General features: G+C 37.6%; 3 protein-coding genes across 6 annotated transcripts in view; 2 read left to right on the top strand and 1 right to left on the bottom strand.

The window, feature by feature from the left end:
• LOC136208053 (uncharacterized) overlaps positions 1–4,636 on the bottom strand; it is a 4,677-nt gene extending 41 nt beyond the window's left edge. Inside the window, exons 1-4 of the mRNA XM_065998891.1 lie at positions 4,424–4,636; positions 2,933–4,360; positions 1,079–2,866; positions 1–574 (exon numbers count right to left, since the gene is read on the bottom strand). The exon at positions 1–574 is cut by the window's left edge and continues 41 nt beyond it. Of these exons, the coding sequence (XP_065854963.1) occupies positions 1–574; positions 1,079–2,866; positions 2,933–4,360; positions 4,424–4,636 (4,003 nt within the window). The remainder of the gene's footprint in view (positions 575–1,078; positions 2,867–2,932; positions 4,361–4,423) is intronic.
• A 22,150-nt stretch (positions 4,637–26,786) lies between these two features.
• Positions 26,787–31,447, top strand: LOC136208718 (ubiquitin-conjugating enzyme E2 variant 1B-like). Its single transcript, XM_065999840.1, has 5 exons — positions 26,787–27,008; positions 28,026–28,165; positions 30,405–30,530; positions 30,593–30,719; positions 31,206–31,447. Exons 1-5 carry the CDS (start codon positions 26,981–26,983, stop codon positions 31,262–31,264), a joined length of 480 nt encoding a protein of 159 aa, XP_065855912.1. The 5' UTR covers positions 26,787–26,980; the 3' UTR covers positions 31,265–31,447.
• A 14,558-nt stretch (positions 31,448–46,005) lies between these two features.
• LOC136209912 (probable peroxygenase 4) lies at positions 46,006–50,254 on the top strand. 4 transcript variants are annotated; one of them, XR_010677719.1, is made up of 8 exons: positions 46,010–46,217; positions 46,309–46,407; positions 46,475–46,560; positions 48,733–48,827; positions 48,946–49,071; positions 49,684–49,830; positions 49,912–49,971; positions 50,067–50,254. XR_010677719.1 is itself a non-coding variant. In XM_066001544.1 (7 exons), the coding sequence occupies exons 1-7, from the start codon at positions 46,178–46,180 to the stop codon at positions 49,919–49,921; spliced, it is 576 nt and encodes a 191-aa protein (XP_065857616.1). In that variant the 5' UTR covers positions 46,006–46,177; the 3' UTR covers positions 49,922–50,254. The 4 variants fall into 4 exon arrangements, 2 of the variants coding, with proteins under 2 accessions (XP_065857616.1, XP_065857615.1); XR_010677718.1 differs by having other exon boundaries at positions 49,912–49,989; XM_066001544.1 differs by having other exon boundaries at positions 46,006–46,217; positions 46,502–46,560; positions 49,912–50,254.
• Positions 50,255–72,089: the final 21,835 nt, after the last annotated feature.

Below are 72,089 nucleotides of genomic sequence, written 5' to 3'. Positions count from 1 at the left end.
GAGCTTGGAATCCTTCGTAAAACGGCTTAAGGCGGTGTCCATTTACTTTGAAACGATTGTTATTCTTCACACTTTCAATTTCCACTGCACCATGTGGGAACACATGTTTTACTATGAAAGGGCCAACCCATTTAGTGCGTAATTTTCCTGCAAAAATCTTGAGTCGTGAATGGTACAAAAGGACTTTTTGCCCAACTTGGAACTGCTTTCGTGAGAGTAGGCTGTCGTGGTAATTTTTTGACTTCTGTTTATAGATCCTTGAACTCTCGTAGGCTTCGGTTCTGAGTTCCTCTAACTCCTGTAGCTGTAATTTCCTTTCTTCCCCTGCTTCATCATAGGCCATGTTGCATTTTTTAACTGCCCAAAATGCTCTATGCTCCAATTCCATGGGAAGATGACATGGTTTTCCATAAATCATCCGGTAGGGAGACATCCCAATAGGAGTTTTGTACGTTGTCCTGTATGCCCATAGGGCATCCTTGAGCCTGACGCTCCAATCTTTTCTTGTGACGTTTACCGTTTTCTCCAGTATAGATTTGATTTCACGATTCGAGACTTCAGCCTGACCATTGGTCTATGGGTGATTAGCTGTGGATGTACGGTGGTTAACTCCATATTTTTTAAGCAGGGACACCATTATTCGGTTGCAGAAATGAGTTCCTCTATCACTGATTAATACCCTGGGCATGCCAAACCTGCTGAATATGTTTCCCTGCAAAAACTTAACAACTGTTTGGGCATCGTCAGTCTTGGTGGCAATGGCTTCCACCCATTTCGACACATAATTAACTGCCAATAAAATGTACAGGTAACCAAAAGAGCTTGGAAATGGGCCCATGAAGTCAATGCCCCATACGTCGAAAATTTCACAAGTTAAAATTGACGTAAGTGGCATTTGACTCCGCTGGCTTAAATTTCCAGTTCTCTGACAGTTGGCACAAGATTTGCAAAACAAATATGAATCACGAAAAATATTGGGCCAAAACAAACCACATTCGAGTACTTTTCATGCTGTTCGCTTGGGTCCAAAATGGCCTCCGCAGGCACTTGAGTGGCTGAATTGGAGTATGGACTCGACTTCGGTTTCTGGAACGCATCGCCGAATCATTTGATCGGAACAGTGTTTCCACAAATAGGGCTCATCCCAGACGTAATATTTGGCTTCCTTCCTCAATTTATCTTTTTCGTTCCTGATGAAGTCTTCCGGCATTGCCCCTGTAACCATATAATTAACCAAGTCAGCATACCAAGGCTCGATTGTATTGATGCTAAATAAGTGTTCGTCAGGAAACTCGACTTTGAGCTCTCCATTGTCACTGTCCGATGAGAGGAGCCGGCTAAGATGATCTGCCACTAAGTTTTTAGACCCTTTTTTGTCACGTATTTCAAGGTCGAATTCCTGTAGCAGAAGTATCCACCGAATTAAGCGAGGTTTCGCGTCTTTCTTCTTCATTAGGTACCGCAACGCTGCATGGTCAGAAAACACAATGACTTTAGTACCAATTAAATAGGAACAGAATTTTTCTAAGGCAAAGACAATAGCTAAAAGTTCTCTTTCGGTGGTCGAATAGTTGCTTTGTGCATTGTCAAGCATTCTTGATGCATAATAGATAACGTGAGGTAGCTTATCCATCCGCTGTCCCAGAACAGCGCCGATTGCGTAGTTGCTAGCATCACACATAATCTCGAAGGGGTAATTCCAATTTGGTGGTTGGATGATAGGTGCTGACACTAGCTTTTCTTTCAATTCATCAAATGCATTCTTACAAGTCTGATCGAACTCAAATACGACCTCTTTCTGTAGCAATTTACACATGGGCTGTGTTATCTTGGAGAAGTCTTTAATGAAACGCCGGTAAAAACCTGCATGGCCAAGAAAAGAACGAACTTCCCGGACACTTCCGGGGTAAGGTAAAGACGGAATTACATCTATCTTTGCTCTATCTACCTCAATTCCCCTAGCTGAAACCACATGTCCTAGAATTATGCTCTGATTTACCATAAAATGCCATTTTTCATAATTTAGGACCAGATTAAACTTTAAGCATCGTTTCAGTATTTTACCAAGGTTGATTAAGCATTCATCAAAGGAGTCACCGTAAATAGTGAAATCATCCATGAATACTTCGATAATTTGCTCGACATAATCAGAAAAAATACTTACCATACACCGTTGAAATGTCGCCGGTGCGTTGCATAATCCAAACGGCATTCGTCGGTAGGCAAATGTACCGAAGGGACATGTGAACGTCGTCTTTTCCTGATCTTCGGGTGCCACCGGGATTTGGTAAAAACCTGAATAACCATCCATGTTGCAATAAAATTTCTTCCCGGCCAATCTTTCCAACATCTGATCAATAAAGGGAAGTGGGAAATGGTCTTTCCTCGTAGAGGCATTTAGCTTCTTGTAGTCTATACAGACGCGCCATCCATTTTGCACACGAGTTGGAACCATCTCACCCTTCTCATTTTGAACTACCGTAATCCTGGTTTTCTTTGGTACCACATGGACTGGGCTTACCCATTTGCTGTCTGAAATTGCAAATATTATGTTGGCGTCTAACATCTTTTGGACTTCTTTCTTCACTACTTCCATCATGGGCGGATTCAGTCGTCGTTGGGCCTCACGTTTTGGTGTCGCTCCTTCTTCAAGGTGAATTTTATGCATGCACGTCGATGGGCTCAGACCTTCCATATCAGCTATTGTCCATCCTATGGCCTTTTTATTCTGCCGTAACACTTCGATTAATTGTCCCTCTTCCTCCGGTTTTAGCATGTTCGAAATTATTACCGGCAATGTCTCTTCAGCCCCTAAGTAAGCATATTTCAGATGTTTGGGCAGTTCTTTTAACTCCAATTGAGGTGCCTACACAATGGATGGTAAAGGGGGCTGATTAGCTTTAATTTTTGGAACATGTAGAACATTCCCTACCTGCTGGTCGGATTTTTTTAACGCTTCAACAATTTCTTTTATGCTTTCCTCCATGTATTCGTTGTCCGCGGTCAGGCTCTCGCTTAGCGCCACCTGCAACTTATCTTTTCCACTCATATTAAACATATTTTGGGTCACAGGTTCAATTATGTCAATTCCACACACAGATGATACATCAATCGGGTATTTCATGGCATCATACACATTGAATTGGACAACCTTACCGTCAAATTCCATGGTCAGTATGCCCTTATGGACGTCAATTTTAGTTCTCGCCGTGGTTAGGAAGGGTCTTCCAAGCAATATCTCGGAAGATTCCAAGGTATTGTCATCATTTTGCATATCTAACACATAAAAATCGGCTGGGAAAACTAAATTATTGACCTGCACTAAAACGTCCTCTAAAACTCCCTTCGGGTAAACCAAGGCTCTGTTTGCTAATTGTATTACTACGCCTGTTTCTGTTAGTGGACCAGCGTTCAAAGCAGAGTAAATAGACATAGGCATAACATTAATTGATGCACCTAAATCGCACATTGCTCTCTTGATACTAGTGTTACCAATTAAACACGAAATAGCAAACATACCCTTATCTTTGCATTTTTGGGGAATTTTCCTTTGTAATACAGCGGAAACATTTTCTCCTACAACTACCTTCTCATGTCCGGCTAGCTTAGTCTTATTCACACATAATTCTTTCAGAAACTTTGCATATCGAGGTATTTGCTTAATTGCATCAAGTAAAGGGATGTTTACCTCTACCTTTCGAAAGGTTTCGAAGATGTCCCTTTCTTCCTTTTCCCTCTTTGATTTGGCTAGTCGGCTAGGAAACGGTGGTCTGATCACCAAAGGTGGGTCCTGGTCCTCAACTTCTTTTCTTGGGAGTTTGTCATTTGTTGAGCTATCAGTCTCTCTTCCAGTTACTTCGTTTTCCTTGGTAGTGGCCTGCTGCCGGTCGCAGGGTGGCTTAGTCTTGGGCAAGACCAAGTCCCTTCCACTGCGCAATGTGACTGCACTTGCGTTCTGTCTGGGGTTTGTTTCAGTTTGTGAAGGCATCTTTCCCTGTGTCTGAATTGCACTCAACGAGGTTGCGATCTGTCCCATCTGTTTTTCTAAGTTCTGTATGCTTCCTTGAAGACTGGTGTTCACTTTGCATTGTTCTTCCTGGAACTTAACTAAGTTAGCAATGACAGAATTATCAGTAGAACTAGATGCCATACCTGGGTTTGGGTCGGACTGGGGAGGTCTGTATTGTTGAGTCCTATGGTACTGTTGTGGAGGATTTGGTTGCTGAACATTGTTTTGCTGCTTATAACTCAGGTTCGGATGATCACGCAATCCGGGGTTGTATGTGTTCGAGTATGGATCATACCTCCGCTGGGGTTGTCCTTGATACCCGAGAGCATTAAGCTGTTCTGGAGTGTCCTCCTATAATGTAGGGCATTCGTCCGTAGCATGTCCGGTCATCGTGCATATCCCACATGCCTTTACCTGCACTGCTTTCCCTAAAACCAAATTATGTACAAGAGAGGTCAGAGAATTAAGCTTTTCTTCAATTGATGAAGTATTTACCTCATATGTTTTCCTTGAACTCTCTTGTTGTCTCCCGAATTGTTGCGATGTCGCTGCCATGCTCCGGATTAGCTCTTTAGCTGCTGCTGGAGTTTTATCTATGAGGTTTCCCCCACTAGCGGCATCTACCATTCTTCTTTCCATGCTCAACATTCCCTCATAAAAGTATTGAACGAGGGAGTGTTCAGTTATACCGTGTTGTGGACAGCTTGCACAAAGTCTTTTAAACCTCTCCCAATAATCATGGAGCGTCTCTATGTCCTTCTATTTGATCCCGCTGATTTTTCTACGGATCATTGCCGCTCTAGAGGCTGGGAAATATTTTTCCAGAAATGCTTGGGTCATCTCTACCCATGTTGTGATAGATCCTGAAGGTAGATTGAGGAACCAGTCCTTGGCCGCATCCTGCAAAGAAAAAGGGAAGGCTCTCAATTTAACTTGTTCTTCAGTAATTCCTTGTGGGCTCATACCTAAACAAACAGCATGGAATTCTTTCAGATGGTTGTGTGGATTTTCACTCTCCATCCCATGGAACTTCGGTAAATAATGAATCAGTCCCGATTTGAGCTCGAAGGCTGCGTCCAGATTTGGATATGTCACGCACAGAGGCTGTTGGTCAGCTTGAGGGGCGTGTAATTGCCTGAGGGTTGCCATGGTTTCTGTTTTAGCTGCAATTATCTCAACTTCCTCGTCTGAGATTTCCTCTTCTGCGCTGGAGCTAGGGATTCCAAATGCTTGTGATTTTTATAGCCTTATCTCTTTGCGAATTCTTCTTGTCAACAACTCTATTTCTGATTCGAAAAGGAGTTCTTTAGACGGTTCAGACCTGGTCATATACGAAACAAAATCAAGTTAGATTAATCCCCGGCAACGGCGCCAAAATTTGATGGGCGTCGAATCCACCAAATAAATATTTATTTACTGACCGACTACTGATTTGCAGAAATGGTAAGTAAAGATCGTACCCTAAGGATTAATACTGATTGTTTCGTATGATAACTAAATCTAAATGAAAGTAAATGGGGGGTGAATGATTGTTTGGTTGGTTATCTCGAGATGAACTTCGTGAAGTTCAATTGTAATTAAAATGAGTTACTCTTATCTGACAAAAATACCGATCAAGGGACAACCGCAGGCTCGACCATTATTTCCTTTTTGATCATTGAAAGTGCGAAAATATCATAATTAACATGACCTGAGTTGGTTATAGTCGTTCCTTACTCATTCCCGACCTAATCCTTCCTTAATTGTAAAGCAAATCCTAGAGCGCCTAAAGATAAGCTCCTATTCGACAGACTGTTCTAGCTTAGCGCTTAGAATTTAATCTGTCGAAAGCATTAGGAATTAGAAGGACCCAACCTAAGTTAACCGAATTCTTAGCGATTCCGATTCAAACCAAATTACATGTTCATACGCTTGATAATAGTTAGGATTCCAGATGATTACAAATCCTTCGGCCTAACGTTGTTTCAATGAATGAGAAACCCGAAGTCCAGCCGAACTAAAGACTAAACTTTCATTAAAGATCTGATTTTATAGATTGATAAACATGTAAACGGATCATAAAATTAGATTACTGTAATTAAGAATGACAATCTCACAATTGGAAATAATACTAGCCTTTGATTAATCCCTTAATCGATAAAAGGAAATTAGCTACTCATAGCCATGAATTGACTATGATAGCTTACAAGGGCAGAAATGATCAAAATGTAATGAGAATAAGAAATTGTGCTAAAAGCTTACAAAAAACCCTAACAAGGAAATTGAAACTATTAATTATCAAAAAGTATCCTCCCAAAAGTAATGGTGGGTTTCTTTTATAGTGTTGATTCAAGAATCTTCAATCTCCTGAGTTCCCTCCTTGATTTCAGGGATTTCCTTCGTTCAAATCATGTTGTTGAAACTGTGGAGATAAGTTAGTTTCTGATTCTGCTGACTTGGCGATCTGAATAAGTCGACTCTCTTAGTCTTGGGCAAGACTAAGCCTGTTACGTCCGCAAAGCTGAACTTGAGTGAAAAAGGTCCAAAAACAGCCTTCCAAGCCTTCTTTTCTCCAATTTGATCCCTGAAATCACTTATTGAACAAAACAAGTAAAAAGGTCCTAAAATGACACAATTAAGAGCAGAATATTCACAAAATGAACATAATAAACTTGTCGTTTTGGACACTTATCAGCAGCACAAAGGCATTCCAGAGGAATTTGCTCCACTCAACTGGAGTGCTGTTACAGAATGAGCTACAAAACCCTTTGGCAGTATACATACCTGACATAGCCGACTTCCACACACAAGTATCGTTTCCGTCCCGGCTGCCAGAAACCCTTTGGATGTTCAATTGGACAGAACCAGGAAGGCGATGTATATTAGTCCAGGAATCATCAGCGTGAAAGAAGTGAAGCGGATCATAAAGCTTGCGCTGTATATTTGCCGAGATGCCAAGCTGATTTGCAACTGTCGGGGCAATCCAAGAGTCCGTCCAGAAATTCAAATCAGAATTGTCTCCAAACCACCAGCTCACTTCCAAATTAATCTGCTCATAAATTGGTCGAACAGAAACCCAAACCGAAGAGTTTGAAATATAGCGCTTGGGCATACCGGAGTGATAAAGGAAACAATTTCGCAGCAAAGAAGGGATAAAACCATTTGTTTTAATCAAATCCCAGCTGAACTTGCCAATAAGAGAGTTGTTGAACAGACCGGTATCCTTGATACCAAGCCCCCTGAATTCATACGATTCACAACACTTCTTCCATTTAACAGTGAGAAGCTTTCTCTGATCCTTGTCCCCAGTCCAAAGAAAGTTTATGAGCGCTTTAGCAATCTTAGTGGTGAGAGAGAAAGGCCACTTGTAAATCATAAGTGAGTGAATAAGAGCACCCGTTAATGCAGATTTTATCAGAGTTAGCCTTCTCGCTAACGAGAGCGACCGCCCCTTCTAGAGATTAAATTTAACAAGGAAACGATCCATAATCGGCTGTAGATAACGAGCCCTTGGCGCCCCCTGAAAAATTAGCACCCCAAGATAATTAAACAGCAGTCGAGCAACACGAATACCCATAATATTGATGAGCCGATTCCTGCGCTGAATGGAAATACCGTTCCCAAAATAAATTGCAGATTTATCCCAGTTAACCGTCTGACCCGATGTGGCTGCATAAAAGTTGAAAAGTTCCCTGACACACTTCATATTTTTGAGAGTAGCCCTGCCGAAGATTAACATATCATCTGCATATAAAAGGTGAGAAGGAAAAGGAGAAATGTTGTGATAAACCATGGGTTGAAATTTGCCTTCACCCACCAACTTGGCCAGCCAACGACTAAAGAAGTCTTCTGCAATACCAAATAGTATTGAAGAAAGAGGATCCCCTTGCTGAACCCCACATGAGCAGCCAAAGTAGCCCTTGCTACCTCCTCTAAAGTTTTATAATTATACTATATAATCTAATATTAACATATGTGTCGTTTCAATTAACAGTGAAAATTGACTACTGTTGATGTGGCAGCTAAGTAATTTTTCCAGTGTTTTTTTTACTCTTGAACTCGTCAGGGTAACTTTTTTGTGATAAAATTCCAAGTTGAATGATTTTATATATTAAGACAAATTGAAGTTGGATTACTAGATAACCATCAAAATTTAGTGATCAACGGTGTATTTAACCCGTGCTTTTTTTATTGGGATGTTTATTGGACAACATAATGCTAGTCCTTGAGATGTCATATTTTTACTTTTGAAACTACTGAGCATTTAAAAATTGATATCCGTTGAAAAGCTTGATTAAGTAATTTGCTATAAGTTATTGTTTTGGTGTATGATGATCAATATGAAGTCTTTAAATTCAAAGGGAGATTATAACATATAAATTAGATTTTATTATCAAATTTTGTGGTAATTTATATTTTTTTTATAAATTAGATAAAACTGACAGTTTGTGTAGAGCTTTGGTTTTCAGAGGAAGTGATTGAGTAGGATTAGGAGAGAGGAGACCGTGTGTGTCTTCTCACAAGAAAAAAAGGTGACGAGGCCCTATGTATTGTCAGTGTAAAAAAGTCTAACATAGTTATTTATGAAAAGTTTAGAGTATATAAAAAAAGGCCTAATTTTATAGCATAAATTTGCATTGTAATTAGAAATATGGGGCCTCACAAATTGTGAGGCCCTAGGCCGCGCCCAGGGAAACTCCCCCTAGAGCCGGCCTTGCCTAAATTGACTCCAAAATCAGGCAACCACGATCTGCTATGGTCTCTAAAATCCCTCCAGCTGAAGTTGCTCTTAGATTGTCTTTAACTTCCCCATTCGTATATCCTACCTACCGCATGTAGTGTTGTAATTTTTGACACTTCGATGTAAGGGGGGACTAAATGGAGGGAGGGTGACTCTAGTGTAGCATTCAAACATTGTAATGGTTATCGACTGTAGACCTCCACTGCGCATAAGAAACACTATAAAGGGAGTGATGATGTGCCTCCCGTAAAGAAGACTCACTAAGGGATAAGTGTACCCCGTCGTTATCAAGTAATCAATTTCTGGAAAAGTCCAGGTATCGTCCACAGGATTTATTTCTGCAAGTATCGAGTTACTTGGTTTCAGGTGTTATCTAGGCTTAGGGGATTTTGAGTTGGTTTTCTTAAGTTAATCTACTCCTAGGTTTGAATTATACTACTCCTAGCTAAGTTATGTGATTCTAACTAAGTTATTCTACGCCTAATTAAGTTACGCTACCCCTAATTAAGTTAAACTACTCCTAGATGATCTTTTACCAATGCAATTATCCGAAGGAACATGAAGGGATACGATGGTAATGAAAATAGATTGTTTAAGCAATTGAATTAAAATCTAAGTCACTTGTGTCCGAGGCGATTAACCCTACCTATCCTCCTGAGGTCCCTAGTTCGTGATTCCCTTGTAAGGCCGAAACTAGCTCTAAGGCTCAGCAATTTGGGCTTAATCTTCTATAGGGTCTTCAATCCTATAGGCACTGACTAGGTTAGATTCAGCTCGCAATATGTGCCAACTTAATTTTGGGATTATCGAATGAGTTAAACCAATCAGACAAAGCGTAAGACAAAGATTAAAGCATTAAAACAATTGAATGAATAAAAACTATAATATATATCAAAGATGAAAGTATTGTCACGAAGATACAATGAGCCTAGGATTCATAACATGGATCAGAGTCTAGACAGAATATAAAAGAAGAAAAATCCCTTTCAGGGAACCTGTCTACCAATGCAGGTGTCTTCCTAGGACTTAAGGATGGAGCTTGAGCAATCCTCGGTGAGCGGAGCTTTGGAGGTGTCTTCAATGGAGGTTTGAAGGATATGGAGGATGTGGAGAGGATTTCTCAAGATGAAAAGCTAAGAAAATTACAAAGATAAAAGATATCTAATTTACATTGGAAAAATCCTATTTATAGACGCGGCTCGGGCCCTCTTCTTGACCTATTTCGTGTCCTTATGTAGGTAGGAAGTCGTGGGGCCGGTCGTGGAGTCGTGGGGGCGGAATTGGTCTTTTTGACCAATTCCCGCAGGTCTGCTCGCCGAGCAGGGCGAGCTGCTCGACGAGCAGGCACTGCTCGTCGCGAGCAGGCTCCCTGCTCGCCCGAGCAGGCCTCTGAGGGCCTGCTCGGCGAGCAGGAGCAGTGCTTGGGCAGTGCCTGGGCAGCTCGCCGAGCAGCGCCTGGGTAGCTCGCCGAGCAGCGCCTGGGCTGCTCGTCGAGCAGCGCCCGGGCTGCGCGTCGAGCAGCGCCTGGGCTGCTCACCGATGCTCAATTCGCCGAGAGACTACCGGGGGTCCCCGAGACTCGATTTTTGCCTGAAATTGATCATGTTTTAACCTGCACACGCACATAAACTCCAAACAACATTAGTCCAAAGGCTAAATTGACCCGCCAATCGCTTATTTTGAGCAAACGCTTCGTTTGGTGCGACTTTTGACGGATCAATTAGCTTCAAAAGATAACGGAATTATAATATGCATGCCATTTTGGCCGTATTTGCCTAAATTGATCATAAAACGAGCCTGAACAACGAAAAGTAAATAAAACATTTCCAATTTCTAACTAACTCACACAAAAGCATTTAAATGCGAGAATTGCTCGCTTATTAACTAAATAACGCTAAAAACTGTTCTACAACCGTACCCAAAGATAGGGGTTTTTGACCCTTATCAAACCTCCTCGCACTTAAAACTTTACTTGTCCCCAAGTAAACTAAAAAAACTAAACCCGCAATCACAAGCAAGCTAGAAAACCTCCCGGTTTGACTAGGTGCTTGACACAATTTCGAGCATCTGTAATTACATGCATTCGGAAATACAAAGTAGAGACACGATATCCAAAAGCCGCATTTCAATTATCATAGGTCATATGTTTTAAGAAAAAGGACACATGTTCAATTAAACGAGCTTGAGGGGATCGCTAAGTAAAACACCTCACCATAGGTAGTTCACTCATTTCACACAATTTTAGTGGCTAAAGTGTTTACTCTCGGCTTATGTTCTTGCTTAGGATTACGTTGATTTTGCACGTTCATCCGAGTTCCTCTATTATGCTATATGACTCCGATGATATCAAAAACAACCTCGAATTGGGGTTGTAATGTGGTTAGAGGGTTAAAGGTACAACAAGGGTTAACAGTTCTAGCGCTAGAAAAACAAAGTTAAAATGGCTTTAGCGAGTATGAAGTGACTGAGCTTTTTATTCATTATATTTTCTTTGAGACGTTTTGATTTTAAGAACTGGGAGATAGAGTTCTCCTTCTTTTGGTCGTCTCTTTTCTTTTCTGTTTTTTTTTCCGGATAGCATTGCTCAATCACTTCTTAGCCTTTTGGCTTGCTACTATGATGCCATAAACAAGGATAAAGCGCTAGAAGAAAACAAAGGCTCAATCCGAGCTTTGCAAAAACTGGGTTAAGTAACAAACCAAGTGATGGTTTGCAAAAATTGGGCTAGGACGAAAGAAAAATCTACAAACTACAAAAATATAGGCTCAAAGGGGCTTCCTAGAGTGGATGAAAAAAAGAAAATAAGGTAAAGAAAAGGGTTAATTTCTAATGAGGCTGATTTCATCGTCTACCATCTCAAATCATTGCATGTAGGTTCAACACAGTATTAGGTGCAAAATCTGTAATCTTTCCACAAGAAAAAGAGTTTTTTGATGTTCGCTCTTGGGCTCAAATTCAACTCACAATTCTTTGGGTTTCAATTTTGTGTTTACTAGTTCTCCCCAAACTCAAGTTTAACATCACATGCCTTCAATTCTTAAGTTATCTACCAAGTAATGATTTTAGCATTTCTACAAAAGTAGGGTCTAAATGCAAACTTTAGCTCATGCTTTTACAGATACAAGGATTGTGTCCTACACCTAAACTAGTTGTCATGAAATCTTAGATTCGGTTCTCAGCCCTCAAGGACAAATAACGAAGTTTAGATTTGAAGGAGGTTCACGGTTTTAGGTCATAAACATGCGAAAACATAAATAAAACCCGAAAAACGCTAAACTAAACTAGACACGACGCAACAAAAATTTAAAAATTTATACAATTTTTGTAAGTTTGTCTACCCCTCCTCCTCACACTAAAAATATTCAATAAGTTCCAACATTGCATCACAAACCATAAAGTACAAGTGCAAAAAGTTAGGGTGGAGAAGACAACTTACTGATTTTATCGCAAAAACTTGATGATTCGCGGTGCCAATTTTTTTTTTTTTTATTATTAATGATTTTGTTTTTTTAGCTCCGTTCGGGATTTAAAAATCCCGAACAGTTGCTTATCGCGACCGAGCTGCGCGGCAGTGCCTAGCGAGCTGGGCGGTGCCCAGCGACAGTGCCCAGCTCGCCGAGCTGGCAGGCAGGAGGTCCGGGGAAAAAAATAAATTTTTTTTTTAATTTTTTTTTCCAGCTCGCCGAGGCCAGCTCGGCGAGCTGGCAGGCAGGGGGTCCGAGAAATTTTTTTTTTTAACCCGAACACTAAAAAAACGTAAAAGAAAACTAAACTAAAATATCAATGTATAATATAAATAAAATAAACCTGAAAAGTTTTATTAAAACTTGGGTTGCCTCTCAAGAAGCGCTACGTTATAGTCGGTGAGCTCGACATAGAATTCCCGCCTAGGTGTATGCTGACATTCGCATTAGGAATTCAAATTCCTGAATAAATAATCCGTACCTGCAAAACGGATTATCAGTTTTAAAGAATTTTAATGAAAACAATGGATCAAATTTAAATAATTTATGAAAAAGTTTAGTTTGCTCCCTTTTTGATTCTCCAGGTAGATCAAAGAGAATGGAATTTTCTGGACATGGAGCAAAACCGAACTCTTCTATTTTTGGATTCTTCTCTAGAGGCTCAATTTCAACTGATTCCTCAATTAATATTGAAACTTTTGGTTTCTCATAATTAGGGATCAGTTCTTCATTGTTAATGGGAAAAGATATTACCTTATCAACCTGACCTACCAAATTGGGTTCTTTAATTGATTCGTCCGCGGTTGAATCAACTAGGATCCCTTTTTGTATGCATAAATTTTTAATTGAGGCATACAAATCGTCAGTTTGATCTTCGTGACTAGATAGAAAGTTAAGCAAATGCGTAATAGACTCCTTATTTCCATTGTTTCTAGCCATTTTCTTAAAAAAGAAGAATCATTAGAAATAACAATAAAAATTAAAAACAAATATTCACAAAAAGAAAAGTATAAAGGATTATATATAAACAAGTATAAACGATTATAAACAAGTATAGATGATATTCACAAAGATATTCACAAAGGAATGCCTAAACTAACAAATCAACCTTTGGTTCGATATTGCAAAAGAAATAAATCCCCGGCAACGGCGCCAAAAACTTGATGCGCCTCCCGTAAAGAAGACTCACTAAGGGATAAGTGTACCCCGTCGTTATCAAGTAATAAATTTCTGGAAAAGTCCAGGTATCGTCCACAGGATTTATTTCTGCAAGTATCGAGTTACTTGGTTTCAGGTGTTATCTAGGCTTAGGGGGTTTTGAGCTGGTTTTCTTAAGTTAATCTACTCCTAGGTTTGAATTATACTACTCCTAGCTAAGTTATCTGATTCTAACTAAGTTATTCTACGCCTAATTAATTTACGCTACCCCTAATTAAGTTAAACTACTCCTATATGATCTTTTACCAATGCAATTATCCGAAGGAACATGAAGGGATACGATGATAATGAAAATAGATTGTTTAAGCAATTGAATTAAAATCTAAGTCACTTGTGTCCGAGGCGATTAACCCTACCTATCCTCCTGAGGTCCCTAGTTCGTGATTCCCTTGTAAGGCCGAAACTAGCTCTAAGGCTCAGCAATTTGGGCTTAATCTTCTATAGGGTCGTCAATCCTATAGGCATTGACTAGGTCAGATTCAGCTCGCAATATGTGCCAACTTAATTTTGGGATTATCGAATGAGTTAAACCAATCAGACAAAGCGTAAGACAAAGATTAAAGCATTAAAACAATTGAATGAACAAAAACTATAACATATATCAAAGATGAAAGTATTGTCACGAAGATACAATGAGCCTAGGATTCATAACATGGATCAGAGGCTAGACAGAATATAAAAGAAGAAAAATCCCTTTCAGGGAACCTGTCTACCAATGCAGGTGTCTTCCTAGGACTTAAGGATGGAGCTTGAGCAATCCTCGGTGAGCGGAGCTTCGGAGGTGTCTTCAATGGAGGTTTGAAGGATATGGATGAGGTGGAGAGGATTTCTCAAGATGAAAAGCTAAGAAAATTACAAAGATAAAAGATATCTAATTTACATTGGAAAAATCCTATTTATAGACGCGGCTCGGGCCCTCTTCTTGACCTATTTCGTGTCCTTATTCAGGTAGGAAGTCGTGGGGCGGGTCGTGGAGTCGTGGGGGCGGAATTGTTCTTTTTGACCAATTCTCGCATGTCTGCTCGCCGAGCAGGGCGAGCTGCTCGGCGAGCAGGCACTGCTCGTCGCGCGCAGGCTCCCTGCTCGCCCGAGCAGGCCTCTGAGGGCCTGCTCGGCGAGCAGGAGCAGTGCCCGAGCAGTGCCTGGGCAGTGCCTGGGCAGCTCGCCGAGCAACGCCCGGGCTGCGCGTCGAGCAGCGCCTGGGCTGCTCACTGATAAGTCTCCAATTCAACGTTCAAATGTCCACTTTAGTGCTAGGTTATTTAATTAATTTGGTGTTATTCTGTGTATTATTGCTTGTTTTGGTTTGATTTGCCTCCACAGGACTCAAATGATTAAAAGGAGCAGAATTGGGCTTAATTAGAGAAACTTTAGACCAGAAAGGAATTTGGTGCTGAATTAAAGGAGCTGAAGCGAAAATGGAGTTAGTCTTGCCCAAGACTAAGGACCTCCGAATCTTCTGATGTTCAAATTGACCAGGACCTTTTCCAACTCGAAATAAAAGGCAGAAAATCAGGGATTTGAAATTTATAAAAGAGGTTGATGATTTAGATAGATATTATTTTGTTACCCAACTTTTAGGAGAGGGTTTTCTCTATAAATAGATGAGAATTTACACCTTGGGGGATAAGTTCTTTTTAGGTTTTTTTCTCTTTTTGGTTTCTTAGTTAGCTTCATTTATTATCGTCTTTAATGGCTATCATAGTCGATTTCATGACTATGTGTGGCTAAACACTTTATTCGGTTAAGGGATTAATCAAAGGCGAGCATTATTTTCTATCGTGAGATTGTTACTCTTTAATTTAGAAATCTGAATTTATATGAGCTGTTTGCATGTTTGTTAATCTATAAAATCAGACCATCATTGGAGGTTCAGGTGAAGGTTTGGCCAGACTTTTGCTTTTTCATTCATTGAACAACGTTAGGAAATAGGATTTGTAATCATCTGAATATCTTAACAACGATTAAGCGCATGAACATGTGATTTGGTTTGAATCGGAATCGCTAAGAATTCGGTTAACTTAGATTGGGTCCTTCTAATTCCTAATGCTTTCGACGGATTAAATTCTAAGCGCTAAGCTAGAACTGTCTGATTGAATAGGAGCTTATCTTTAGGCGCTCTAGGATTTGCTTTACAATTAAGGAAGGATTAGGTCGGGAATGAATAAGGAACGGCTATAACCAATCCAGATCATGTTAATTAAGATAATGTCTCACCGTCAATGATCGATGGGAAATAATTGTTTGGCCTGCGGAATCCCCCTTAACTGAAATTCCAACATTTAATTTTACATTCAACTTCAATTTGATTCTGCAATTTTTATTTATTCATTAATCAACAATTTCAATCCCCCTCTATTTACTTTTTGTTAATTGTTTGGTTATATTTGTGATTAGATTAGTATTAATCCTTTGGGTACGACCTTTACTTGCTCTTTTACAATTTATTTTCGGCTAAGTAAAGTTATAATTATCTTTGGTGGATTCGACACCCATCAAATTTTGGCGCCGTTGCCGGGGATTAATTTAACTTGATTTAATTCCATATATGACCAGGTCTGAAACTTCCAATTTTAGTGAAGAAGAGGAAATTTCCAGCGAAGAAAGTGAACAATCTGAAGAGGAGACGATGGCAGGCAGAACTTTAAGACAACTTCATGCACCTCAGGCTGATCAACAGCCCTTATGCGTCACATACCCAGTCCTAAATGCGGCTTTTGAACTTAAATCGGGTCTGATTCACTATTTACCTAAGTTCCACGGGATGGAAAGTGAAAATCCACACAATCATCTAAAGGAATTCCATGTTGTTTGTTCAGGTATGAGCCCACAAGGAATAACTGAGGAACAAGTTAAATTGAGAGCTTTTCCTTTTTCTTTGCAGGAAGCAGCAAAAGATTGGTTTCTCAATCTGCCCTCTAGATCCATCACAACATGGATGGGTATGGCACAAGCATTCCTGGAAAAGTATTTTCCAGCTTCTCGAGCAGCAATGATCCGAAGAGAAATCAGCGGTATCAGACAAAAAGATATAGAAACACTCCATGATTATTGGGAGAGATTCAAAAGGCTATGTGCAAGCTGTCCCCAACATGGGATAACTGAACCTTCTCTTATTCAATATTTTTATGAGGGGATGTTAGGCATGGAAAGAAAGATGATAGATGCAGCTAGTGGGGGAAGCCTCATTGATAAAACACCATCTGCTGCTAAAGAATTGATCCAAAGCATGGCAGCAACTTCCCAACAATTTGGGAAACAACAAGATGCTCCACGAAAAGCATATGAGGTAGGTACTTCTTCAATTGAAGAAAAGTTAAATACTTTGACATCTCTTGTACAAAATTTGGTTGTAGGGAAGGTAGCTCAAGTGAAAACATGTGGGATATGCTCGGTTATTGGACATGCTACAGATGAATGTCCCACATTGCATGAAAGAACACCAGAACAGATTAATGCCATCCTCGGATATCAGGGGCAACCTCCACATAAATATGATCCATACTCGAACACATACAACCCCGGATTGCGTGATCACCCGAACCTGAGTTATAAACAGCAAAACAGTGTCCCGCAACCAAATCCTCCACAACAGTACAGACCTCCCCAGTCCGACCCAAACTCAGGTATAGCATCTAGTTCTAATGATCATTCTGTCATTACTAATTTGGTTAAGTTTCAGGAGGAACAAAGCAAGGTGATTACCAGCCTTCAAGCAAACTTACAGAACCTAGAAAAACAGATGGGACAGATTGCGACCTCATTGAGTGCAATTCAGACACAAGGGAAGTTGCCTTCACAAACTGAGGCGAATCCGAAAGACTACCGGGGGTCCCCGAGACACGATTTTTGCCTGAAATTGATCATGTTTTAACCTGCACACGCACATAAACTCCAAACAACATTAGTCCAAAGGCTAAATTGACCCGCCAATCGCTTATTTTGAGCAAACGCTTCGTTTGGTGCGACTTTTGACGGATCAATTAGCTTCAAAAGATAACGGAATTATAATATGCATGCCATTTTAGCCGTATTTGCCTAAATTGATCATAAAATGAGCCTGAACAACGAAAAGTAAATAAAACATTTCCAATTTCTAACTAACTCACACAAAAGCATTTAAATGCGAGAATTGCTCGCTTATTAACTAAATAACGCTAAAAACCGTTCTAAAACCGTACCCAAAGATAGGGGTTTTTGACCCTTATCAAGTGACCTGTCACATTGGACTTATCACTAGGTATGCTGATATTTTACCATCTCTAGTAGTCGCCCCTCTACTAATAGGGGATGAGACCTCTTGGATGTAACACTGCTGCTTCTATATGAATAACATTATCTGCGTATTGTTCATTCTTGTGTGCCTTATATGTTTTCCATACTTGTGTATGGATGTAATGGTTGCCTATATGATTGTATCGTATGTATGCAACTATATTCCATATATATAGCTTATGTCTAACCCCTATGTGTGGTTACTGCAAATAGGGTGATCTAATCCTCTTGGCTGACTTACTTCGGCGAAGACAAGTAAGCGCCACACGGGTCCCTTCGACTGGCCCCGTGACATTTGGTATCAGAGCCCTGTTTATGATACTTGGGACAGACCACGACAATCGCAAATCTAAACGCATGGAAGCCCTCAAGAGGCGGATTGAGAACCTCGATCTCAATTTTTTTTACCACAGTAGTGTTAGAAGATGGCAGGCGGATTGAAGACCTAGAGGAGGAAATACTAAAACTCCAAAAGGAAATTGGAGAAGGACATATAACCAGTATTGAAGAAATTGACATGCGTATTGGTAGCCTTGAAGAGGCAATGTTGAAACTCCAAAGCAGAGATGAGAAAACAAATCCAGTAGGGGCCGAGGTGTTAGAAACTATAACACTCATGGCCACGGGGGCTAATGTAGAATTATTTCAAGCTGTTGTAACTAAGGTCGATGTCTTTAGGGAAATGATAGCCCAAATTGAAATTTTTGAGTTCGTGATGACAAATGCTAATGTTATTCGGAAAGTAATAGCGAAAAACAATTCCCATACTAGTCAATCACCTAGGGGTAGTGTGGCTTGAGGATAAAGGAGAAACATAAATAATGAGAATGTTCATTTTGTAGGTGAAGAATAGATAAATAATCTTACGACAGCTGTGCACTATGTCGAAGATGCTCAGAAAAATTTATTCGATGTTATGGATAGAGTACGAGCGAAAGCAAGAGAAGGGATTGATGCCGTTAGACAAGATCTAGAAGAAGTGCAGATGAAAGTTGAATCTCTATCCTTAACTAGGGGAAGTCACCGGGGGTACGCAAAACTCAAAATCTGAGACCCAAAACCTTTCGGAGGAAATCAAGACACAAAAGAAGTGGACTGCTTTTTGTTTGATTTAGAAGCTACTTTACGGCTACAAAGACAAGCCTGGATTCGGAACGCGTAAAAGTGGTACCGATGTACCTAGAGGGGGACGCCAAACTCTAGTGGAGACATAAAATAGGTTTTGGATCAGTCAGCACTTGGGAAGACTTCAAACGAGAGCTTAAAGCCTAGTTCTCTCCATAAAATGTTCAATTTATAGCCAGATGTAAACTAAGTGAGCTACAACAATTCGGTACTATCTGAGAATATGTACAAAGCTTTCAGGCCATTTCCCTAGAAATTCTGGAGCTGCAAGAGGAAGATAAGTTCTTTAACTTCATGAAGGGCCTGAAATCGTGGGTAAGAAACGAGTTGACTCGAAGGGGAGCTAAAGATCATTTCATAGCGATTTCAGCATTTGAAAGCCTAGATGATTTCGCGAATAATATAAAAAGGAAGTTTCCTTCTGGTGTAGATTCAGACTTCAGTGAGAACAAATGGAGCAGACCTCTAAGTGGGGGAGGCGAGCGAAACTACTCCTCACTGGGAAATGAGAGGTGGACATGGAGTTTCATTAACTCTGAGCATCAGCCCTTCCTAGGGAATAACTCGGAGAGAAGAAATATTCCACAAAGGCTGGCAGGTCCCAACACTCAACCTTCAAGAAACTTCCCACTAAGAAATCAGACTTATACACCTAAATCATTGACATGCTTTATTTTTATGGGATGCACAAGATGTCAGATTGCCCAAAGCAGTCATCTCTTGTGGCACTACATGCGATATAATTAAGAAGAGAGTGTCACAAGGGAAAGAGAGTTGGGAAAATCTGAACCTTCAGTGATGGGATCTCTTCGGTTCTTGGGAACCTTGGAGAAACAAATAAAGAAAACATAAGCTAATACAGAGAAGGGACTTATATATATGGAAATGGTCATCAATGGCAAGAACACGAGAGCTTTGATCGACACGGGAGCCACCCATAAGTTTAATGCGGATACCAAAGCCTCCCGATGAAAGATCAAGACTGTGAATTCCCCAGCTCAATTAATATGTTATGGTGAATTTGGACCATCATATTAATATTCGAACCATGAATTTTCAGGTTCATCCTTCCAATTTGAGTAGAATGAGCTGAAAACTTTTTATGTCGATAAATGTATTCCCCATAAAAAAATCATTCATTGCCATCTCCATGTAAAAGAACCATTAAAGAAAAAAAGGGTGAAGAAAAAGAAAAAAATATTTACAAAAGCGTTTAAATTAATAGAAGTTCGACTAGATTAATATTACAACTCAACGATCCCCGGCAACGGCGTCAAAAACTTGATGTGTATTTTACGTATACATGCATGTGAAGGCAAGTGCACCTTAATCGTGTATCAAGTAATAAAGTGAAAGTAGAGTATCGTTCCCACGAGGATGGTGATTATAAGTATCAATCTTTTTGCTTACTATCTATTATTTAAACAACTGAAAGGTAGAGTTTGTTGGGTAACCAAGTTAAGACTTAATCAAATGAAATGAAAATTAGACAATTTAAGTGAGAGATTACTTACAGTGGGAGACACTAAGGTTTTTAGCTTCACTTAACCTCTCTGCTTGATAATCACACTTAACCTTCTTTAAGTTGTTTTATCCTTTTTAAGATGACGATTTTTCTCATTAACTAATAGATTCTCGAGATTGGTTCTGAAATCTTGATTAATTACTTTATCTTGGTCTGGCTAAAGTAATTAATCTAGAGAAGCATTAAGTTTCATTAATCTAAATCTTTTAAAACTACTTTACATTGGTCTGGCTAAAGTGATTACTTAAGATTCACGAAAACCGCTCGAGTAATTAGTTATAAACTTTCGATCAACTACTTCAGTTTGGTCCAGCTTAAGTAATTAATCCAAAGAAGTATTAAGTTTTCTTAGTTCTAAACCTTCGATTTTTTATATTACTTCATTTTGGTCCGACTCAAGTAATAAATCTAAGGTTTGTAATAAGATTCATGAAAAATCTTGGAAAACCAATAAGCCACACTAAATGGTCATTGGGTCCAACTTATGAGTTTCGATTAATCAATTTAATCATGGTCAATATAAACGATTAATTATATTTGAGTTGGGATTTGGTCCATTTCCAACAAGCATTAAGAATCATAAGTTATTTCTTAAAAGGATAAACATAGCTTAATTAGGTTAAACGTAATTACCATATAATTAAGGTTAAGATCCTCTTTTAGCCTTAGCTAATGGGGTTTTAGCCCATGATTAGATTAAAACACACCTAAGAAAGATAGATAATGGAGTTCATAGTAATAAAAGAGATTAAAGTTTAGAAGAAACTGCAATAACGATTGTTGAACGGACTTCCTCGGTGACTTGAAACTTACTTTTATTGGATGAACTTTTGCACAAACAACATGTTGAGAACAATAACAATAAGAAATACAAATGATTCTTGAAGAGAAGAATCAACAAACTAATATGAAAGAGGGAAGAATTAAGTCTAAGCTTGATGTGTCATCAAATGGCTCCCAAGGTCTCCTTTTATAGTAAAATGGCACATATACTTCCAAAGACCAAGTCATGGTGGAATACTTTGATAATTTAGGAGTTCAAAATGTGTGAAGGTGGGAAAGCAATCTTAGGCTTCAACATGTACATCAACTTAGGACAATATTTTGAGCCTATTACACTTCGAACTTGGAGATGATTATTATTAGTCATTTGTTCATCTATCTTTTAGCTTTCCAACGCATTTTGAATCGCCTCAATCTGAGTTCGTATAAGAGAGATACGATTAAAATACAAAAATATGTCAAATCTGCCACTTAATATGAACAAGTGACTTTCCATCTACAGCTCCCATCTCGGCGAGATGCCTTTACATATCGACAAGACGTAGGGACTAAAGTGAATAAACTTCACTTATGGCTCTGTTTCACTTCCGAGTCCTCATCTTAAGCCCCGACTTTGGTTATTTGTGATGAAACCTTACGAAATGCCTGAAAACACACGAAAATGACCTATCATTAAAACTTATTAAAATTGTATGAAATAACTAGTAATTAAGTACGAAAATTGCTATATTTTACGATGATAACATCTATTTTTCCTGCTTGGATTTTTTGCTCAAACTAGCAGATGAGGACAACCTATACCATAATTCCAACCCTTGAACTTAACCATCATCTTCTTAGATGCATCACCACTAATATTTGTTTCAAATAAAGCAAAAATACCAAGTTTGAATTGACGAATTAAATCTTTAACATGTAGTCGAGTAGATTTTTTTTATTGCACCTCTCACATTCCAAGTTAGAATATCCATAAAATAAATAGATAGAAGAAGGGACATAAGAAACAAAGTAAATAAGCAACCCATATCAACCACTTCACACTTTGGCCTTACTTGGCATCAACATGAGGATTGACAAAATCTTTTAGTTTCTTTTTTAAGTTTCTCTATCTTTCCTTCTTAGAATTTTGCTCGAATTAGAAGATAAGGACAATGACAGGGGAAGGCTTGCCCCTAGTACACCCTTGTGGTGAGACCCATCCTCGGACCCTCGCTTAAGCGGGGACGCATAGTTCACCGGAATGCCCTTTTTTATTAGAAGATAGGGACAACCTATACCATTTTTGTTGCTCTATTTAACCCTCATATTTGTATGAATTGAACTTGTCATAGTGTACAATGAATGTCGTTGTTTTTTATATCCCGAACATCAGACTACTAGTGAGGATGTTCTACAATTCCTCATGTTGTTTCCACAACAAAAGGATGAAGAACCTCTTGCTCATTACCTTTTTCATCTTCTAGAATTTCAAAATGGGGTCCCCTAGATTGTTAATCTACTGAACAAATTTATCTAACTAGTCTTTAGTAACATCCATGATTCCTTCAAAAGTAGGTAAAAACTTCATTCACTTTGGCAACTGTTTCACAAATAAGAACCTTATTGGTCTTCTTCTCATATGTTTGTTTCTTCACTTAGGGATAAGTTCTAGATTTCCTTTGAGCATGTTTTCTTGCTGTCATATAGGTGCCAAAGTCATTAACCACTTCCTCCCTAACAACCTCATCAATCTTAGAATTACTACTGTCTTTAGGCAGCTAGCCCTCCTCACTTTGGATTGGGACTTACAATGTCATTTATCTTGACCATGGCCATGAACACCATATCCACAACATATATTATGGAGACCCCCATATTCAATCTTGTAAATTTTGTTACGAAGCTTGTATTTAGATGACAACTATTTATTGAGATCAATTTCAACATATACTTCGAGCAGGGGGTTTTCATTGTCATCCATGTGCCAAAGTCAGTAACCACTTCCTCCATAACAACCTCATCAGTCTTAGAATTATTATTGTCTTTAGGCAGCTAACCCTTCTCGCATTGGATTCAGACTTTCAGTGGGAATTCATTTTGACCATGACCATGAACACCACATCCACAACATATATTATGGAGACTCCATATTCAATATTGTAAATTCTGTTAAGGAGCTTGTATTTAGATAACAACGGCTTATTGAGATCAATTTCAATGCACAATCTAGCGAACTTTTCCCTCTTAGTCTAGATTGTTATCTTATCCACACGATGAATCGTTTTGGTCATTAAACTTAACTTTAAGGAAGATTTGATTGTAGTATTCAATCAAAATGTTTGGAAAGCCAACCCACATAAGAATTTTATTCACCTAAGCATCAAAAGAGTTAAAATTTGATTTCTATGGCTGAATTATAATAACATAGCATGCAATTAGATAAAGTCCCTTATTGATCGTTCTTTTATAATCTTCCATATTTGAAGCAATGTCAAAAATTATTGCATAAATCAAGTAGGGTAACTGTACCATATTTAACCCAAAGATTTTTTTATCTTTGTTCCAAGAAACAGAAGCCAACTCATTTATCTAGAACGTCGACTATAAACAAATTGCACCATAAAGCCTCCTTCTCCTAAACAGAAAGCTGAATAACAAGGCATCTTGGGTCTGGTTAATCTTCATCAGAGTCTCTTGTAAGAAGGCCATCTCTTAAGAACATGTTGGTTTCAAGAACAAATTCCATATCATATACTCATCATGAGATTAGCCTAAAAGTGTTATTTTAACTAGGTGGACCGTCAAATCATTGAATGAAGGAGAGCTAGGAGAGCCATCGTGACCTTTGTTCAAGACTATTGGTCAACAACTTCATTGTTTATGGGTGGAGGTTGGGAGAAAGCTAGGGCTTCCATCCGGCGAATTTCCACGGATTTTTTTTTCGTTTTTACACATTTTCTTTTAAATATGGTGTAAACTATTTTAAAATATATTTGTGTTGTACGTGCTATAAAAGAAAAATTAAGGCCTAATACATATGTTACTCATTCTACTTGGTTCAAAACTTCAACCGATCTCATTGAACTTTCAAAAGTTTCAAATGACCCTATATTTTTATCCAACTCCATTTAATAACCTCATATTTCTCAATAGAATTTGTTGGATGCAAAAAGTGGGAGACAAACTCCGCTACGTGTCAAAAATGTTCGTTACGTGTCAAAAAGAGAATGTCAAATAGATAAATAATTATGAACATTTGAAAGTTCATGGGTAGTTGACGTTTTGGAGTTATTAAATGCAATTGGACAATAATAAGAAGTTATTGAATGCAATTGTATAATAATAAAGAGTTATTGAATAATAATAAGAGATCATTTGAAATTTTTAAAAGTTCGAAAGAACAATTAAATCCTAAACTAAATACGAGAGACAACAAATGTATTTAGGCCAAAAATTAACCCCAAATTTTGATATTTCGATAAAATATTTTATCAATGATCTAATACCTTTAGCAAATGCCGAATTTGAGAAAAAAACACTTAATAATCGATATTTTGAAAAATAACATCTAAATCTAGCCATAAAAAAAACTCTATTCTTCATCATCTAGGTTTTGGGTTTTCTTACGGCTTTTAGTCGGAAAATAAGCAATTTCTTTGCTTTGTTTTGTTTTTTCTTTATTGAATAATTTTTTGATTGATTTACTATGGTAAATTTGGTAGTTTTTTTTTCTTTCTCCCTTTATAGGTGGTTACAGAGCCGGCTCTAGGCGGAAGCCGCATAGGCGACCGCCTAGGGCCTCCGATCGGAATTTGTTTCAAATTTGATAATTATTAAGATTTCTATGGTTAAAAAGTATATATACTTAGATTAATAATGGTAGGTTGAATGGTAATGACATAGTGGATGTGTTAGTAAGGGTAAGAATTCGATTCTTGAGATTATCATTTTTTTTATTTACATTTTCTCTCTCTCTTTTTTTTTACAACACTTGTATTGATTTTTCTTGAATTTTTTTTATATTTGGAAACAATGTATAAACTGTTATTTTGTTATCGTAGTGCTTATTTTTTCTTTCTTTCTTTTGATAACACCTGTATTGATTTTTCTTGAACTTTTTTTTATATTTGGAAACAATGTATAAACTATTATTTTGTTATTGTAATGATTTTTAAATTTTTAAATTTTTATAAATTACAATACGAAATTTACTTATGAATTACAATTTGTAATTTGGTGTAAAATGTTGTTTAGACTTCGATTTATTTAAAATTTTAATATTTGGACACTAGTTTATTATTTGGTCGCATTTGGACCATAAACTATTCAAATTGATGAAAATTTCATTTAATTTTGATGAAGTCTTGATAAAATCTATGTGGTGATATTTTGACATATGAACTTGACATGCCATACGTTTTAAAGTTTACTTACCCAAATAATTAATGAGATTAAAACAAGAAAACAAATCTCTAAACTAAAATTTATCAAGTCTAGTTGTCAAAATATCATCATATGTCAATAATTCTATTAAGTTTCCATCCAAATTGGATGAAATTTCACCAATTGGGATAGTTCAGTGGCCAAATGATAATATTTTGGATAGATCAAACGCCAAATGACTAGATTCCTTGGATCAATCGATGTCTAAATAGTGTTTTAAGCTTGTAATTCATAATAAAGACGCGACTCAACCAATCTTTAATCACCAAGATAAATTCTTCTCTTTCTTTCCATAGAATCTTGCGATTAGGTTCGAGTTCAACTGTTCAAGATTAATTTACAGGAATTAATACTTTGTCGTCTGCTTGTTTCTCTCATGACTGGTGGGAAGAAACTTGATTTTACATATATAAAATAAGACTCGATTTTACATATACAAAAGCAAGAAGAATAATAATTTCTTAACTTTAGGTTATTATTATATGACTTGAATTACAGTTAATAATATATTGGTTTTACAATTTACTATTTTATTATTTCTAAAGTAGTATTAAATTTAGATATGAAAAAAGTACACAATGTGCCTAAGGCCTCTAAAATGCTAGAGACGGTCCTGAGTGGTTGTACTATGTATCCCTATATGAGTGTTATCATGTTTCTCTAATGGAAAAAGAGAAGAGTTTTGTCTATCATCACCTAGATTGATTCATTGAAAGATATAAAGTCATTTTTGAAGAAAAAAAAAATTATAAAATCGATTCTGGGTGGAGTGTATTTATAGTTGTCGTACATAAAACTTTAAGTAATATCTATTATTGCTCTACCACGATCTATTATATAACTATTTTTTTTAGTACGAATAAAACAATTGTATTTATTTTGTTTTGAGTAATTCCCAAAAAAAATCTTAGAGGCAACTGAATTAAATAAGAAAAAGACCTTGAGCCTTCCTATTCTACCAAAAAAAAAAAAAAATTAAATAAGAAAAATTAGGCATATTAATCTCCCAATCTGTACCGGTAACTCTTTGAGATTTTGAAGATGAAAGAGTACCTCCATAAATCCCCTAAAATCACTGAAATGCAGAATGAAACTGCAACACTAAACCATTATAATTTGGCGGTAATATAATTTATTAATTACTTCAATTAGAAAATACGGGAGGGAAGAATTTTGAAAAAATAATAAAATATGGGTTCTTTTGCAATTATACAAAATAATTTCCATGCTTAGAAGTGGACCTTGGAACTTGGGAGGAGTAGGAGTAGTGTATGCTTCGATACAGTGGTCCGTCTACTTTCTCTCTCTTTCCCTGCTTTGGAAGCTCTCAATTTCTCTCTCTAGATTTGCTTTACTGCTTCCGTTTTGTTTCTCTCTCTGTTTCTCTAGCTTAAGCGAAACCCTAACCTTCTCACTTTAGGATCAACATTCTGGCGACAATGGGCTCTGAAGGGTCAAGGGTCGTCGGTGAGTTAGCCTTCTACCACAAACCCTAGATTTCTTTAATTGTTTGATTTTTTTGGACTTTTAATTCAATTTTATGCCTTACCATCTTCAGATTGTTATTTTAGCTAAATGGATTTGTGGGGATTTTAATAATGAGGAATTTTTGGAGTGAAATTACATTATACATGAATTGGGGAAGGATCCAACTCGTTTGAGGCAGTGAATGAAATTAATCGTTGTACTCTATGCTATTATTGTGCTATGTGGTTAAAATGTGCAAAATTGGGTATGTAAAAATGTCTTAGCCTCTAGGCATCAGCTAAAGCAGGTCAAAATGAGAACTATGAATACTGATTGATAATTACAAATTACTTTTTCTAAATTTTCAGATTTAAGGTTTGATCTTTTCCTTAAAAATGCGCTTGTTAATGTGCTTGTGATTTAATAAGTTAAAAGTTTGGGATCGATCAGTTGTTTTGTTTGATCAAATTGTGAGCTGCTCTTTCTACTGTGTTGAACATAGCTTGTGTAGTTAATGATGTATTGGGGAACATTATCCTTATGCTACCAGGACACAAGTATTATGCTTTCCACTATATAGTATTCCTACATGTCTACTAACCATTTACAGATCTCTTGGAGATAAACGATGTAATTTTTATCTTAATATTTTTCTGGTTTGACCTTGTTCTTCCCTTTCGATTCTTTTATCTCTATATTGTTCTTACAAATGTGCGATAGAATTTTTGTGTGTATCTAATTGAAATGGGTTTCATAAAACTTATTGGTTTATGTAACTTTGACTGTGAAAACTGAGAAGTGGAGTTCATGTCTCTTTCATTAGCAAAATTTCAGGGGTCGTTTCATAAAACTCATTGGTTTTTGTAACTTTGACTGTGAGAACTGAGATGTGGAGTTCATGTCTCTTTCATCAGCAAAATCTTGGGGGTCATTGCCTCTTTTTTGTTAATGGAGATTATATGCTCCTGACTATGCATGAGTTGTGTATATGTAACTAATATTAGTTGTTAATTGCAGTGCCTAGGAATTTCAGATTACTAGAAGAGCTTGAGAGAGGGGAGAAGGGGATTGGAGATGGAACTGTCAGCTACGGAATGGATGATGCTGATGATATCTTCATGCAATCATGGACAGGAACTATAATTGGACCACAAAGTGTATGCCTTTTTACCCTATTACTGTCTAACTTTAGTTGTTCATTTTGTTTGTACCTTGGCCTGTGAACTTATTGTTGGATGTATTGTTTAACTGCAATTGAAACCACCCAAACCAGTGGTCATGTTGTCTGCAAATAAAATTGTCATGCGAATTGAATTTGCTTAGCTACCAACCACTATTGGGGTGCAAGCTAATGGGTGAAGTAAAATTCTCATATTCAAATTCTCATGTGAAAGGAGATGATCTACGTTTCATTCTTATCATACCAAGTTGTTTATGAACCATATGTCAAATCTCGTGAAAATTGTTGATCATGAAATTTTTGTTGAGAAAGAGTATGATTGAATGTCGAGTTAAATAAAATTCTGATACTGCTTGAGGATTTATCTTATGAATTGTTTCCTTCAGAGGTCAGCAATTGTTAATTACCTTGCTGTTAAACATCTCACTGTATGACAACTAGATTGTTTTGATTAGTCCATTCTATTCAATGGTCGATCAGAACTTTTCTTTCCATAAGTCTGTGCAACTTATGCACGCAGTAGTATATTGTTTCCATTCTATGTACTTAACAATGTTTTTACTGAGCTGTCAATGCTTCTTAATTCTTCTGTTGAATGTGATCATAAGCTTTAGGGCCTTTTTGATTATCTCATAATTTACTGCAAGCCAGTATGCTTGTTAAGTAATTTTTGCAACAGTAAATTGGAGGTCCTTATGAAAAGGAACACAAAAAGCAAAATTTAGTGGTCTTTCTCTGTTCCTCTGTTTGATGTAATGAAAATGACAAGATTTATCAACATTGGGAGATTAGAAAAGTGATTTATCAGAAACTGTTGAGAAGGCAAATCCTATATTGAAGTATGTAGAAGAAGAGAGAGAGAGAGAGAGCTTCTGCTTTGGATTTTCAGTTTTGGAGAAAATATAAATATATACGCATATATATTGGAAATCACTGGAATTTTTGCAAGGATATGATTTTCTTGATATAAATATGTAACTTTCCATTTGTAGATATTAAGGTTTAAAATCAAACTGTGGATGCAAGATTTTTCTGACACACTGAATTTTAGTAATCATATGTTATTGCGATAAAATTGATAGAGGAAGCTGAGAGAACATGTCATTGTATTGGGTTTTGAAAGAAATTACTGTGGTCACGGTTTTCTTTTTATCTTTTTTTTTATTATTATTTTTACTCGGTCAGAAAGTTGGTTGTTTTGTGCTGAAATAATTACGTGATTTATAAGACAGGACAGCTGCGACAAAGATGAGATATAGGGTCCAATTTTGTATTTTTTTAAATTAATTTGTGGGAAATTTTGCTGGTTAATGCACGGGATGCATAGTAACTGGATCTGAGGCAGCCTAGCAGGGAAATTAAGAGATATGGGGTAGGGAGGAAGAGCAATTAAATGAGTAGTGGAACAAATAGAGAGAATTATAGAACAATAAACACTGAAGGATTGCATTCCTTCTCTAAGGTAATGAAGACATTTATTCAGAATAAAAGAAAGGGACTAGCCCTTTCTCTTTATCACACACACACTGTTGCCTAGGTGCACTGAGTTGGCTAAAACAGATACATTCGTATCAAGTTTCTCGACTCCTCTATCTTATTCCAAGTGTGATTTGTGCTCAAATATGCTTAATAAATTTGGAGTTGAATGCCCTTGGCTCAGAGTCTCCTTAAGCTTCTGCATCTTCATATTTAGTGACCAGGCTTGGAATTGTAGTTATGCATGGACATTGGGTAAAGTTGGGCAAAGAGTTGGTTTGGTTGAGACTTCATTTTGGGTCAAAATCCCATCGTTATGCCTCACATGGAAGGGGGACATGTAGAAGTTTTTGGAACCTAAAACTGAGATGCATATCATTAAGATCGCACATGTAGGATTTTTTGTGGTTCTGTTGAGCACCTTGTAATGTATAAGCAGTTGCCCAGACCGCATATCTGTTAAACCTGTCCCTTTTCTGGACCCAAATGAAGTATGCATCCTCAACTATCCATCTAGTCATATCTTGTTGCGGGACCAATCCTGAAAGGGTCAGGGAAGGTCCCAGTTAAGCAAAACAAAATTTCTTCCCTGGTTTTGGGAGTGCAATCTGTTGGATGGCTCTTTGCATGCAACTGAACCTAAGCCCTTGAAACACAGAACATGATTTAAGAAGCATAATTGTTGTGCATCTTTTATCTTATTTTCAGAAGAATAATTATTTGTTATTGCTGCTTGTCAGACTGTTCACGAGGGGCGTATCTATCAGTTGAAACTGTTTTGTGGGAAGGATTATCCAGATAATCCACCGACCGTAAGGTTCCAAACCCGGATAAACATGACGTGTGTTAATCCTGAAAGTGGAGTGGTAAGTAATTTTGTAGATGCTAAGTTCCTTTTTCAATGTCTCATGGATGGATAAATTAACAGGTTGAACCTAGTTTATTCCCTATGCTTGCTAATTGGCAAAGGGAGTACACAATGGAGGACGTATTGACTCAATTGAAGAAAGAAATGTTGTCACCTCAAAACCGAAAGCTTGCTCAGCCTCCTGAAGGTTTGTAAATTTGGTAATTCTTATGGTTGCTAAAAATCATTTGTTTACAATTTATTTTTTAAATGCATGATAGATAAACTTAGACGAATAGTAGTAAAAGAAATGATTGAACCAATTGAAAACTGAGCTTAAGTTTGATAGCAAAGAAATTCTTAAGGTGACCTGATCCTTGAGAGGATCAAGATGTGGAGCTGTTATAATATGGACTCTGTCTGCTGTGTGTATGACCGAAACTTGAGCGATTACACAGTTAAATGTAGACAAAAGGTTCTTTTTTAGATGGTTGAACTAGCCAAGTCACTTGGAACACATAGGTTCACTAGTTTCTCATCTTTGTGAAATCATGACCAAGTGTCAGATTCAGTAAGCAGCTCTGCATTGTTAATACAACTGCCTTCGAGTGTGCGGATTGGTTGGAAACTCTTTCCATGGACATGGTTGGTTACTGTCTGATTGATGTAAAATGGTGTAAAACTGAAATTGCAGGAAATGAAGAGGGAAGGATGGATCAAAAGGGACTAGTGCTAAAATGTTGCATTCTCTAAGTTATTTGAAGTTGTATTAAATTGGAATTGTATATAGATCCAGTTATATATGTAATGATGGGTTTGCTTGCTTACGATAGACATGGTGGCTAAATAAATTCACAACTCTGTATTATCAAACGCTTTAATGATGGGATGCATCTTGTGCCAATTACCTGTAAATATAACAACCTTCTAAAATAAGTTTATGTTTTTTCAAATCCATTTGCATGTGATTGCATACTCTTAACATGTCCATGGACTCAGTATAGAAATATTCACCAATTTCATTTTGGTGCTTCTGGAATGATGTCCACAATGCCTACGACAATGAATTTATTGTTCCATTTAATCAGGTTAAACCTATGAAGCACCGATATGGGTATGCATACGGGTGCGGGTACGCGTACGGGTACAACAAACGGCATTTCAAAAATTTATGAGATATGGGTACGGTGGGGATACGGCAAATTTTATATATAATTAATAATATATATATCATTTATAATGAAAATTCAAAAGATACATAAATATATTAATCATAAATCATATTCATAAAGTCATTATAAAAACACAAATAATACTCTCAAGTCATTAATTCATAAAAAAACATAGGAGAGATTTTCAATTTTAGTTTAGAGTTCAATCGATTTTGTGTCTGTGTATACTAATAATCTTGGGATTATTTCATTTTAATCTTTATATTTTCTGAGTTTTTTTTTAAAAACCCTTATGCTTTCAAAGTTTTAAAAAAACCCCCCTAAAGTATCCCCGAGTCTCCCTGGCGTGTCCCTAGTATCCCCTCATTAAAAAAAGAAAAAGAAAAAAGGGGATACTTCCCAGGCGTGTCCCGTCGAATCCCTTCACCAGGAGTATCGGATACGCGTACGGTGACCTTCGGGAAGTATAGGTGCTTCATAGGGTTAAACACATAATTAAACTCTTGTACTTTTGCGGTTTAAAAGATTGAACTCCTGATTATTTATTTTTCAAGATTAGGCTCGTGAACTTTAAATTTCACACCCTCACTAACGATTTCATTAACTGAACTGTTAGTAAATGATTTAATGTGTATGTAATTTACAGTTTAAGGGTTTACTCCTTAAAATCATAAAAATTCAAGGGCTTAATGATGTTGATATCAAGCAAATATATATTTGTCGTGTGATACTCAAGAGACTCAAACCAACTCTCAGGGCAAGAGAATACATGGCGCCTCCTTAGTGAATATAGAGCAGTACGATTGGTATTAGGAACTTTGATTCGGGAAGTCTAACCAAACCCTGTCAAAGATCCAATTGTTACGATGAACACATATGATCCTGAGCTTGAGGAATATCATATCTCTATATTTGGGCATATGTTCACATGAATATGTGATATGTAACACGTCTTGCTTCTCAACTCATAACTGTTTTCTACTGTTCGATTACAATAGAAATAGAGTAAGCTTAGTTTAAGGTATACCAAACTTCATTTCATCATATTAAGCTTATATTATAATTTTTGTTTACTGATTGTGATCATTCTCCAGTCCTTTCATATACTAATTTACACATCAAAGCGGGTTAGTCCCTCCATTTGACCTTGTTTCTGTGCAATCGCAGGTTAACAAGCAGACTTTTTAGGATTCACCCACGCCAAAATTGGTGTGGTGAGTGTGGAACAAACATCAACAATGACTCCTTTAAATAGTTCCATCCAACTTCATTGTTTTAGTACACTCCCTGCCTCTAGAGTTTAGATTACAGTAGAAGAAGAAGCACGATGGCAGTTTCAGGCAGATCGTGATCTAGCTCTAGAGACGGCGGAGGACACTGAGGTCCTAGACGCACAATAACAAATGGTTTCTAGGCACAGTCTCCCCATGATTGGCTGAAAACCTGGGATCTGTCCACGATGTCGTTAGTATCATGCGACAAGAACACGCCATCCAAATGGTTGAAGTTAAAGGAAAGCTGGAGTTAGCGGAGGAGATTATCAAGTACATGAATAAACATGAGAATACTAATTGTTCAACCGAGCATCATCCTATCCAAAGCTGCCATCCTCAATGCGATGGATCCTTGAGGGATCGGGTAAGAGACTCATACGACCAGTCAAAAGAAAAAGAAGACTCCTTAGTAAAAGGCCGTAGATCCCGAACTCCCCCCTACAAGGAAAGTAAAGAATGCCAACAAGCAGTCCCCCGAAAGATCAACCTGGGGTGAGAGAAGAGAATCGACCCTCTCCAAACAGAAAGACTCCAGACACAAACCACAGAAGAGCCTCTCACAGATCTACCAAGTCTAGATCTTTCAGCCAAGAAAGGGTGGTCGAGCCCTGGGCTCAAGATCGATGGGCATCGAAGAAAAGGAACCTCATGGTCAATGATAGGGTCGTGGAGGCTAAGTTTGATGCATCACATAAAGTGCTCGACAAGCTTAAGAGCACCATCACTGAGGCGAGGATCGATGCCAAACACCTCAACATCACAAACGTAGAAATACCCCTATGTAAGAGGATCATAACTGAGCCTATGCCTCGACGGTTCAAGTACCCACTGCTGAAAGAGTACGTCGGGACAACAAATCCCACTACTCACATCAAGAACTTTAGGCGGATCATGGACACTACCACGTCAACAAACGCTGTGATGTGTCGCCTATTCCCCACTACCATAAAAGGCGTTGCCTCCTACTGGTATAAGTCCTTAGACACCGAGACAATCATCAGCTTCAAACAAATGTCAAGAATCTTCGTCGACCACTTCATGACATCTATCCTCGAAAGTAAGACCATGCATGATCTCAACTACCTGGTCCAACATGAGAAAGAAAATCTTAAGGACTATGTAAAAAGATTGCAACAGGAAGCCATTCCGGTCAAATTATTGAATGTGCAGGGAACAATCGACATCATGAACCAACTGTCTCAACAAAGAACTATCCCAAGAGTTAACCACAAACATGCCCCAAACATTGAAGAACTTGATGACCCGGGTAAGAGATTTCTAAAGATGGAAGGCCTACATGCTAAACCCTTTATTGAGTGAGAGGGTCACCCCCACCAGTATGCAACCTAGGAACAATAAGAACAGTGATATAAAAAAGCCATGAGAACACTCGGAGAGATCAACAATCTCCCTGAACGCTCCCAGATGAAGTCCTATATTGGGTGGAGAAGAATAGGGTATGCATCACCTACCCTTCAAAAATGAAGAAGGCACCCTCACACAACAACATAGCATTCTGCAACTTCCACAAAAGTGAGGGGCATGACACATAAGGTTGTAGGCAACTCATTACTAAATTAGAAAAGCAGACGACTCAAGGAAACCTGGATCACTTCGTGAAAAAGGTTAGACGAGGTTCGACGTTTGAAGAGAAGGAAAGCCGAGGCAAGGATAAAACCCTACGAGGTATTATCAATCTCATCTCTGGATGACTCGACTCAAGACAATAATATAAAAAAAGGTTCCCTAAGAGCGAAAAACCGGTTGCACTGAGGCCAGACTTCTCATTCAGCAGATTAAGACATACCTCTAAGACGATGCATGATGACGCGCTGGTGATGGAAGTCCGGATCGAGGATTTCAAAATCCGCAAGGTATTGGTAGATATCAGGAGCTCAGTCATCATACTACAAAGAAAGCCTACGAGGCACTTAGCCTCGAGCCAAGCATGTTGAGCCCACAAAAGCCCCCTTGATAAGAATCAGCGAACATCCAGTCGTCCTATTGGGCAATATGGACATGGAAATCAGAGACTCCCAAACCATTTGGCGGTTGGAAGAAGAGTTCCTAATCGTAGACATTAGCCTACCATACAATGTGGTAGTAGGACGATTCTTACTGTCAAATTCGGGAGGCGCTCTGTTCATCCGATACTTGACATGGAAAATCCCCACGCCCGAAGGAATGGCGATTGCCTAGGGATATCTCCATCTAAATCGGTGTAATTTTATTTAGAATACGATGTATTACTAATTGAATCAGATTATATGTAATAAAATGACTAAATTAAATGTAAAGGTTAAAAAAATTGTATATTTTTTTCCCACTTTTACACTACAACACCTCTTTATTTATTTTTTTTGGTGTTTCTATCCCAAAAATACTTTTGTCATTAGTTAAATAGTTTTATTGTTTTTTATTTGCGAGTGCATATATTCACACCATCCATTTTTTTATGTGGTGCGATCTTATCAACATTGATCAACTTACATAACAAATTAATAAAAAAATATTACTTCAATTATAAGGTTTTTAACTTTTATTTATTTATTTATTTTCGACATCATCATCTTATTTAATGCTACTTTATGGTTTTTCACCAATACATCTATATTTTTTTAATATTTACTTAAACTTCTAACTCATCAAATCAATAACGGTTTTGTTATTTTTTAATTTCATATGAGCATAATAGAATATTATATATATATGGTAGAGATTATGCATGAAGGAGAGAATATAGTAATGTGACTTTAAAGTGTAATATATGCATTTAGGTCATCTTATTTTATCATAAATTATTAGTTTTGAAAAAGAATCGGCTGGATTAATGGGAAAAGAGAAGGTTACGTTAAAGCATTCATATTTGAGCATATCTTAATGTTGTGTTTGTTTCTGTTAAAGCAAAAACATTTACTTTATTATAACTTTGTGTTCACATTAGTTTTAGCTTTCTGTTTCAACTTTACACTTGTTATAAATTCATAATGTCTTCTTACCAAAAAATAAATAAATTCATAATGTCTTACTAATTATTGAAGTATTAATAATAATACTATATGAAATTTGCAATAAAAAATATATCAGCTTGCATTTTTAATATTATAGATCGTGATATAGTAATAATGGACTGTATTTGAAACTACTTTTGACACAATGATGAGAAACATAGTTTATCCATAATTGATCTCATAATCTTTTTATATATATATAATCTTTCAATGAGTCACATCTGTATGGTGATACACAAAATTCTTCCGTTTTTTCATAAAGAAAAATATGATAACACTTGTATAAAAACAAACGACAACCACCATATATTAAGACACGCCACAACTACTCATAAGAAAGTACAAAAACATATTAAATCTATTCATAAAAAATTATTCAATAAAGAAAAAGTAAACAAGGAAAAGAATGAGTTTATTTTCTACTAAAAGCCGAAAAAACCTTCCAAAATCTAGACGGAGAGACGAAAATTGCAAGCTTTAATCCACTCAATAAAGGACAATAATGTAAAACAATAGTATAATTGTAATTTGGTTTCTATCTAGATAGATTCTATGCTGATGAATTTATCCTCATTGTAAAGGCGATGTCCAAGATTGTGCCAACTATCGAGGAATCAAATTAATGAGTCACACTATAAAACTTTGGGAGCGAGTGATCGAACAAAGGCTAAGGAGGACAGTGAAGATCTCGGAAAACCAGTTTGGCTTTATACCGGGAAGATCAACTATGGAAGCCATCCATCTAATGAGACAATTAATGTAGCACTATCGAAATAAGAAGAAAAACTTGCATATGGTTTTCATTGACTTGTAGAAGGCATATGATAAGGTATCAAGGGAAGTACTGTGGTGGACCTTAATAAGGAAAGGCATTTCACGGAAATATATTGACATCATAAAGGACATGTATGAGGGAGCATGCACGAGTGTACGCACCAGTGTTGGGAAGAGTGAAGAGTTCCCTATTACGATTGAAGTGCATCAAGGTTCTGCACTAAGCCCATTTCTTTTTGCCATCGTTATGGATGAACTAACGAGTTCACTTCAAGATGGTATACCATGGTGCATGTTGTTTGCAGATGATATTGTGTTGGTTGATGAGACGAAAGAAGGCGCAGAGAGGAAGTTGGAACTATGGAGACAAACTGATAAGTCTCCAATTCAACGTTCAAATGTCCACTTTAGTGCTAGATTATTTAATTAATTTGGTGTTATTTTGGGTATTATTGCTTGTTTTGATTTGAGTTGCCTCCACAGGACTCAAATGATTAAAAGGAGCAGAATTGGCCTTAATTGAAGAAACTTTGAACCATAAAGGAATTTGAAGCTGAATTAAAGGAGCTGAAACGAAAATGGAGTTATTATTGCCTAAGACTAAGGACCTCCGAATCTGCTGATGTTCAAATTGACCAGGACCTTTTCCAACTCGAAAAAGAAGGCATAAAATCAGGGATTTGAGATTATAGAAAAGATTGTTGATTGTTGATTTACACTTGTTATAAATTCATAATGTCTTACTAATTATTGAAGCATTAATAATACTATATGAAATTTGCAATAAAAAATATATCAGCTTGCATTTTTAATATTATAGACCGTGATAGAGTAATAATGGATTGCGTTTGAAACTACTTTTGACATAACGATGAGAAACACAATTTATCCATAATTGATCTCATAATCTTTCTTTTTTTATATATATAATCTTTCAATGAGTCACATCTGTATGGTGATATACAAAATTCTTCAATTTTTCCATAAAGAAAAATATGATAACACTCGTATAGAAACAAATGACAACCACCATATATTAAGACACGCCACAACTACTCATAAGAAAGTACAAAAACATATTAAATCTAGAAAAAAAATATTAAATTTATTAGTAAAAAATTATTCAATAAAGAAAAAGTAAAACAAGGAAAAGAATGAGTTTATTTTTTACTAAAAGCCGAAAAAACGTCCCAAAATCTAGACGGAGAGACGAAAATTGCAAGCTTTAATCCACTCAATAAAGGACAATAATGTAAAACAATAGTATAATTGTATCTAGATAGATTCTATGCTGATGAATTTATCCTCATTGTATGCATAATTCCAGTCCAAGTCCATGGAAGATAATTGGTGTTTGTATACATGTAACATTTATTCATTGGTCTGATATGTTACTTCCAAAATATCCTAAAAAAAATTACATGTTGGGACTCTTCCTTCTATTGTTACTAAAATGAGAAAAACTAGCAAACCTTTCATGCTATTAAATTAATTTCTTTTAACTGTTTTAGTAGAGAAGGAACAACTTATCTTAAGAAAAACTTATCTTTATATTTTCCAAAAGAATAAAAAACTTATCTTTATAAATACATGTTACTCCCTATATTTTTTTTTATTTTTTTATTACATGACATTTTTTTTAATTTTTTTTTTTATATATCGTTTTATATTACTAATGCACTTTTAGAAATGTTTTCCTAATTTTACCTTTGTTTATACTAAGAGATAGAAGTTTAGTATTAATGTAAATAATCCTAATTAAGTCATAAAAAATAGAAAGAATTTTGCATATTGAAATTTAGAGAAATTTGGGGAAGAGATATTAAAGATAAATTAATAGTTTTAATAGTGTAATTAATGTTGGATTGGTTTTGATAAAAAAAAATTAAACAACATATAAAAAAATATAAAAATAGATAAAGTATTAAATTCAAATAATACTTTTTAATTTTTTTTTCTCTGTTTTAGTAGTGAATGATCAACTTAACTTTGTAAATATTAAATAGTAAAGGTTCATAGAATAACAGTATACAAATAAAAATTAATCATTATTAACTGTTGGAGCAAAAATAAATATTCATTTTTTAAATAATAAAATTTAAACGAAAATAAAAACGATATAATAAAAATAAAATCCGAAAAAAACGAACAAGTTTAACTCATAACATTTAGCATCAAGGACCTTGAAAAATCTATTTTCGGAGCACAAAACGAAGAAATCTTGTTGTGACTACATGGAATGTCTTGCATCTAATGATTGAGACCAAGCTAGAGAGTAGTTGTGGAGCAAAAACAAAATTGTATTGAGAGAGTTATGGTCAGTTAAAAATGATTCTTTATAGCTGAAAATCACGCTATCCCTTAAAGTCCTATTTTTTCAAAGCACCAAATGGAAGAATTTTGTTGTAAATGCGTGGAATCATGTATCTACTGATCTAGATGAAGCCAGTGAGTACTTGTGGAGCAAGTCAATTTGAATGAGATATAATCAGTTGAAAGAGACAGTTTATTACAAAAACGTGGATGAGTTTCAAATCCTATTTTCCAGAATCTCAACCTCCACTAACCTGTGTTTTGTGTGCTTCAATTCTGCAAAATTAAAGTAGTGATTATAGAAAGTATCCGCGGTGGGAGTTACAAATTTCACCTATATAAATATAATCTTAATTAATCATTTTCAAATCCCAACCTATCCAACAAAAAACTCCAAAACTAAACCAGAAACTTCATCTTCCTAACCAAAATTACAACCATTGCTAATCTTACATGCTTTAATTCCTTAATCTCAAGCCATAGATTTTATATTCGAAGCTTTCAATCCAATTTCCTACCCGTTTGAATTCGATTTCTCATTTCCCAAACTGATTCCCTTCCTGTCTAAATACGCTTGCGTCGTTCCGATTTTTTCACCATTGTTACAATCACTTCCAAACCAAATTTTTCAGTTCGGTTTTATATAATATTGGATTTAGTGTAGTGTCAAATAATTTTGGTATTCGATTTTTTTCGGTTCAATTTCTAACCGAGGTGCATAATATATTGTGATAAAGTGCAAAAATACTCTTACGTTGACAGTCAATAATAATTTACCTCTAACGTCTAAAATGGTACAATTTTACTCGTAACGTTACCAATCAAAAGTAATTTTATCCTTAACGTTGTCAAGTTGGATCAATTTCAGACATCATTATAAAATACAAATATTTTATTCTTTATTATGTACGAGTTGTCTATTACCATTGTTCTAAAAAAACATTTGACATTTTTTTATGATTTAATAATAGAATTAGAATTAACGATGAAATATTTTGATTTCTTTTGACCAACTCGTACAAAATATAGTATTTTTTTAATTCATCGTCTATCCATTTGGTTGTGATCTGTTACTATTGAGTGATAAAATGACGCACTTGTGAAGTGCAGATGACACAATTTATGATTGGAAAATATAGTTTGATGAATTATTTTTCAAATTGACCAAATTTCTCAACGTTAGAAATAAATTTATTATTTACTGTAAACGTTAAAAATAAAATTGCACAATTTTAAACATTATACATAAAATTGCTCAAGATTATCAAAATTTGAGGTGGTTTTGCACAACTAATATATTAAACTAAAAAATGATGTCCTAGTCAGGTGAATTAGATAACCAGCAGTTGGTTTCCTCTCTCAGACGCGCTCAAGTACATAGATTACTTCCTTCTTAGATTAGCTCTCGGGATTCCCAGAACGAAAGCTATCTGTCAGAATCAGATGTCTAATTCCAAAAATTAATAGTATACGATTTAATGAAGATGAACCATAAACCTAATTACCTAAAATCTCAAATTAATTCCTTGTAGCAGCAGTATTATTAAAAATTAAATTAATCTTTGAGAATTGGCCATATAATTAATGAATTAAATAGAAGTTTAATTTATTGAAATTGAATATAAAAAAGGAATATAATAATTGATATATGGGCAGGGCAGGGCATCCAATCCAATCCAAACACGCAGGTTAGTTGTGGTTGAGTGCAATTGCTTTTGGATCACGTACTTTCAAGTTTCAACAAACAATAATCACAATTATCTTGATAAGATAACTATATTAAAATAATAATCACATTTAATCCTTTCTGAATCTCAAGTATATCGTTAACAGTCTTGATCACATGCACCTTAATGAGCATGTAGAATTTGTTTATTTATCGTTAGATCTAGGTTTATTAGAATCCTAAGGTGGAAATTCAAAGCATCATGAGGCTTAGATTTAATAAACTTATATCTAACGGTGAATGAATAAATTCACTTGTTCATTAAAGTGCATGTAAAAATTCCTGATCATATGTATATTTTTAGTTACAATCTCAATCTACTTTTTCAACCGGACCACAACCTATATAATAATATGTTCAATACTATAATTAACGCATGCCATCATTCAATTTAATATCCCACTTTATTAAATATTAGAAAACAGCATGGATTGCTAAAAAAAAAAAAAACAGATTGCCTAATCTTTCATTAAATTTCTTTGATTTATAAATACAAAGACGGATTATTTTTAAAACTTCTCCTTATTTAGTGTTTCCGACTCCTTTCACCCTTTTAAATTCATTTCGCTAAAAAAAAGATCACTAGAAAAGCAAAACATAACCTAAACCGCCCAGATCATTCACTATTAAATTCAAAGTCATGATGATACTTTTATAGTCACTCGAACTTATAGAAAAAGATAACTCTCATTATCTTCATTATGAGCTTATCATAGACTTTTCACTTATATTTTTAAAAGACTTATTTTGATATCAGAGTTTACACCGGAGCCACCTTAATGCTAGTCAACCTTTTAGAAAAAAAATCAAACATCGAGAAATTGGACCAGACCCAACATTTGCTACAGTAAGTGTGGATCCTACTTTGTGATCTCTAGATCTCGACAAACTTTCTGAAACTGTAAATCAGAACCTAATAACATGGAAGGAAAATTGCCAACAGACACGAGGCAATAAGAGCTCATCCTTCGACACAAGAACTCGAAAGACACTTCTATCTCCTCGATAGGTGGGGAAGAAAGGACCTCATCCCATAATGAGCGCAACATCAGGCACTTGAACCTCGATGAACATTTAACAGAGAAGACATATACTACTTGAGCGCCCACAACTGACTCCAACTCTACACTCCTCGTGACCATCCAGAAATTGCAAGCCTCCCAAATAAAGAAGATGGAGACCCAGCTGCAGCTGCAACAAGAAAACTAACAGTAGTGGGATTACCTTACTAAGGAGAGAACCCTCTTTCCCAAGCGCGTCAAAAAGGAGTCGAGGAGTAAGTACAACACGAAATGCTACTGATACCAATCCCGAGCAAGATACTCGTTGGAAGAAGAACAGAGTAGAGAATGGTTGTCTCAACCCACGTAGTAGTCCAAAAATTCCCCTCTATCGAGGAGTCGTGGGGAGTCTTTTTCCAACGCCTCCTAGAAAAAGGGTTCTCAACGGGATGATATGCTGTCAAATACTTTCGTCCGGTTAAGAATCATTGATACTCCTTTTCCAACACACTTGAAGACCCCACATCTGCCCCACTATATAGGGACAGAACACTCAAACGAGCACTCTGTTGCATTTATGAGTATGATGAATCTATACACTCGGGATGATATGATGATATGTAAAATAGTTTCCACCACCCTGTTGGGAGTAGCACAAGAATGGTACATAGAACTCGTGATGGGATCTACAAATTCCTTTAGACACCTCAAGGATCTCTTAATGGCTCAATTTTTTAGAGCAGTTAAAGCCAAAAGAATTAGCACTAACTTACATGATGTCTGGCAATGAACCACTTCGTGACTACCTCCCACTAATCCACAAAATGGCCTCCCTCATTAAATCTTTTAACTTAGAAGTCTTCATCAATGCTTTAGCCGAAGATACCACCTGTGAAGCATTGAGATATAAATTGACCCACCTTGAACCTTCGAGGAGTAATGGCCATGGGCCAAAACTTCATTCAATATGCCAACAACAAACGACCACTTGATTACATGAAAGCTGATAAGGAAACACCGCAAATATCCCCCGTAAAAGAATAAAGGAAAACATACGAAGGATAGAGGGGAATTTCACGAGAGGGGAGAAGACAGTCAGAGTTCAAGCCATAGATGGTGCAACAATTGGCGCCCTTTCGGCTGAGAAGAAAGAAAGCCTGATAGACTCGAAGTAAAAGTAGTGCACCTAGCTGAGGATGCCCAATTTATAAAATTTTGAGCTCTTAATACCTATAGTTCAAAGGATAGAGTATAACCTGAAATTTGGAGTAAGGTACATCTTCGAGCAGTAGGGAGCACATCCTTCAAAGATAACTTTTGCAAATTCCATAAAAAGTAAAACCACTCAATAGATGAGTGAAATCACTTCAACAGAGAAGTCAAATGTCTCCTCGGCCACTATTTAAAACGAAGGCCGTCTAGAGTACCTAGGCGCTCGAAATTGAGAATCCGCTCCGATTTTCTTTGATTAGTCTCTCTAGGCGTTTTTCTAGTCCCAAGATGATTTTTAGCCGATTAGGCTCCGGCTAAACTGCCTCGTTGCCGCCTAGACCCTGCCTAAGCAACGATGAACATACGTATTTTTTTTATTATGAATTTATTTTTTGCTCTATTATAATTCACTTTTGAATTGTTTCAATTATATTGTTTCTGAAATATGATGTTTGCACATTTTTAAAGATATATGTTACAAATATACGTGTTTTTCTATATTAAATAATTTTATATTATTATTTTTAGATAGTATAATACATATTTTAATTAAATTTATATAACAATTTGTTTATTAACAAAAAAAAAATACAAATTCGATTAATCTCCATTAATCCCGATTAATCCCCGAGGGTCATGTCCGCCCGACTAGCGGCTAACGTTTTTTACAACTTTGTCCTCAGCTAGGGACCACTGTAAGGCCTAGACAGGAACAACACACAAATGAGTAACATAGTTCGAGAGGTAATAAGTATCGAGGAGATAACCCCAAGATATTAAGGCAAGATAAATGTAATTCACCAACAGATTCATAAGAAGAATGGCCTATCCACTACTAAGCGTGCAAAAGGAGAAAATGGTGAGGCTCTCTCCATACAACCCCTACTCTCACTGAGGAGTGAGGCACTGGTTATCTCGCTACCATTGATAATTTCATGATGCATAGAAGAATGGTAGACATAAGCAAATTGGTGAACATGTTGACAACTTGGGTGCTAAAACAGTTGAAGATATCTCGTAAAAGCTATAAGAAAGCACTTTCCTTTTTGTAGGGCTATCAAATATAAAGGCACCTATTGTTGGCACCATCATATTCCTTTCACATTTAAAGACCTCAAATGTTGATGAAAAGTGTAGACAAAGTTTGTGTAGTAGATATTGTGCTGGACTACAATGTCATTATAAGGACAACTCTATTGGACGATGTTCATGCCACAATCAACATTTGAAAGCTCATAATTTCTCTACCATATGAGGACGAGTTCACTATAGTCTCAAGAAAAAGGAAAAGGCTTAGAGATACAATGGGCCTCCCTAGCCCCAAGGTAGGCCCTAATGATCAAGACCTTACTGGCCCTTAACGAGATGAGGGGCTAAGCCCCTTAACCATTAGAAAGGACAAAAATTTCCAATTAGAGGATGACAAACAACTCAAAATAGGTGCACAAATTAGACGATATAGGGGCTCACACTATGCCATCTCTTGAGAGATAGGTTCGTGAATATCTTTATACTCTAATTCATTTTTAGTTTATAATCATTCATCACACGAAAGTGATAAATAAATACTGAATAATAAATTACATTTTAACATTGCAAAAAACTTATACAACTAGTCTAACCCCATGAAATAAATCTATAAAACCTGCAAGATATATGTTATAGTTGTGGGACATTGAGACCCGTCTTTCGGATTTAACTACGACACCGGACTCGATCAATTAGAACCCATTCCAATCCTATTGTATAAGCACATCAACATGCATTTCTAACCGTGAACTAAATCTATATATTCTAACAGATTTAATATTTATTCCAGAAATACCCCTTAACCCATAATTAATCGCATTTTACGTGTTTGAGCATTTATACGTCTATTCATGCCTAATTGAATGTAAATTTACCGAAATAGAAAATTACAAACTCAACTCGGATGAAAATATAAAAAGGTAGAATTCTATAATTCTGAAGCAGTGGCCGATCGGCCACCACTTGTAGAATTACAAAATTATGCTTTTCTGGCACTCGAACTACAATGAACTGAAATCAATTTGCATAGTTAACGGAAGGATTTTAAACCCTTCAGAGTGTTACCTTTGGCGCTATATTCCGGCTTTACATGGAGGTAGACTCAGGAGCGTAGACGAACAGGAATGCCGCGAACAGAATCCAAACTTGTGGAATTGGACTCGAACGGGATTGAATTGATCTTAAATGATTGATGTAATCCCTTTCCTTGCTTCTTAGAAGGATTAAGATGTGGAATTGGGTGATTATCTGAAGAATTAGTGAGAGAAATCAAGGATTTCACTCACTTTCACACACTTTCACTCACTTTCAAATGTTTCTCTCTCTAAACTTTTAATTATGATCTTAATTGATGTTTAAGATGTTTTGGATATGAATTTTACGTGGTTTGGGTTGATTTGGTTGTGATTTGGATTGAAGAAGATGAAGAAGAAGCTTTCTCTCTCCTCTTTCTCTCTCTATCTCTCTAGAACTTTCTCTAACTTTTTGTAACTCTAAAAAATGGTTCCCCCCTCCTAATGAAGGTTTTCTGACCAATTAACCCGTATTGGAGTTGTGGTTTTCAGTTATTGGAGTTAGTGGGCAAGTTACAAAGTTTCTGTAAAACTGTTGTAATTTCCCGACAGTGGCCGATAGGCCACCACCTTAGGGGAAGATTTGCCCCTAACCCAGATGCATCCTAGATCATTCCAACGTCTGAAAACGCCCTTTACGTCCTCCCATTTTGACGATTCTTATACCGTTAGATTCGTCTCGATGAGACGAACATTTTATATTTTAAGGTGCACGGCTAAAAATGACCCAATTTAAAGACATGGCTCTAAGATCCTCCCGAGTTTTCGTTCGAAAACTTCAAATGGTCATAACTCCTTCATTTGACCCGAATAGAACCCGGAAAAGTGCAATAGGCTTTAAAGATTTATTCTAAAGAATTTATTCTTGTTTTACAATTGAGATCTCGGTATTGGTCAGTATCCAAGCAGAGTGTACGGGAAACAAATTAGGCATACTAAATATTTAGGCTATATAAATGAATAGAAACCCTTAGGCATAGTGATCATTTCGCTTCTACTTAGTCATTTTGGCTTCTTCCTTCATTTGTAATTTGTTAGTCATTTTGGCTTCTTCAACACTAGAAAATTAAATCTGTTACTGATGGGTTCTAGGAAATCGAAAAGCAAGGAGGGGCCGAATGGTATTAATTTCAAATATATGTGTTCTCAATTTATGATTTGAAGGGTAAATAAATATGAATTTGTAGGGATTTGGTTTTTGTGTTTTTGCAGAGAAATTTGTACCAAATGAGAACAACGTTCTGCAGAAACATGTATTTTTCTTCGATAGGAACGAAGACGGCGTAGTTTATCCCTGGGAAACGTTCAAAGGTACGTATATATCTTTATTTAGCGATCGAATATATAAATGATGGGTTGGAATAATGAAATGAAACAGGATTTCGTGCAATCGGGTGTGGAATAGCGTTATCAACAGTGGCTGCATTGTTCATAAACATGGGTCTCAGCCATAAAACTCGCCCTGTAATATTCCCCTGCTTTTTTCTTCTTTTCTTTTGATTGTTTGTTTCTCAAAACCAATAGATTTCAAGAATCATCTTCATAATTTTCAGAATTTCAGAACATATCTAGCCATCAAAGGGCACGCATTTCTATCCCTGCCTGACATGAACGCCTTTTATTTATTTATTTCAAAAAAAAAATTATCTGCTTTTTGTAAATAACTGTTATTTTCGGATGAAAAAAGAAACATGAAAACAAGTAATCAAACACTTCTTCAGTCCAATTTTACGAACATATCAATTCCGTCCTTTTCATAGTTTTAACTCTCAACCAGTCAGCAACCCCTTAAAACTTTTGGTCCGTAATTGATCAAAAGCTTAAGCTTAAATTCATAGGTGAGATAGAAAAATAATTTTTATACGATCGTATGAATCCGTAGAAATGGACAAAATATACCAAATCCACCGATCTAACCAAATCCAACATATTCTATATTATCTAATTTATTTATTGGGCTGGGTTGAATTAGATCTGATTAAGAAATATTAAATACAATTTAAATTCTTTATCAACTAAACCATAATTAATGTGTTATGCTAGAATGTAATCTAATACTGGAATTATTCTTTTTATAATTATTCTTTTCTATTATTAGTTTTTTTCAGTTCATTATATATAGTTTCATTTGAAATAATATATTTATTTATTTATGAAATGTAAGAATGTGGCCACAATTCAATAAATAATTATGTCAAAACATTAATTTAAATGATTTGAAATCGTTAGATTGCTGATGTGGCAGAAGTTATTTTTTGAAAAACAAAAAATTTGACTTTGAAAAGTAAAAAATTACACTTTGTTTTTATTTTTTTATTTTTTTATTTTCTGCAATTTTAGAAATTTTAGAATTTCAAATTTTTAGAATTCCAGATTTCTTATATTTGAGGAATTTTAGAATTTTTCATAATTTCAGATTTCTGGAATTCTGGAATTCTTTAGAATTTCATAAACTCCAAAATTTCAAAAATTCCAGATTCTAAAATTTTAAAAATTATGAAATTTTAAAAATTTTGGAATTCGAAATTCAGAAATTATGGAATTTCGGAAAAAAGAAGTGGGTCAAAATTCACTGAAAAAGTAAAAAAATGACTTAAAAAATCTTGAAAATACCGTTTTAATTTAAATGTGTCAAATCATTTGTTGGGTAAAAAACCTATGTATACCGATTTACGAAAACGTGAAAGCACGTGATTTTTTTTTTAAATTAACTAAAAAATTAATGTAATTTAAGTTCTATTTGATATAAATATTTGTAAGTTCATTAATTTAGTTCGATGTTTAATAGTTATAAATTTATATTAAAAATTATTTGAATTAATAATTAACCCAATCCAATCCAATCCAATCTATTCAAGTTTAATATTTAATAGGATGAATTGGTTTTAACAACCAACCCATAAATTATGTCTTTTAATAGATTGGGTTGGATTGTAATTTAAATACAAAAAAAAATTAATTCATTATATGGCCGTATAAATCCCCTTTGAGTTCAAATTATATACAAGGCGGATTAACATGTTTTAAATTTTCATTTTTTTTTTATCAAGAGTTAAACCCTGAAGATGACAGTTTTTTATTATTATTATTATCCGTAACAGTTGCATAGTTGGGCATTTTCCACATGAGACAGTAAAGAGTAGAAGAGATGTGTTTCAACTTTAAAGCCAAGTATTATTGCATATGTCTTTTCTTCATTTCTTTACATTATGCTTGCAAGCAACAATTGTCTTGTCTACCTAACAAAATATTTAAACTTAATTAGGAAGCTAACAATCCCATTATTATTATTATGATTACATCAATAGCCCTATGAACTTTCGCCCCGGAAACTGATTGACACGGTAAATAAGTCTACATGCTAAAGCATAACAGAATTTGGACAAATAGAAATACTTTAAACAAATTAAAAAAGCGTATAGATCATCTAAAGCAAGTTCATAGGGTTAATAGGTTACTTTAATTAAGATAGTCGGTAGTTCATTTTAAAAGTTAACGAAACACTTTATCGGGTTTGTAGACCAAATTCAAGGACTCCTTATAGATTAAGCATTATTATTATTATTTGGAATCATTTACTTTGTTTGTGTAATGGGTTTGAATAAATATAAAAGTAATAGTTAAGGTTGTGTGCAGGGAAAGTTCCCATCTCCACTATTCCCAATAGAGATAAAGAACATACATAAAAGCAAACATGGTAGCGATTCTGGCGTATATGATTCTCAAGGAAGGTATTTCTTTCACTCTTACACTTCTTCAACTTTACTTTACACATCCACATCCCTATCTTTCTGTTTTAAGAAAAGCACTAACAACAACTATTTGGAATATAAAATTGATTTTTGATAGGTTTGTCGCTGAGAAATTTGAAGAAATATTTACAAAGCATTCACATTCGCATCCAAATGCCTTAACATCAGATGAACTCATGGCAATGCTTAAGGCTAACAGGCAGCCTAAAGACTATGGAGGATGGTTCGTTTCTTTTTTTTCTTTTAAAAAATGGAAAACAACTACTTTAGACACCACACGTAAAAGAAACGGACACGAAACATGGAAACACCGAAACTTTAATAAAGAAGAGTTTTTGTGCAACATAGAACATTAGATAATTGAGTCGTAAATCCTTTTACACCTAGACATTATTTCATGGTTCCACTCTAATTATGAAGCAGGTGGTGGTGGGATAGAAAGCTTATGAATGATTGTTTGATGATAAATATTGGTCCTGTTTGGCAAATATGATTAGCTGATTGTGTAAACTTGTTTGGTAAATATTGGCTAATTGCTAATAGTTATTTGTGTAAAATGATAAATAAGGATATGATAAAGCCTTTATTTGTGATTAAAAGGTAGTAATTAGGAGTAAAAATGTCATTGGAAAGAGATAAGTGGCTCAAATCTCTAATTTCATTCCAAGAAGCTCTTTACCAAACATGACCATTATGAATGAACATGAACTTCTAGTGCAAGTTAAAGTCTGAGGGTTAACAACACAATCATCTAGTATGTCAATTTATGTTAATAAAGTCTTTAATTGTGCCATTTGATAAATGTTACTACTGAAAGAAGGAAATAAAAATGCAGGGTTGCAAGCTGGACAGAGTGGAAAATACTATATGTACTCTGCAAGGACAAGGATGGATTGCTGAAAAAAGAGACAGTTAAAGCAGTTTATGATGGAAGTCTGTTTGTACGCATGCAGCAGGAAACTGAATCAGCTAAAAAGAAAACGTAAATTTCTCTATTAATTTGTTCAAGTAACAAATAAGGAATTACTAGTTAATTTAATTAAATTGATTTGATGTGCAACAGTGTTGCGTAGTGGAATGGAAAGGATGGATATTGGAGTTGAAGCTGTGTGTATAGTATATGGTACATTACATAGAAGAAGTATTGTCCCCAACTGGTTATTTTAATTCATTGTGACAAAATTTGATGCAAACTCAGATTGTAAAATTTGTTTACAGGTTACATTAGTGGCTGTGGCAGGCACTTAATGTATCCATTTTCACGAGTCACAAGAAAGATAGATAGTGTGCTTCTGCGCTTGACATAGTTGCCACTTTGGAATTCCAATTGAATGGCCATGAGTGTAACTAGTCCTATATATTGTTGTGATAACTCTTAGGAGATAAGTGTAATCTGTAGTTGATTCTATCTCTACAAACAGGATATTAAGGGATATTATCAGATACAACTAATAACATCCCTAACACCCCCAAGCCGATAGCGAGCTTGAACCGAGTGAGAAGTTGGTGAAACTTCATGCTTGTCAGCGGCTTGGTAAGCACATTTGTAGTGGCATTCAAACCGACATTGTCACACCACAATTGAACTAGACTAGAAATAGTAAATCCAAGATCAGTTACAAGTGGAAATTAACTTACTCGTAAGACATGCATGGTTGTTACTTATTGACAAATAAGTTCGTGAATAAATATTATTAATTAAAACACATAAACTAATATACATCAGTCAATGTAATCTAGTCCCAGCCGCTCTCCTTTCAGCGTATATATTGTCTAAGTGACGGACAGTCGGATCACGAAATATATGCCATTGGGTGGCAATGGGATGCACTGGAAATCCAGGTCTTAAATAAAGACGTATGTAGTGTTCATAACTCCCTAAATGACAAATCACAATCTCTCGCTCCGGTGGTCTTCCATCCGAACGCATCGGCAGTATAGTGCAACATCCTAACTGTGGCATAGTAAAAAGGAATATCACTGCATTCAATACAGATGCAGCATCATATAAGTCATCCGGACTCACCATCCAGTGGAACTGACCACACCCCGCTCCTGCCCATCTAATACGCATGAGGGCAGCATCTACTCCGTTCCAGAACACTGTTGCATACAGATCACGGTGTGCCCGCACCTCATGCTGTATAAGCACTCTCATCAGCTTCCCCTCCTCCTGATTATTTGTGATGGCGTCGGCTAAAACACGAAATCCAAAGTTACCATTTGCTACAACATCATGGTATCCAGTAATAAATGGTACGATGAGTCCCTGAACCCTATATAAATGCTGGTATCCGGCGATATCCGCATCAAGTCCGGCTGAAAATATGAATATATGAAGTTCGTGAGCGATAATATATTTACTTTAACATTAACTTATATATTACGAAAATAAAATATACCCGACATCTCGTTGTTATGTACAGATGAGGATGAGGTTCGGCCTCGACTACGACTACTCCTCGAAGTAGAAGACCGTGCACGATCTCGTGGTCCCTGACTGTACTCCCATGCATTCGGATTCCGCTTCGTTGATGAATTGCCCTTTGGTCTACCCCTAACTGTGTCCTTGACCCCAGGTTCTTTGTAGCTACTTTGATCCGGGTTAATTTGATTATGAATGTAGATCAATATGTTACGCACCATTGTAGGATCTAATTTTCAACATTTTCCACAAGAAAGTGAAAAAAACCGGTGATCCTCAGACCCGTCAGCATATACGGGAGCAGTAACTGGTATGTCACTCAAACCATCAAACGCAAGAGATCTCCAAAAAGGATGGATGCGCTCCACACTAATCGATGTACCCATATCAATATAGTTTTTAAGTTCACATGCACAAGAAATGCCATGAGTCATGGGCAACACACATTCGCATTCACTTAACACATCCATACTCAATCCGTGCATACACGCTATCTCATCATTCAGTACACGTAAATAGTAATGTGAAACCTGTAAGTCGAGGTAAGTGAAAGGAGCTTTATTGTGAGCCACCACAGATCTTCTTCTCGAGTCCTCAAGTGAGTATCTGGTTATATACAGTAAAGGATTACAAAACTAATGTATTATAATTTAAAAGATTATATTAAATAACAGAATAATTGTCTTACTTGATCGCATCAATCTGAGCCTTCGCCCACATTGTATCGAGTGCACCAATAGATGAATTCAACCACTGCTTCAACTGAGCATGTGAACTCTCCACTCGACAGGTTGTGGTGTTTCATAAGTGCAACACCTTGTTCGTCCATGCTCGATAGAACTTCTCTTTATGCACTAGCCATGTGGTCTCCACGTACTCTATCACACGAGGCCATTTGGCAGAAGTATTCTTCATGCTTATCATTGCCTCCTCATATTCGGCTACTGTCAGGGCTTCAATTATATTTTTCCATTTGGAATCCTTAAAAATTTCACCAAAAACCTTCAATCCACACAACTTGCCTACTATATCCTCCACATCTTTATTAATATGCCATGTGCACAACAAATGATGAGAATCAGGAAATACCTTACGAACCTGTCTCATCAACCCTAACTCCCGGTCCGTAGCAATGGTTGTCGGATGCACATCAGCTCCAAGCAAAAGCTTCAATTTTTCTAACACCCACATATAACTTCCCTCAGTTTTATCCTTTATGATTGCATAGGCAATCAAGAAGTTCTTGTTTGAAGGCGTCATTCCAATGATCTCAAAGAATGACATTTTATACTTGTTTGTTTTATATGTTGAATCCATACCAACAAACAAGTAATATGATCAGAATAGTGTAATCGATGTAGGATGTGCCATAAATAGGCGAGTCACAACATTGCTGCCTGGCGCCGCTTGCGTCCAATGTATGTATTCCTTATCTATAGGAAGCCGATAAAACTGACTGATTACATCCCGACCCTCAAAGCTCTCATTCCTTATTTTTTCTCTGTAGTTATAAACATGTCTTTGTGTCGGGCAATCCTCCAGATGTTTTTCTTTAATTGCAGCAAAAATAGCATAAGGCTTTGAGTTGCACTAATTTGACGAACAATTTTTTTTGAACCGGGACATAGTCCGCTCATCTGTCTGCAGCCCTGACGATATACAACCAAGGGATGATTGTGCTGTCCTCTATCTCCAGCAATCCCATTCACCATCCAACCCCCTAATTCAGCGATTTCCAGAACCTTTATCTGAAATTTGCAACCACAGTATTTTGTTTTTGTATTCCTTCGTATTACGTCCTCCATATCCATATCATTTTTCCTTCGAGTATTCTTAATACCACAGACACATTTAACCAATATCCATCTTAACTTGCCCCCTGTCTTGTGCGACGTTGTGGTTAACTCGAAGCCGAGCTCAATAGCCGTCTGGTTTGCCCAGTCAACAGCTTCATGATATGTTTCAAACGTTTGTTCGGGAAAAACTTATACACTGTAATCAACGCCGTTGTAGGTGCCGCGGCCTCGCCCGGAAGACCCGGGGGGTGGACACCGTTGACGATAGATGCTATGATTGGCGCCGAAAGCAACCAATCGCGGAATCAAGCTGCTCGGCAGGGTCGGAGCTCGGAGTATGGAAGAGTCTCCACCCACGAATGGGAAATGAACACCGATCCTTTGCGGGAGACCGGTGAGGGTTCGGGAAATTAGGTACGAGCCGAGAAGGCTAGCTCCTTTCCGGAGAAAGGCTACTAGGCACCCCGACATCGCCCGGTTCTGAACCACCGGCCTCCTACTTAGCATGTTAGGCGCTAACGGACTAATCACATATTTCTTTAAGTTTAAAATTCATTTGAAACCTTTTCTTTCTCGTTTTGAAAACCGTTTTAAGCATATATTATTGAAAGCCATCTTGATAAAGAATCACCCATTTACAATTTAGAGTATGTAGAAGAAGGATGGAGATAGAGAATTGATTAATTACAGCCTGAGATATACTTTATACATGAAGTCTAAACTAATCTTCACTCCCTAAAGAACACCTTATTTACATGGTTCGTGCCTTAATCGCCGTTGGAATGATTTAGGTCTGTTTCAAAACCCCGTTGATTTACTTGTTTTCACTGGAATCGCCGTTGGAATGACTCGAGTGCTTGAAAACGTAAAAAATGCACATTCAACCGAAAACGTAATTAAGCATACAAGTCCATTTATTTTTGTACAAAACCGTTAAACGTAAAACGATGCAAAACTCTATTATTTATAAAAAAAACCCTTTTAATTACAAGGCTTGCTTAATCCGTCGTTGGAACGGGTTAAGGTTTCAAAACATGACGTTTAGAAAACCATTTGGAACCAAAAAGAAGTTGAAAACTCTTATTTACATTTTGAAAGTCTCCAAATACCTTTAATTTTCATAATCAAATTGAAATTTTTTTTGTGGCTTATTTTTCCCATTTTCCTCCAATTAATTCTCACTTGAACATAATTACAATAATGAACCAATTAAATTCAAAACCCACCCACTATAATATATTTGAAATATATATACATCTTGGTAAAAATGGTATTTACACCTATAGATTAAAAATAAGGTAAATAAAAGATATGTATACTATGGTTATTAATAAGTAAAAATAGTAATGAATATAATACTAGATATGATACACTTTTATTCTAATTTAAAAACATGTAAAAATAGTGAATAAAGCTCATAAATAAGAAAACAACATTTAAACCAAAATAGTTTTTTACATAATAAATATATAGAGAATAACCCCCCAAAATAATAAATTAATATAGTTTAAATGAATTTAAAGAAAAACATATACATATACATATAGTTTTACAAAACCAAATTAATGTAAATAATACCTAAATATATAAAATAAGTAAATACTTAATAAGTTATTATTAGTCATATAACCCCAAAATAATTTTAATAGATAGATTACATAATTATACATATATGGATACAAGTATAAATGTCAAAAAGTTAAGAAAAGAGGGTTAAAAAGGCATTTTTCGGATTCCAGCAGCTTTACGACGGAAAATCCGTCGCTAAACTTCTTATAGTGACAGAAAAGACAGATTTACAGAAACAGTCCCTATACTTTTCAGATTTATTAAAAAGCTTTAGATCTACTCTATTCTATCATTTTAGTCCCCGAACTACCCAAATCGGGTCATAGTCTATAGCGGAGCCTCCCAAAACGATGTTTTATTTCAAAACATTAATTAGGAAAAACACTTTTAAATTCTATATTTACAACGTTTTAGTCCCGAACTACCCTTAAACCGGGTCACGGTTCGTATTGGGACTCAAAACGAGGTCTTTTTTATTTCAAAACAAAACCAAACGTTTATTTAATACGAGAAGGAAATTAAATAAATACGAATGAATAAATAAAAGTGATAAATAAAATAACTAAAAACTATAAATGAAATAAATAAATAAACAAAACTATAAATAAAATAAATAAATGAAATAAATTAATTAAACGAGTCTAGTCCTCGGATAATACCTAAAGATCGGTATTGACAGTTGAAGTCGGTTGATTCCACGAGTTATGGTTTTTTGTCCAATATTTAACTTTTATAAAATTTTAATTTTTTTTAGAAAAAATAATTTTTTTCCCAAAAAAATTCACTTTCTCTCTCTAGGAATAAAATTTTCACCAAAAAGAGGTCCCTCCTTGAATGCATGGGGATCCGTGCCTTTTATAGGCATGGACCCAAGGTTGGGCGTACATGCCCAAAGGCGTCGGGCATGTACGCCCAACATTTGTTGGGCGCGCCCAACCATCGTTGGGCGTTCGCCCCATGAGTTGGGCGACGCCCAACGTTTGTTGGGCGTACGGCCAACGCGTGCCGCGCGACGTCCAACGTTCATTGGGCGTTTTCCCAACGAGTTGGGCAACGCCCAATGAAAGTTGGGCGATCGCCCAACGAGCATCGGACGCACGTCAACCGCCCATCGGACGAGCGTTTGACGCGCTGAGCACCGCGCCTGGCGTAAGTGGGACAACGCTCGCCTACCGGGCTCGACGCTTGTCGTCCTTCGACCTACGTCTGACCTTCGGGGCCTTCTCGTCCACCGATAAAACGGTGAACGTACCCGACATCATCCGGGAGGTACCGAATTTGCTAGTGGGACTCGCAAGTGCTGGCTCTCCGAGATTTTTCTCTACTTTTAAATTTTCAAATTAATGGAATCAACCGCTTTAGCCGTTTATCGTGGGTTTTCGTCACAGGTCCTCCGACTCGGTGTCTACAGTTGCCCCTACTTTCCTATTTTTGATAGTGATGTGTGTGCTTTTTGAAAAAACTTTTTTGTGAATGCAACACATGCAATGGGAAATATATTAAAGTAAAAGACACATATAGAGTGGGAGGAGAAATACCTGACCTCCAGGTCGTGGGTCTTCAACTTGTCTCCCGTCCTTGCATCGGCCGCGAGCCTTTGGTCTCCCTGCGCGATTCCTTGTCCCAGGTCTCTAAGCCGACCATCCAACCCTAGTCTCTACACCGACCGCATGTATATAGCTCTTTCTAGCGACCCTAGTCTCTAAATCGACCGCAGGTATATAGCTCTTTCTAGCGACCCTAGTCTCTAAATCGACCGCAGGTATGTAGCTCTTTCTAGCGACCCTAGTCTCTAAATCGACCGCAGGTATGTAGCTCTTTCTAGCGACCCTAGTCTCTAAATCGACCGCAGGTATGTAGCTCTTTCTAGTGACCCTAGTCTCTAAATCGACCGCAGGTATGTAGCTCTTTCTAGCGACCCTAATCTCTACATCAACCGCAGTTATATGGCTCTTTCTAGCGACCCTAGTCTCTAAATCGACCGCATGTATATAACTCTTTCTACCGACCCCAGTCTTTAAATCGACCGCAGGAATATAACTCTTTCTAGCGACCATAGTCTCTAAATCGACCGCATGTATATAGCTCTTTCTAGCGACCCTAGTCTCTAAATCGACCGCAGGTATGTATCTTGTTTAGGTCCCTAAGTTGACTCTAAAGCGTGCGCTCACTTGGGCGATTTTGAATTTCGACCTACCGTCGTCTGTATTTTGACTGGAGTTGTTGTTTTGTGTACTGAAGTCGTCGATAGGAATGACCTTATCCTTTCGTCCGGAGCCTTTTCGGGATGAAAATTATTTTTCTGTTTACTGTCGTCTGTATTTTGACTAGCGCCACTGTTCTATAAATTTTTAATGTTGTCTAGAGTTATCTCCATTGATAACAGTCACTGTTTAGCAAAAATGCAGGCTGAAACTGACTGCGGATCGGAGATTTGTGTACTTGGTAATTATTTATTTACTTTTTACATTTATGTCACATTGTCATTTTTTTACCCTTTTTTTATCTTTTAATTTGTTACCCTTTATAAAAGGGTGGTGGGGGTTCATTTTAACCCCACACCTTCTCTCTCTTCTTCTTCTCTCTCTCTCACTATAACTTGTGTTCTTTGTGATGACGTCAACGAAGTATGACGGTACGAAGGGTATGAAGGCAGCTTTCGAGGATCTTCTGCACATTGTTCCTTTCCAACACTCGGATTCCCACCTTAGTAGGACCCACCAAAATCAGGCAAGTGCATCCTTTGTTTATTTTTGCAAGGACTCTTAGGCTTTAGCAAACCCGCTTGAACATTATTTGCATGTCAACATTTAAAATGCTTGCGAATCCTTTAGTTAGAAACGCGAATCTTATGCATTATGAATATTCTTCGTGATTATGAATTTCATGTATGATTAGTGGAATTTTTTTTCTCTTTTGTGTTTTTTTTTGTTTTTTGAGAAAGCATGAATTTTATGCATGTGAATAGTAATAACTTGAATAGTGCACGTGAATAGTAAAAACGTGATTTAGTGCACGTGAATAGTAAAAACGCGAATAGTGTATATGAATAGTGAAAACGTGAATAGTGCACATGAATAGTAAAAACGTGAAAAGTGCACGTGAATAGTAAGAACATGAATAGTGCACGTGAATAGTAAGAACATGAATAGTGCGCATGAATAGTGAACGTGAATGGAATTAAATAACACACAAAAGATAAATACCCCAATTGGTTTAAATTTACCGCAAATGCGCGGAAGAATATATCCCCAAAGAATAACGAATTTTAGTTAAATTTTACGTGAATGCACGTGGAAATAGAACTTTAACGAATAACGAACTTAGTTAAATTCTACATGGATGCATGTGAGAATAAAACCTGAAAGAATGACTATCCCTAGTTAAACCCTACGTGGATGCATGTGAGGAGAAAACTTTAAAGAATAACGATAGAACTTTAAAGAGTAACGAACTTCATCAAATTCTACGCTCATTTGGACCATTCTTTCTCAGAGTATTGCCATATCTGGGTCTACCGAAGGCATTCTTCACTGGTTTGCGTTGCTTCCTGCTGCGGTGAGGGATCGCGTGCGGGAGTTGGGTTTTGAGCCCTTCATCTTGGCCTTACCACGGGCCAACGCTGTGTGCGATAGGCAGGCACTGTGGGCACTATGCGAGAGGTGGGTGGACTCCATCCATACGTTCCATCTTCCATTTGGAGAGATGACCATCTCACCCTGAGATTTCTCCTTATTGACCAGGATACGGGGCAGCGCCGTGCCGGTACCTTTCCATTTTGACATGGTTCATCCCGCTATCGACCCCGATGAGATTGCCGCTTTGCTTGGTCCTGGGGTTTATTCGAGTGTTGGGTCTTCTCCTTCGAAGTTTGTCACCACTCATCAGCTATTGAGCCGACATGACTTTTGTACGACGGACGACGTGGATCAGGCTACCCGTAGCTTCCTCCTTTATACGCTGGGTGAGACGATCTTCCGTACTCGGAGTGGGGTGGTGCACGCGGGGCTTGTCCAGGCTTTCCGAGATTTAGATGAGGTAGCTGCTTACGATTGGGCCGGAGCCGGTTGACTTGCCGTGGACGCAAGGACTTCGGCGGCTACACCTTCGCGCTTTTGGTGCGTTTCCTACAACTAGTTCGTCTTTATCCTTTCTAGTTGTTCCCCTTTCTGACGCAGGTTTTCATGGGTAGGTTTGGGCCTATGAGAGGAGGATTCTCCCGAGCGTCTGCGGGAGTAGTCAGCGTGGGGCTCTGCTTCTACTCATGACGGGATGGAGGGATTTCGATTTGCGTACCGAGACTGGCATTTCAGTGGCGAGGGCGTTGTCCTGGATAGACTCGCTGAGTTTGGGACAGGTGAGCATCTTTTGATTATCCTGTGCTTAATATATGCTCGCGCTTGACTCTTTTAGATATGCTTCGGGTGAGATGATCACGACTTGGGCGCAGAGTACGCCTACGTTACTCGTATGCTGAGGATGCAGTGCGTGCATGTGTCCGGGCTTGGTACTTGGGTGATCGGAGCTTTACCAAGGTCAATGTCTTTCACTGGATTCCGGGCGATATCCCTGTCTCCATGTTCGCGGTGCGGACCATTTCTTTCCGGAGGATTCGTCGTGACCTAGTCAGCCATTTAGTGCCTCGAGAGGTAGTCGCTCGTGCGGAGGATCGAGCCCATTACTTATCGACACTTTTGACTCCGGAGGACTCTCCTGAGGTTGAGATGGATGTTGATCCTACCGCAGATGTGTTTTCGGTGACAGCCGTGGCGGGGGTCTTCGACTTGGATGCGGTTTCAGTGGGTACTCGGTTCCCTTTATTTTTATTTCTGAGATGGTTGGGGGTGTTTATTTCCTTTTTTATTTGCAGGCGGGTTCCACGAGGAGGGTTCAGACGTCGGACTTTTTTGATGATGCAAGGGCCTCGGCGCCTTAAGTATCCTCGGTGGGTGAGCCCTCTTACTACGTAGGAGAGTCCTCAGGCGTTGCTCGACCGGAGCAGCTCTCATTGGACATACCCTTCCCTACCTCAGGGAGAGAGCACTCGGTGATCCGTTATGGCGAGGCGGGTGTGGCCTACTTGGGTGTCGAGGCCGCTCCTCCAGTCTTTACCTCGAGGATACCTTTTGATCCCCCCCTATGCTCTTCATACTTCGAGGGAGACTTGCACGGATTTTGTAGAGTTGTCCGATTATTTCCGAGGGCAGCTCAACTTGCGTTGTGCCAGCCACCTGGTGAGTATTCTTATTATATTATAGTGTAGTGAAATGTTTGCATGTGATGCACATATGTATGTATAGTTTCTGTCTTTTCTTTTTTTTCGCAGAGTGATCTTCATACTGCCGAGCGGAGAGTCGACGAGCTACAGCGGGACGCCGATGCCCGGGTCGGATGTGCCTACCGAGAGAGGGACATCGAGTATGCTAGCTGGGCGGAGAGCATGTGGATTATGACGGAGGGCCGCCGGATTGCCGAGGAGGCCTTAGCCGAGGAGCGGGCGTCACATATGAGAGGCTTTGAGGACTTTTGGGACTTTGGACAGTCTCCTCCTTGACAGGCCCATCATTATCATGTCTTGTAGCTTTCTTTTATTAGTATCATCCCGATGTATAACTTGTATGTAGGGAGAGGAGTGGATCTAGGTATAGGCTTTTTATTTGGTAGAGGAAAAATGTATAACTCATGATTTATAATATAATGCATTCAGTCGATCATAATTATTCCAATCATTCTCTTCAAATATAATCATGCCTTTATTTATTTACAAACAACAGAAATACTTAGCCAATTATACATCATTTTTGTAATTGCTCAAGATATAACTACTGTTACCAGGACCCGCTTTTTTTTTTCAGATCCCAGCGATTTTTCAACTCTCCTTTTATTATCCCGGAATTTTCAAATGAGCGCCCTCTCGAGTTTTCACTCATTGGGATGTCCCTTATTGTTGCATAGATCGCCCTTTGCGGGTTTTCAACCTATCGGGAATTATTTTTATTATTATATATTTTTTTACGAAAAGTATTTCTTAAGCCTATCCAGATTGGTAGGTTCGGAGAACTCAATGCCATCCATCGTGGTTAGTTTCACTGCCCCTTTGCTTAGCATCTTCTTCACGAGAAACGGTCCTTCCTAGTTTGGCCTAAACTTTACCCTAGGGTCGGTGTGCGCCATTCGAAACTGCTTCAGCACCATGTCCCCTTCCTTAATAGGACTAACCTTAACCTTTTTATTGAAGGCTCGGGCCATTCTCCTTTGATATAGTTTCACGTGGTAAAGGGCCTCCATCCTTTTCTCGCCCACCAATGCCAACTGCTCATATCGCTTCTTCACCCATTCCGCTTCGGGAATCTCTGCTTCTACCGTGATTCTTAGCGATCGCTTCTCAATCTCGATCGGCAGAACCACTTCTGCCCCATATACCAAGGAGAATGGTGTTGCCCATTAGATGTTCTAACGGTCGTGCGATAGGCCCATCAAGCAAGTGGAAGCTGCTCGTGCCAATTCCGATGCGACTCCACGGTCTTCACTAGAATCCTCTTAAGGTTCTTATTAGCCACCTCCACTGCCTAATTAGCTTGAGAACGGTATGGGGAAGATTTGTGATGCTCAATACCGTATTCCTGGAAGAGACTTTTCACTTCTCCCTGGAACTGAACCCCATTATCCGTGATCATGTGGTAAGGCACCCCGAACCTGGTGATTAGATGCTTTTCAACAAACTTCCTCATCTGCTTCGATCCCAGCTTACTAAATGATTCTGCCTCTACCCACTTGGTGAAGTAATCAATGGCAACTGCGATGTACTTGTGTCCATTTGACGCATTAGGCCTCACCTCACCGATGATATCAATGCCCCAAGCTGCAAACGGCCAAATGGGTGCCAACACGTGTAGTTCCATAACTGGCAGGTGATTATAATCCCCGTGGATTTGACAATCATGGCATTTCTTCGCATATTCGTTGCAATCTGTTTCCATGGTGAGCTAATAGAAGCCTTGTCTTACGATTTTCTTTGCTAACACTGCTCCTCCCATGTGGGCTCCACAAATTCCTGAGTGCACTGACTCCATCGCTTCACGGGCTTCTCCCTCATCTAAACATCTCAATTGTAATCCACCGGCGTGCCTTTTGTAGAGCAAGTCATTGTGGATGACGAACTGCTGGGCTAACCTTCTGATCACGGCCTGATCCCTAAGCTCTGATTCTGCCGAATAAGTTCCATTTTTTATGAAATTCACGATGTCGAAGTACCAAGGCTTCTCATCCACTCCTAACAACATCACATCTTCGTAGCACGGTTTGTGAGACCTCCTCAACACCAGCGGCTTTGAGGCAAGGTTCCGATGATTATTCCATACCGACACCAAAGTGGCCAACACATCGGCCGCTTGGTTCTGCGCTCGAGGAATATGATAAAACCGGCATTCCTTGAACCTCTGTGCCAATCCTCCTAGCTGGTCTAAGCATGGGCGCAACCTTTCTTCTCTTACTTCCCAATTTCCCTGGGCTTGTTCAATGATCAACTTTGAATCGCCCCAGATTTCGACATACGATACTCCGAGCGCTGCTAACGATTCCAACCCATCGATGCACGCTTCATACTCAACCATATTGTTGGTGAGAGGAAACGACAACTTCTTTGCCATAGAGATCCTTTTCCCTTCTAGTGAGATAAGTAACACTCCTACCCCGGCTCCATTCAAGTTAACCGCTCCATCAAAGAACATTTTCCATAGTATAACTTCTATCGCATTCAGATGTTCGTCGCGGAAGTCATAGTTTATCTCCTCTTCTTCCGTACTTAGGGGTTGATTGGCTAGAAATTCTGCTACAGCTCTCCCCTTGATAACCTTCTTTGTCAGATATTCGATGTCGAATTTTGATAGAAGCAGCAACCATCGGGCCAGCTTTCCGGTTAAGGACGGAGTCTGGTACAGATACTTCACGGGGTCCATCCGGGAGATGATGATCACCTTGTAAGATTGAAAATAGTGCCAGCTTTTTCGTTAGCCACACTACTGCTACGCACGTCTTTTCGATCATATTATACTTGAGCTCGTATTCCAGGAATTTTTTACTCAGGTAGTACACTGCATGCTCAACCCCTGTGTCCCCTTCTTGGGCCAGCATTGCCCCAATTGATCGCTTCTCGATCGCTACATATAAGAGAAGCGGTTTTCTAAGTTTAGGTGGTCTCAAAACCGGTGGATTAGTCAGATAAGTCCGGATGCTTTCCAACGCTTGCTGGCACTTGTCATTCCAAACCGTCGGTTGGTCTTTCCGTAATAATTTAAAGATTGGCTTGCAGATCGTGGTGAGTCGTGCTATGAACCGACTGATATACTGAACCTACCCCAGGAACCCTCTCACTTCTTTCTCATTCTTCGGTGCCGGCATTTCCTGTATGGCCTTTACTTTGTCGGGATCCACCTCAATCCCCTTGTTACTGATCATATAGCCTAGGATTTTCCCCGATGAACCGCCAAAGAAGCACTTCTTCGGGTTCAACCTTAGCTTGAATTCCTCAATTCGGGCCAAAAATTTCTCAAGTGCCACGAAATGCCCTTCTCTTGTATCTGATTTGACCATCATGTCATCTACATAGACCTCCACCTCTTTGTGTATCATGTCGTGGAACAGTGCCGTAGCCATTCGCTGATAAGTTGCCTCGACGTTTTTCAAGCCAAACGGCATGACCCTATATCAGTATGTTCCCCATTCCGTAGTGAACAAGGTTTTTGCTTTGTGTTTCTCAGCCATCTGAACCTGCATGTAGCCCATAAAGCCATCCACATTTGTGTGTAAGACACTAGATGCTGCGCTGTCAATCAATACATCGATGTGATGCAACACAAACTCATCTTTGGGGCAAGCCTTGTTGAGATCTCTATAATCGACGCACATTCGCACTTTGCCGTCCTTCTTTGCGATTGGCACTACATTTGCCACCCACGGAGGATAGTTGATTACTTCGATGAAACCTGCCTCTAACTGTTTCTTTACTTCCTTTCTAATCTCATCTGCCCATTCCGGCCTCATGCGTCGGAGCTTTTGCTTTACGGGTTTAACGTCGGGGTATGTTGGAACACGGTGATCTATGATTGATTTATCAATTCCTGGCATGTCCTCGTATGTCCAAGCAAACACTATTTCGTATTTTTTGATTATTCTCTCAAATTCTTTCCTCTCTTCAGTAGTTAATTCTTGAGCAATTTGTATAAGTTTAGGATTTTCATCCGTGCCAAGATTGAAAGTTGACATTTCTATTGCATTGATTTCAAATGTAGGCATGTTATATGAATGAGAATGCATGGAATGATCAGAATCAACATCAAGCAAGTAAGCAAAATCAGAATTCATTTCATTGATAGTTTTGGCGAATACATCATCGGATTCAAACAAAGCAGTAATATAGTTGTCATCATCGGGGTTCTCGGGGTTCTCATGGGCCTTGGAGGTGCTTGGTTCATCCACCGCTCCCACGGTTGCCTCTGCAGTGATAACTTGCTCCTCAGCATTCAGGTCAAGCATCATGATCTCCTCTATGAAGCAGCTTGCCTTTTCTTTGCCCCAGTCGGTAACATCATTGAAGATCTCAAAGCCTGGAAAAATCTTTCCCTCGGTGCTAGTCCATGACTCGGAAGTTCCCGAATAAAGCTTTCCTTGGCCCTCGTTCACAAAATACTTCTTCAGGCCTACTTTCCCCTCACAGCCTTCGTTGGACGGGCCTCCCAGCTCATATCCTAAACCCCTCCGGGTTTTCTGACTCTTGAAATCCGGAGATTCTAGCAATCCCTGGTGGTGTCCGCCTAAGCCCATACCGGGGAAGAAACCCCCTTTCATCATTTTCAGCACATCGGTGGTCATGTTGGACTCGTAGATCCCTGAAACTTGGAACCCGGAGAAAAGCTGAGGCTCAATCCCCAACGCAGCTACCAAACTCAACTTCTCAGCTCTGATCGTTACTATCTCCTCCCTATAGGGGAACTTGATCATTTGATGGAGTGTGGAGGGCACACCTCCGAGCTTGTGGAACCATGGGCGTCCTAACAGCACAGCAAAAGTTACGGGGATATCTAGGACGGTGAATTCAGTTTCTTCCTCATGCGGCCCCACTTTCAACTTAGCCTTGAAGACTCCTTCGATGTGCCTACGGCTATCATCATAAGCCCTGATCACTGTCTCCGAGGCGGCCCCTTTCCACTCCCAACTTGGACAAAAGTTTTAGCGGGCAAACATTAATGGCCGATCCATCATCGACCATCACACAACTAGTCTTCTTTCCATTAATTTCAGCTCGGATGTACAAAGGCTTGTTGTGAGCCTTCCCCTATTTCGGGAGATCCTCATCGGTGAAAGTGATTTTAGCCTTCTTCTGAGCCATGATTGCCCCTACTAGCGCTGCCGTCTCTGTTGGGAAATTAGGCTAAGGTATAGCAGCGGAAATATAAATTTTTTAACCTATTTCCATTAACCCTAGGGTCAGTTAATCGTTATTTCATATAAAGAGGGATAAGAAGAATTACCTTTTGATGATCAATCTACCGTTGTTAATGAAGTGCCCACAACTCTTCTCCGAGTTCCCAAGCACGAAATAAAACACGGGAAGATTAAGTTAGAATCAACCGTTGAATAGCAACCAAAATAGATTGCCTCTAATTAATCAACACAAGATCAAGGATAAAAGAAATAGATGAAATCAATTGATCGGAAGGAAGCCGTAGAAAATCTCGTCCTCGAACTGGGGGTCGAAAATTCTCTTTCTTTCTTTAGGGTAGGTTTCGAAAATTACTAGCCTTGGATTAGGGTTCAAGGAAGTCGAAAATCACATAGTGGGGGGGGGGGGTATTTATAATCTCTTGTATCTAATCTCTAGTTAGATAGAATTAGGTTACTGAATAGGAATTCAATTCGGAATAGAATTTCTAATTATTATCTCATTATATATCTAACATATTAAGGATAATAACAATAACCTTATTGGATAATAATATGCGTATTATAATCTAATTAAAACTCCTAACTTATTTATCTCTTAATTAATTTAATTCATAATCCTAATCTAATTAGGATTGATTAAAATCAAATTAATTATTCATGTACCATACATGAATTTCGACCCCCCTATGGTCCATGGGCCTCATTGGGCTCAATTGGGCTCCCATCAATTAATTAACATCTATCTCTCTTTTAGGTTCCAAGTCTTATGTGTGACCCATTAGGTTCCTATTACTACTGGCCGTATGCAACTATTAAATTAATTTTCAAAGAATTATATTTAATCTTTGCATAACGGAATGATGTACAGAGTATGTGATTAGCAAGTCCGTAATCATTCCCCTAGAGCCATAAGAAGACAAGTTGATTCTGTCGTTAACCTTTCCGTATTAGTTACAGTATAATTCGATCCTTTATCAACTACATCCTTGAACTGAATCTTATGACTATGGATGATGTCAAGTCACATATAGCGAGACGTTCGTTTTACTTGTACAGGCCGAGTCAACTCAAATAGATAGGTTAAGTGAAATCTGTATTTCAAGTCTTTAAGCTATCACCTTGCAAGGATTTAGAGTCGAGTCTTCCAAAAGCGATCCTTGGATGTATCTCCCATTTATCGGGAGTGATAAATGCTCAATCCAATATATAACGATCCCGCAATCACTTCTTGTGATACCCAACGTCTACTGTTCACACCCTAGAGTCATCTCTGTTAAGGATCGTGTTACACCAGAGTCAAAGCGTCACATTCCGTAATCCAGAATACCAATTAATATTCCTTTGAGTCTGAGGATTAGTTATACCTATTAATACCAATAAGATTAACATGTGACAAGGATGAATCTACCCATCCTGTTATCTCAAATCGGATCCCCAATCCTAATGAACTACTTTTCATCGGATCCATGTAACTGTCCAGATATCTGTATATATGAAGCTTGTGAGATCAGCTTTCTGTCGGACAGAAGACATTGTTACATGCAAGTCTCAACAGTGATATATCAATCCTAAACATATCACTTGACTTGGGGTGGTTTTAAGTTTATTAGTTTATTATAAAGTTTTGTCTCACTTCATGCTTGTATGAACACTTTATAATCACTTTAAACAAACTTACGGATTTCCTTTTATTAGACTTTATTTAGTGCTTAAAAGGGATTGCCTTTATATAGTTATAAAACATATATCTCATTAAAACAAATGATATAAAGAACAATTCATTTATATTAAGTTTGTATCCTAGAACAATTGTCTATAGGACACTAAACCCCAACATACTCCCACTTGGACTAAAGCCAATTGTTTCTAAAATTTATCCCAGTAGAAGTTAGATGACGATCATGTACTCTCTGGGTTAAGGGCTTTGTCAACGGATCTGCAACGTTGTCCTCTGTAGGTACTCTTTCTATTCTCACATCTCCTCTAGCCATAATATCTCTTATGATGTGGTATCGCTTAAGGTAATGCTTGGATGCATTATGAGACCGTGGTTCCTTTGCTTGCGTAATGGCTCCATTGTTATCACAATACAGTGTAATGGGATTTACAATGTCAGGCACCACACCAAGTTCTGTAATGAACTTTCTAATCCAAACCGCTTCCTTTGCTACTTCTGCAGCTGTGATATACTCTGACTCGGTCGTAGAGAAAGCTACGCTTCCCTGCTTGGAACTCTTCCAACTGACCGCACCCCCATTCAAGATAAACAGGTATCCTGATTGGGATTTAAAATCATTCTCATATGTGAGATGACTTGCATCTGAAAATCCTTTTATTTCAGATCACCTTCTCCGTACACTAGGAACATATCTTTAGTTCTTCTCAAGTACTTAAGAATGTTCTTGACGGAAATCCAATGCTCGTCTCCCAGATTTCCTTGGTAACGACTCGTTACAGATAACGCGAACGCTACGTCAGGTCTAGTGCATAGCATAACATACATAATCGAACCGATTGTGCTGGCGTACGGGACTACAACCATGTGTCTTTTGTCATCATCGGTTTTAGGACATTGATGATTGTTTAACTTTACTCCATGTAGCATGGGTAAGTTACCTCGTTTCGATTCAAGCATGCTAAACCGATTTAGCACCTTTTCAATGTATGTAGCCTGTGAAAGACCAAGCAGTCTTCTCGATCTATCTCTGTAGATCTTTATACCAAGTATATAAGCTGCTTCACCAAGGTCTTTCATTGAGAAGTTACCAGATAACCATACTTTTACCGACTGTAGTAGAGCAATGTCATTTCCCATTAATAATATATCGTCCACATATAGTATGAGAAATGCTATAGAGCTCCCACTTGCTTTCTTGTAAATGCAAGCTTCTTCGCAATTTTGTTTGAAACCAAATTGTTTTATGGTTTCGTCAAAACGCTTATTCCAGCTTCTCGATGCTTGCTTGAGTCCATAAATGGATCTCTGAAGTTTGCAAACTTTGTTTGCATCCTTTGATATGAAACCTTCAGGTTGCATCATATATACATCCTCAAGCAGGTTTTCGTTTAGGAAAGCTGTTTTCACATCCATTTGCCAAATCTCATAATCGTAGTGAGCGGCAATAGCAAGCATGATTCTGATTGATTTGGACATAGCCACAGGAGAGAAAGTTTCGTCATAATCAATTCCTTGCTTCTGACGATATCCTTTCGCTACTAACCTAGCTTTGTAGGTGCTAACCTTTCCATCCATGTTAGTCTTCTTTTTGAAGATCCACCTGCACCCAATGGGTATTATCCCTTCGGGTGGATCAACCAAAGTCCACACTTGGTTAGTATACATGGAATCCATTTCAGAATCCATGGCCTCAAGCCATGCTTTAGAATCTGGACTAGTAAGAGCCTCTTCGTAGTTTTCGGGTTCGTCGTCTAACACGGGAACCTCATTATCATCTCCCACTAGAAAACCATATCTAACTGGGAGTTCACGAACTCTTTGTGATCTACGAATAGGTGGCACTGGAGTCTCATCTAATGGGACTACTTCAGGTACCTCAACCGCCTCTGTTGTTTCAGTCGGTGTTTCTTCTTCTTGAACTTCGTCAAGTTCAATCATGCTTCCCTTTTGTGTTTCTTCGAGAAACTCTTTCTCTAAGAAGGTTGCGTGCCTGGATACTATTACTTTCTGATCATCTGGATGATAGAAGTAATATCCCTTAGTTTCCTTAGGGTATCCAATGAAGAAACATTTATCAGATTTCGAATCTAGTTTGTCGGACGCAATGCGTTTGACAAATGCTGAACAACCCCATACTCTCATAAATGAAAACACGGGTTTCCTACCAACGAACAATTCATATGGTGTGGAACTAGTGGATTTAGTTGGTACTCGGTTTAGGGTAAAGATGGCAGTTTCTAAGGCATAGCCCCAGAACGTCTTTGGAAGTAAGGCCATGCTCATCATGGATCGTACCATATCTAGTAGGGTACGGTTTCTCCTCTCGGATACACCATTGTGTTGTGGTGTATAGGGAGGTGTCCATTGTGAGCATATCCCAGATTCAGTTAGATAATTCAGAAAATCATCTGAAAGATATTCGCCACCTCGATCAGATCGAAGCGTCTTTATTTTCTTTCCTAATTGATTTTCTACTTCATTCTTGAAGCATTTGAATTTCTCAAAAGCTTCTGATTTGTGCTTCATCAAGTAGATGTAACCATATCGGGTATGGTCATCTATGAAGCTTATGAAGAATCTGAATCCTCCTCTTGCTTGGACTGACATAGGACCACATACATCTGAATGAATAAGTCCTAGAGTGTCTGATACACGCTTACCTTTATTGCTAAAGGGTGTCTTTGTCATTTTTACCTTTTAAACATGATTCGCATGTTTCCAATGATTCGGGATCGATTGGATCTATAAGCCCATCTGAATGTAGCTTTAGCATGCGTCTCTTGTTTATATGGCCTAAACGACAATGCCACAAGTAAGTTGAATTATCTAGCTTATGTCTTTTGGTATCAATTGCGAAAACAGAAATCTTGTCATCTAACACATAAATTCCATTTTGTGATATTCCTGAAAAATAAAAGATCGAATCTTTATAAAAATCGCAATGTTTGTCTTTTATTGAAATATGAAAACCGTCGTCAAGAAGACGGCTAATAGAAATAATGTTGCGAGACATTTGTGGAACATACAAACAGTTCCTTAATTCTATTACAAGCCCATAGGGCAAATTCAAAACATAATCTCCAATTGCGAGGGCGGCAACTCTTGCTCCATTTCCTACTCGCAAGTTTATGCTTTCTTTCTTTAGTTCCTTAGTCTGTTTTAGCTCCTGCATATTTGTACAAATATGAGATCCACATCCGGTATCAAGTACCCAAGATTCAGACTGTGAAACTGTATTTATTTCAATATAAAACATACCAGATGTTGAAGCACCGCCATTTCCCTTCTTGAGGGAGGCTAGGTACTCCTTGCACTTCCTCTTCCAATGCCCGTCTTTACCATAGAAGTGGCACTCTCCTTTGGGCTTCTTCACTTCCTTTCCCTTAGTTTTGTTGGGCACGGCTTTCTTACCTTTCTTGGGATGCTTACGATTGGGAGAATTCCCTTTCCTCTTCTTTGATCCCTCTATGACAAGAGCCGGTATGGCTTTGTCTTTCTTCATATTGGGCTCAACTGACTTGAGCATATTTGCAAGCTCTTTAAGAGAGGTTTGCAAGTCATTCATCTGATAGTTCATAATGAACTGTGAATAACTCTCTGGGAGGGATTGAAGAATTAAGTCTATGCTTAATTCGTTATCCATCGCAAATCCAATACTAGAAAGTTTGGTAATGTAGCCAATCATCTTGACACAATGTGTCATGACAGATGTGCCCTCTTGCATCCTGCAACGATATAGTAACTTGGATATCTCGTAGCGTTCGCACCTGGTCTGTTTCCCAAACAATTCCTTTAGGTGCATGATGATGGAATAGGCATCCATTTCCTCATGTTGCCTTTGTAATTCCGGTGTCATCGATGCAAGTATGATGCATCCGGCATGATCATCATCAGCCTTGTGCTTCTGGTAAGCATCAATTTCCTCAATGGGAGCATCATCAGCAGGGAGAGGGGGTATCGATGTATCAAGTACATACCCTATTTTATCGAACTTCAAAACGATTTTGAGGTTACGAAACCAGTCGGTGAAGTTTGAACCATTCAATTTGTTATCGGTAAGAATGTTTTGCAGATTGGTTTTAGTCATGATTTTAAGAGTGTGTTTAATTAAACCTGAGAGTGAGAAAGAGTAAACGTATGTCATTCATTTGCTTAAAGTATACCAATCTAAAATTATAGGCCTTTTAGTTTATTTTAGATTGCTCCCACTATTTTGCCAAATTAATAGCCCTCCATATTAATTCGAAGAATTTCACAAATCCTTTAGTGAGCTAGGATCCTAACTCCTGAGATTTCGCCTTGAGTTTGCTCAACAAGCTAGTCTCATTCGTTAGGTAGATTCATGTAATCAATCACATCTTTAATGTGATTCCTAGGTTATTGGGTTACTAACCACATTAGTAACTAATATGCTATTCACATTAATCCCAACCATATTGCCCATTAGTTTATGACAACATGAGTTTGCTCATCCAATTATCATAATCTAATTTAAGTATTACCCCATATTCATGAAAAGTAATTTTCGATAATTCAGGTGTTACCGTAAGACCCCGAGCTTGAGTTTGCTCAACAACCCAAAGGCCCCCAGTACTGCCGGCTGAATTATAATATTAGGGAGGGGCAACCGATTTTAATAACTTGTTTATTTACTTAACTTTTTAATGAGGGATTTTTATTTTAGGTCTTATAATCTAACTTAGTCTTGATTTGCTTTAGCATACATCAGACACATACATTCACATACATTGGCATTATGGACATATCATCTAAATTATTCCGTCGAGCCAGAGACGGAATAAAAGGGGCAAACCTAAGGAAATACTAACTATTACATATTTCTCTTAAGGTCATCCGTCTTCTCCATGGCGCCTTGAAATTACATATTAATTTCTATACTACTAAAGAAAACTTCAATTGAATTGAAGGGAACTAGATGAGAGGAGAAATTACAATAGATAGTAGAAAGGCAAGACTCGCAGGCCCTATTTCAAAAATACCAAAAGACTAAAAGAGGGTCCAAATATGTCCATAACTCCAAACATGCGTAGACTCAATTAAATAAATTTAATTGGTTGATTACATAACTATTTTATGTAATATTTAGGTTAATCACATTAACTTATTAATCCTTAGATTAATATAACTATACAAAACGTTAATTATGCACGTCCCAATTATTTTGATTTCAATTCATTTAACATTTTGATTTACAAATTGGTAAAACAAACTTTTAAACAAATTTTCATTCGATAATCAAAACAGAAAACTATCAATTTCTGAAACATATATATTCAAATATATATAAAAACCGATTTTAAACAATTTAA

Source organism: Euphorbia lathyris, chromosome 10, assembly GCF_963576675.1.
Source record: "Euphorbia lathyris chromosome 10, ddEupLath1.1, whole genome shotgun sequence".
Taxonomy (NCBI): domain Eukaryota; kingdom Viridiplantae; phylum Streptophyta; class Magnoliopsida; order Malpighiales; family Euphorbiaceae; genus Euphorbia; species Euphorbia lathyris.
This window is presented reverse-complemented; position numbering and strand designations above follow the sequence as displayed.

Coding starts and splice junctions, on each gene's coding strand:
- LOC136208718 (XM_065999840.1), top strand. CDS start 26,981: ATGGGCTCTGAAGGGTCAAGGGTCGTCG. Junction 30,531..30,592: donor TTAATCCTGAAAGTGGAGTG/GTAAGTAATTTT, acceptor ATAAATTAACAG/GTTGAACCTAGTTTATTCCC. Junction 30,720..31,205: donor GCTTGCTCAGCCTCCTGAAG/GTTTGTAAATTT, acceptor CTGAAATTGCAG/GAAATGAAGAGGGAAGGATG.
- LOC136209912 (XM_066001543.1), top strand. CDS start 46,178: ATGGGTTCTAGGAAATCGAAAAGCAAGGAGGGGCCGAATG. Junction 46,561..48,732: donor TCAGCCATAAAACTCGCCCT/GTAATATTCCCC, acceptor GGTTGTGTGCAG/GGAAAGTTCCCATCTCCACT. Junction 49,072..49,683: donor CCTAAAGACTATGGAGGATG/GTTCGTTTCTTT, acceptor ATAAAAATGCAG/GGTTGCAAGCTGGACAGAGT.